The 71210-nt window shown below is 43.9% G+C and overlaps 2 protein-coding genes, 1 long non-coding RNA gene and 1 other non-coding gene across 9 annotated transcripts; 3 read left to right on the top strand and 1 right to left on the bottom strand.

The window, feature by feature from the left end:
- The first annotated feature begins 40112 nt into the window (after positions 1 to 40112).
- Positions 40113 to 47496, top strand: LOC102139876 (melanoma-associated antigen D4). Of its 6 annotated transcripts, none has more exons than XR_012429874.1 (14): positions 40113 to 40208; positions 41129 to 41369; positions 41624 to 42457; positions 42869 to 43072; positions 43176 to 43239; positions 43434 to 43513; positions 43901 to 43992; positions 44617 to 44696; positions 44782 to 44824; positions 45216 to 45278; positions 45656 to 45801; positions 46223 to 46337; positions 46659 to 47089; positions 47285 to 47496. XR_012429874.1 is itself a non-coding variant. In XM_045383202.1 (14 exons), exons 2-14 carry the CDS (start codon positions 41160 to 41162, stop codon positions 47292 to 47294), a joined length of 2274 nt encoding a protein of 757 aa, XP_045239137.1. In that variant the 5' UTR covers positions 40113 to 40208; positions 41129 to 41159; the 3' UTR covers positions 47295 to 47496. The 6 variants fall into 6 exon arrangements, 5 of the variants coding, with proteins under 5 accessions (XP_045239137.1, XP_045239134.1, XP_005593666.1 ...); XM_045383202.1 differs by lacking the exon at positions 45656 to 45801 and adding an exon at positions 45574 to 45621; XM_045383199.1 differs by lacking the exon at positions 45656 to 45801 and adding an exon at positions 40831 to 40902.
- LOC123571505 (small nucleolar RNA SNORA11) lies at positions 45850 to 45977 on the top strand. Its single transcript, XR_006695659.1, has one exon. It is a non-coding gene; the product is annotated as a small nucleolar RNA SNORA11 (small nucleolar RNA).
- A 3398-nt stretch (positions 47497 to 50894) lies between the features above and the next one.
- LOC135969068 (uncharacterized) lies at positions 50895 to 54838 on the bottom strand. The gene is made up of 3 exons (XR_010584140.2): positions 54740 to 54838; positions 54382 to 54525; positions 50895 to 53849 (listed from the first exon to the last, which is right to left on the bottom strand). It is a non-coding gene; the product is annotated as an uncharacterized lncRNA (long non-coding RNA).
- A 205-nt stretch (positions 54839 to 55043) lies between these two features.
- On the top strand, positions 55044 to 56638 carry LOC102141035 (putative uncharacterized protein FLJ39060). Its single transcript, XM_005593611.5, has 2 exons — positions 55044 to 55415; positions 56395 to 56638. The coding sequence occupies exons 1-2, from the start codon at positions 55164 to 55166 to the stop codon at positions 56512 to 56514; spliced, it is 372 nt and encodes a 123-aa protein (XP_005593668.3). The 5' UTR covers positions 55044 to 55163; the 3' UTR covers positions 56515 to 56638.
- The last annotated feature ends 14572 nt before the right edge of the window (positions 56639 to 71210 follow it).

Raw genomic sequence — 71210 nt, 5'->3', positions numbered from 1 at the left:
AGGCAAGATAGCCCTGTTCTGTCCATACTTGACAGTCAACAAAGGCCAAAGCCACCCAGAGGAGCATGGTAAGCCTTGGAAAATGGACATCACTGGCTGTGCTCCACTGCAGCCATTCCTATGCCAAACCCTCTGGGCTCCATGCAGGCTGGAGTCCCATCCTGACTAGGTTTCCAAGCAGCTCTCCCTGACAGCTCAAATGTCCATGGAGGTCAAGAGAACTCCTGCAGCTAGTATTCATAAAGTTTATGGTGAAAGTAGGCCACCCCATGCCTACTCACCTCTTCCCCAGGAGCCACTTGAGGCCAGGAATTAGTCCTAGTGTTTGGCAACCTCATGCAGAGTTCCTTGCTTCCTCTCCCTTTACCCCAGGGTCTGCATCCTCCCTCTATCCACACTCAGTGCCTTACTTCAGAAGATCTGCTTGGAGTGTGGTGGTCTTTTTGATGGTCTAATCTCTCAGTGGGGGAAGCTCTTCCCGACTGTGTGTAGTCAACCATCTTGGCTCTACCACCCAGCCTTCATTTCTGAAGCATAGTTGTGCTGGGTAAAGCATACTTGATTGGTATTTTTTTTTCCAACTCGTGGAAGATGTCACTCAATTGTCTTATTGTTTGCATTTTTCCAATGATAATTCTGCTGTAAATCTTATCATTTCTCCTCTGTGTGTAATATGTCTTTTTTTTCCTATGACTGCCTTCAGGATTTTCTCTTTTCCTTTGGTTTTCAGAATTTTGAATAGTATATGCCTAGTTTTCTGCGTGTGTGTGTGTATGTGTGTGTGTGTGTGTGTTGGTGTTTATCCTGCTTGATGCTCTCTGACTTCTTGGATCTGTGGCTTGGTGACTGTTACTAATTTCAGGTAACTCTTGGCCATTATTTCTTCAAAATGTATTCTGATCCACTCTCTATTTCTTCTATTTATGGAATTACACATATATTAAATTGTTTGATATTGTCCTATAGCTGTTGGATGCCCTATCCTGTTTTCTTCACTATTTGTTTTTGGTATTTGAAAGTAGATAATTTTATTGACCTATGTTGAAGTTCACTGGTTCTTTCATAGCTGTTTTGAGTTTACTGATGATCCTGTTGAAGGCATTCTTCATTTTTGTTACTGTATGTTTTATTTGTAATGTTTCTTTTTTATTTTTTATAATTTGCCTCTGTATGCTTGAATTGCCTATCTGATCTTTCATGTTTCCTACCTTTTCCAATAGGAACTTTAGCACACTAATTAAAGTTGTTTTGAATTCCCTGCCTGATATTTCCAATGTCTACATCACATCTGAGCTTGCTTTTGTGATTGCTTTGTCTCTCTTCAGGCTTAATTTTTGTTGCCTCACTTTATGCCTTGTCATATCTGTTGCAATCTGCACATGTTGTATGGGTTAGTAGATACTGAAATAAATATATTTTATAATCTATTTTTTATTTTATTTGTTTTAAGAGACAGCCTTATTTTAATTAATTTTTTATTATTGCACTTTAAGTTCTAGGGTACAGATGCACAACGTGCAGGTTTGTTACGTATGTATACATGTGTCATGTTGGTGTGCTGCACTCATTAACTCGTTATCTATGTTATGTATATCTCCAAATGCTATCTCTCCTCCCTCCCCCCACTCCACAACAGGCCCTGGTGTGTGATGTTCCCCTTCCTGTGTCCAAGTGTTCTCATTGCTCAATTCCCATCTATGAGTGAGAATATGCGGTGTTTAGTTTTCTGCCCTTGAGATACTTTGCCGAGAACGCTGGTTTCCAGCTGCATCCATGTCTCTACAAAGGACATGAACTCATCCTTTTTTATGGCCGCATAGTATTCCACGGTGTATATGTGCAACATTTTCTTAATCCAGTCTGTCACTGATGAACATTTGGGTTGATTCCAAGTCTTTGCTATTGTGAATAGTGCTGCAATAAACATACGTGTACATGTGTCTTTATAGCAACATGATTTATAATCCTTTGGGTATATACCCAGTAATGGGATGGCTGGGTCAAATGGTATTTCTAGTTCTAGATCCTTGAGGAATGGCCACACTGTCTTCCACAATGGTTGAACTAGTTTACAGTCCCACCATCAGTGAAAAAGTGTTCCTATTTCTCCACATCCTCTCCAGCACCTGTTGTTTCCTGACATTTTAATGATTACCATTCTAACTGGTGTGAGATGGTATCTCAATGTGGTTTTGATTTGCATTTCTCTGATGGCCAGTGATGATGAGCATTTTTTCATGTGTCTATTGGCCGTATGAATGTCTTCTTTTGAGAAATGTCTGTTCAGATACTTCGACCACTTTTTGATGGGTTTGTTTGTTTTTTTTTCTTGTAAATTTGTTTGAGTTCTTTGTAGGTTCTGGATATTAGCCCTTTGTCAGATGAGTAGATTGCAAAAATTTTCTCCCATTCTGTAGGTTGCCTGTTCACTCTGATGGTAGTTTCTTTTGCTGTGCAGAAGCTCTTTAATTAGATCCCATTTGTCAATTTTGGCTTTGTTGCCATTGCTTTTGGTGTTTCAGACATGAAGTCCTTGCCCATGCCTATGTCCTGAATGGTATTGCCTAGGTTTTCTTCTAGGGATTTTATCGCTTTAGGTCTAACATTTAAGTCTCTAATCCATCTTGAATTAATTTTCATTTAAGGTGTAAGGAAGGGATCCAGTTTCAGCTTTCTACTTATGGCTAGTCAGTTTTCCCAGCACCATTTATTCAATAGGAAATCCTTTCCCCATTGCTTGTTTTCGTCAGGTTTGTCAAAGATCAGATGGTTGTAGATGTGTGGTATTATTTCTGAGGGCTCTATTCTGTTCCATTGGTCTGAATCTCTGTTTTGGTACCAGTACCATGCTGTTTTGGTTACTGTAGCCTTGTAGTATAGTTTGAAGTCAGGTAGCGTGATGCCTCCAGCTTTGTTCTTTTGGCTTAGGATTGTCTTGTCAATACAGGCTCTTTTTTGGTTCCATATGAACTTTAAAGTAGTTTTTTCCAATTCTGTGAAGAAAGTCACTGGTAGCTTAATGGGGATGGCATTGAATCTATAAATTACCTTGGGCAGTATGGCCATTTTCATGATATTGATTCTTCCTATCCATGAGCATGGAATGTTCTTCCATTTGTTTGTGTCCTCTTTTATTTCACTGAGCAGTGGTTTGTAGCTCTCCTTGATGAGGTGCTTCACATCCCTTGTAAGTTGGATTCCCAGGTATTTTATTCTCTTTGAAGCAATTGTGAATGGGAGTTCACTCATGATTCGGCTCTCTGTTTGTCTGTTATTGGTGTATAAGAATGTTTGTGATTTTTGCACATTGATTTTGTATCCTGAGATTTTGCTGAAGTTTGTCAGCTTAAGGAAATTTTGGGCTGAGATGATGGGGTTTTCTAAATGTCAATCATGTCATCTGCAAACAGGGCAATTTGACTTCCTCTTTTCCTAATTGAATACCCTTTATTTCTTTCTCTTGCCTGACTGCCCTGGCCAGAACTTCCAACACTATGTTTAATAGGAGTGGTGAGAGAGGGCATCCCTGTCTTGTGCCAGTTTTCAAAGGGAATGCTTCCAGTTTTTGCCCATTCAGTATGATATTGGCTATGGGTTTGTCATAAATAGCTCTTATTATTTTGAGATACGTTCCATCAATACTGAATTTATTGAGAGTTTTAGCATGAAGGGCTGTTGAATTTTGTCAAAGGCCTTTTCTGCATGTATTGAGATAATCATGTGGTTTTTGTCTTTGGTTCTATTTATATGAGGGTTTACATTTATTGATTCGCATATGTTGAACCAGCCTTGCATCCCAAGGATGAAGCCCACTTGATCATGGTGAATAAGCTTTTTGATGTGCTGCTGGATTCGCTTTGCCAGTATTTTATTGAGGATTTTTGCATCGATGTTCATCAGGGATATTGGTCTAAAATTCTCTTTTTTTGTTGTGTCTCTGCCAGGCTTTGTTATCAGGATGATGTTGGCCTCATAAAATGAGTTAGGGAGGATTCCCTCTTTTTCTATTGATTGGAATAGTTTCAGAAGGAATGGTACCAGCTCCTCCTTGTACCTCTGGTAGAAGTTGGCTGTGAATCCATCTGGTCCTGGACTTTTCTTGGTTGGTAGGCTATTAATTATTGCCTCAATTTCAGAGCCTGTTATTGGTCTCTTCAGGCATTCAACTTCTTGCTTGCTTTTATCTGTCTCCAAATTTTGACTTAGCTTTTTGCTCTGTTTTCTAATGAGTTCAAGATTGGTTAACTTGCAGTCTGTGTGGTTTTTTCTTGCTGAAATTATGACAACAATGCTCTTTGCAGCCTGCTACATCTCTGAGCTAAAAGTAGAAATGAATGAGTAAGCCAGTCTATGTATGAATTTGGGTGTAACAGACTATGTGTTATTTTGACATCTGAATGAATATGAGACAACTGTGTTTATGTAATGCCTAAATGAGATTTTGAGACAACTGAATGAGAAAATATGAGCATCTGATAATGGGCATTTGTTATAGATTCTTTTAGATGATGCAAACACCCATTCTGATGTCACCATTGCCCATCTACTGTCACAAATTCATTCAGACATCACTAGTGACTTCAATTATTTTTATGATCCACACATATTCGTTTGGATATTTCCTCACTTTTCACATACACTCCCTCTCTTAAAGCTGCTGCTTTCCTGTTTGCTAATTTAGTAATGGCATCAGCACCACCCACTCAAACCATGAACCAATATGGGAATCATCGGATTTTCCACACACTTTCTCATCAAGACCGTTTCAGCCAACCTTCACTGTGTGTCTGCAGTCCATTCTTTTGTTAGAAACCCTATTGCTACAGCCTTATTTCAGTCTCCTCTGGACCACTATACCGGCATTCTCATTGACATCCTTCCAGTTGATCATTCACCCTGTAATCAAAATGGTCTTTATGAAGCACAGATATGATAATATCACTTGCTTGACTAAATACTATTTAATAATGACTTCCCATTGTTCCATAGAATAAAATCCACTTCTTTTTTATTATACTTTAAGTTCTGGGCTACATGTGCAGAAAGTGCAACTAGGTATGCACGTGCTGTGGTGCTTTGCTGCACCCATCAACCCGTCATCTACATTAGGTATTTCTCCTAATGCTATCCTTCTCCTAGCCCTCCACTCCCTGATAGGCCCCGGTGTGTGATGTTCCCCTCTCTGCATCCATGTGTTCTCATTGTTCACGTCCCACTTATGAATGAGGACATGTGGTGTTTGGATTTCTGTTCTTGTGTTAGTTTGCTGAGAATGATGGTTTCCAGCTTCATCCATACCCCTAACAAGGACATGAACTCCATTCTTTTTTTATGGCTGCATAGTATTCCATGGTATACACATGCCACGTTTTCTTTATCTAGTCTATCATTGATAGGCATTTGGGTTGTTTCCAAGTCTTTGCTATTGTGAACAGTGCCACAATAAACATACATGTGCATTTGTCTTTATAGTAGAATGATTTACAGTCCTTTAGGTATATACCTAGTAGTGAGATTACTGAATCAAATAGTATTTCTAGTTCTAGATCCTTGAGGAATTGCCACACTGTCTTCCACAATTGTTGAACTAATTTACACACTCACCAACAGTTTAAAAGCATTCCTATTCGTCCACATCCTCTCCAGCATCTCTTGTTTCCTGACTTTTTAATGATCAGCATTCTAACTGGCATGAGATGGTATCTCATTGTGGTTTTGATTTGCATTTCTCTAATGACCAGTGATGATGAGCATTTTTTCATATGTCTGTTGGCTGCATAAATGTCTCCTTTTGCGAAGTGTCTGTTCACATAGTTTGCCCACTTTTTGTTGGGGTTGCTTTTTTCTTGTAAATTTGTTTAAGTTCTTTGTAGATTCTGGATATTAGCCCTTCATCAGATAGATAGATTGCAAAAATGTTCTCCCATTCTTTAGTTTGTCTGTTCACTCTGATGATAGTTTCTTTTGCTGTGCAGAAGCTCTTTAGTTTAATTAGATGCTATTTGTCAATTTTGGCTTTTGTTGCCCTTGCTTTTCGTGTTTTAGTAATGAAGTCTTTGCCCATGCCTATGTCCTGAATGATATTGCCTAGGTTTTCCTCCAGGGTTTTTATGGTTTTTGGTTTTATGTTTAAGTCTTTAATCCATCTTGAGTTAATTTTTGTATAAGGTGTAAGGAAGGGATCCAGTTTCAGTTTTCTCCATATGGCTAGCCAGTTTGTCCAACACTATTTATTAAATAGCGAATTCATTCACCATTGCTTGTTTTTGTCAGGTTTGTCAACGATCAGATGGTTGTAGATGTGTGGCATTATTTCTGAGGGCTCTTTTCTGTTTCATTGTTCTATATCTCTGTTTTGGCACCAGTACCATGCTGCTTTTGTTACTGTAGCCTTGTAGTATTGCTTGAAGTCAGGTAGTGTGATGCCTCCAGCTTTGTTCTTTTGGCTTAGGATTGTCTTGGCAATGCGGGCTCTTTTTTGGTTCCATATGAAATTTAAAGTAGTTTTTTTCAATTCTGTGAAGGAAGTCAGTGGTAGCTTGATGAGCATAGCATTGAATCTATAAACTACTTTGGGCAGTGTGGCCATTTTTCAGATATTGATTCTTCCTATCCATGAGCATAGAGTGTTCTTCCATTTGTTTGTGTCCTCTCTTATTTCCTTGAGTGGTGGTTTGTAGTTCTCCTTGAAGAGGTCCGTCACATCCCTTGTGAGTTGTATTTTATTCTCTTTGTAGCAATTGTGAATGGAATTTCACTCATGATTTCACTCTATGTTTGTCTATTATTGGTGTATAGGAATGCTTGTGATTTTTGCATATTGATTTTGTATCCTGAGACTTTGCTGAAGTTGCTTATCAGCTTAAGGAGATTTTGGGCTGAGATGATGGGGTTTTCTGAATATACAATCATGTCATCTACAAACAGAGACAATTTGACTTCCTCTTTTCCTAATTGAATACCCTTTATTTCTTTCTTTTGCCTGATTGCCCTGGCCAGAACTTCCAATACTATGTTGAATAGGGGTGGTGAGAGAGGGCATCCTCGTCTTGTGCCAGTTTTCAAATGGAATGCGTCCAGTTTTTGCCCATTCAATAAGATATTGGCTGTGGATTTGTCATAAATAGCTCTTATTACTTTGAGATACATTCCATCAATACCCAGTTTATTGAGAGTTTTTACATGAAGAGCTGTTGAATTTTGTCAAAGGCCTTTTCTGCATCTATTCAGATAATCATGTCGTTTTTGTCATTGTTTCTGTTTATGTGGTGGATTACGTTTATTGATTTGTGTATGTTGAACCAGTCTTGCATCCCCGGGATGAAGTCTACTAGATTGTCGTGGATAAGCTTTTGGTTGTGCTGCTGGATTCGATTTGCCAGTGTTTTATTGAGGAATTTCACATCAATATTCATCAGGGATATTGGCCTGAAATTGTCTTTTTTTGTTGTGTCTCTGCCGGGTTTTGGTATTAGGAAGATGCTGGCCTCATAAAATGAGTTAGGGAGGATTCCCTCTTTTTCTATTGTTTGGAATAGTTTCAGAAGGAATGGTACCAGCTCCTCTTTGTAACTCTGGCAGAATTCGGCTGCGAATCCGTCTGGTCCTGCACTTTTTTTGGTTGGTAGGCTATTAATTGCTGTCTCAATTTCAGAACTTGTTATTGGTCTATTCAGGGATTCGACATCTTCCTGGTTTAGTCTTGGGAGGGTGTATGTGTCCAGGAACTTATCCATTTCTTCTAGATTTTCTAGTTTATTTGCATAGAGGTGTTTATAGTATTCTCTGATGGTAGTTTGTATTTCTGTGGGATCGGTGGTGATATCCCCTTGATCATTTTTTTTTTTTAATTGCATCTGTATTGTTCTCCTCTCTTTTCTTCTTTATTAGCCTGGCTAGCGGTCTATCTATCTTGTTGATCTTTTCACACAATCAGCTCCTAGATTCATTGATTTTTTGGTAGGGTTTTTCACATCTCTATCACCTTCAGTTCTGCTCTGATCTTAGTTATTTCTAGCTTTCTGCTAGCTTTTGAATTTGTTTATTCCTACTTCTCTAGTTCTTATAAATGTGATGTTAGGGTGTCGATTTTAGATCTTTCCTGCTTTCCCTTGTGGCTTTTAGTGCTATAAATTCCCCTCTACACACTGCTTTAAAGGTATCCCAGAGATTCTTGTACTTCATGTCTTTGTTCTCATTGGTTTCAAAGAACATTTTCATTGCTGCCTTCACTTCTTTATTAACCCAGTAGTCGTTCAGGAGCAGGTTGTTCAGTGTCCATGTAGTTGAGTGATTTTGAGTGAGTTTCTTAACCCTGAGTTCTGATTTGATTTCGCTGTGGTCTGAGAGACTTATGATTTCCGTTCTTTTGCATTTGCTGAGGAGTGTTTTACTTCCAATTATGTGGCCAGTTTTAGAATAAATGTGATGTGGTGCTGAGAAGAATGTATATTCTGTTGGTTTGGGGTGGAGAGTTCTGTAGATGTCTATTAAGTCTGCTTGGTCTGGAGCTGAGTTCAGGTCCTGGATATCCTTGTTAATTTTCTATCTCGTTGATCTGTCTAATATTGACAGTGGGGTGTTAAAGTCTCCCGTTATTATTGTGTGGGAGTCTAAGTCTCTTTGTAAGTCTCTAAGGAACTTGCTTTATGAATCTGGGTGATCCTGTATTGGGTACATATATATTTAGGATAGTTAGCTCTTCTTGTTGCATTGATCCCTTTACCATTATGTAATGGCCTTCTTTGTCTCTTTTTTTTTATAATTTATTTATTATTATTACACTTTAAGTTGTAGGGTACATGTGCATAACGTGCAGGTTTGTTACATATGTATACTTGTGCCATGTTGGTGTGCTGCACCCATCAACTCGTCATTTACATCAGGTATAACTCCCAATGCAATACCTCCCCCCTCACCCCTCCCCATGATAGGCCCCGGTGTGCGATGTTCCCCTTCCTGAGTCCAAGTGATCTCATTGTTCAGTTCCCACCTATGAGTGAGAACATGCGGTGTTTGGTTTTCTGTTCTTGTGATAGATTGCTAAGAATGATGGTTTCCAGCTGCATCCATGTCCCTACAAAGGACACAAACTCATCCTTTTTGATGGCTGCATAGTATTCCATGGTGTATATGTGCCACATTTTCTTAATCCAATCTGTCACTGATGGACATTTGGGTTGATTCCAAGTCTTTGCTATTGTGAATAGTGCTGCAGTAAACATACGAGTGCATGTGTCTTTATAGCAGCATAATTTATAATCCTTTGGGTATATACCCAGTAATGGGATGGCTGGGTCATATGGTACATCTAGTTCTAGATCCTTGAGGAATCGCCATACTGTTTTCCATAATGGTTAAACTAGTTTACAATCCGACCAACAGTGTAATAGTGTTCCTATTTCTCCACATCCTCTCCAGCACCTGTTGTTTCCTGACTTTTTAATGATCGCCATTCTATCTGGTGTGAGATGGTATCTCATTTGGTTTTGATTTGCATTTCTCTGATGGCCAGTGATGATGAGCATTTTTTCATGTGTCTGTTGGCTGTATGAATGTCTTCTTTTGAGAAATGTCTGTTCATATCCTTTGCCCACTTTTTGATGGGGTTGTTTGTTTTTTTCTTGTAAATTTGTTTGAGTTCTTTGTAGGTTCTGGATATTAGCCCTTTGTCAGATGAGTAGATTGCAAAAATTTTCTCCCATTCTGTAGGTTGCCTGTTCACTCTGATGGTAGTTTCTTTTGCTGTGCAGAAGCTCTTTAGTTTAATGAGATCCCATTTGTCAATTTTGGCTTTGCTGCTGTTGCTTTTGGTGTTATAGACATGAAGTCTTTGCCCATGCCTATGTCCTGAATGGTACTACCTAGGTTTTCCTCTAGGGTTTTTATGGTATTAGGTCTAACATTTAAGTCTCTAATCCATCTTGAATTAATTTTCGTATAAGGAGTAAGGAAAGGATCCAGTTTCAGCTTTCTACTTATGGCTAGCCAATTTTCCCAGCACCATTTATTCAATAGGGAATCCTTTCCCCATTTCTTGTTTCTCTCAGGTTTGTCAAAGATCAGATGGCTGTAGATGTGTGGTATTATTTCTGAGGACTCTGTTCTGTTCCATTGGTCTATATCTCTGTTTTGGTACCAGTACCATGCTGTTTTGGTTACTGTAGCCTTGTAGTATAGTTTGAAGTCAGGTAGCATAATGCCTCCAGCTTTGTTCTTTTGACTTAGGATTGTCTTGGAGATGCGGGCTGTTTTTTGGCTCCATATGAACTTTAAAGCAGTTTTTTCCAATTCTGTGAAGAAACTCATTGATAGCTTGATGTGGATGGCATTGAATCTATAAATTACCTTGGGCAGTATGGCCATTTTCACGATATTGATTCTTCCTATCCATGAGCATGGTATGTTCTTCCATTTGTTTGTGTCCTCTTTTATTTCACTGAGCAGTGGTTTGTAGTTCTCCTTGAAGAGGTCCTTTACATCCCTTGTAAGTTGGATTCCTAGGTATTTTATTCTCTTTGAAGCGATTGTGAATGGAAGTTCATTCCTGATTTGGCTCTCTGTTTGTCTGTTACTGGTGTATAAGAATGCTTGTGATTTTTGCACATTAATTTTGTATCCTGAGACTTTGCTGAAGTTGCTTATCAGCTTAAGGAGATTTTGGGCTGAGACAATGGGGTTTTCTAAATATGCAATCATGTCATCTGCAAACAGGGACAATTTGACTTCTTCTTTTCCTAACTGAATACCCTTGATTTCTTTCTCTTGTCTAGTTGCCCTAGCGAGAACTTCCAACACTATGTTGAATAGGAGTGGTGAGAGAGGGCATCCCTGTCTTGTGCCAGTTTTCAAAGGGAATTTTTCCAGTTTTTGCCCATTCAGTATGATATTGGCTGTGGGTTTGTCATAAATAGCTCTTATTATTTTGAGGTACGTTCCATCAATACCGAATTTATTGAGCGTTTTTAGCATGAAGCGCTGTTGAATTTTGTCAAAAGCCTTTTCTGCATCTATTGAGATAATCATGTGGTTCTTGTCTTTGGTTCTGTTTATATGCTGGATTATGTTTATTGATTTGCGAATGTTGAACCAGCCTTGCATCCCAGGGATGAAGCCCACTTGATCATGGTGGATAAGCTTTTTGATGTGTTGCTGAATCCGGTTTGCCAGTATTTTATTGAGAATTTTTGCATCGATGTTCATCAGGGATAATGGTCTAAAATTCTCTTTTCTTGTTGTGTCTCTGCCAGGCTTTGGTATCAGGATGATGTTGGCCTCATAAAATGAGTTAGGGAGGATTCCCTCTTTTTCTGTTGATTGGAATAGTTTCAGAAGGAATGGTACCAACTCCTCCTTGTACCTCTGGTAGAATTCAGCTGTGAATCCATCTGGTCCTGGACTTTTTTTCGTTGGTAGGCTATTAATTATTGCCTCAATTTCAGAGCCTACTATTGGTCTATTCAGGGATTCAACTTCTTCCTGGTTTAGTCTTGGAAGAGTGTAAGTGTCCAGAAAATTATCCATTTCTTCTAGATTTTCTAGTTTATTTGCGTAGAGGTGTTTATAGTATTCTCTGATGGTAGTTTGTATTTCTGTGGGGTCGGTGGTGATATCCCCTTTATCATTTTTAATTGCGTCGATTTGATTCTTCTCTCTTTTCTTCTTTATTAGTCTTGCTAGTGGTCTGTCAATTTTGTTGATCTTTTCAAAACACCAACTCCTGGATTCATTGATTTTTTGGAGAGTTTTTTGTGTCTCTATCTCCTTCAGTTCTGCTCTGATCTTAGTTATTTCTAGACTTCTGCTAGCTTTCGAATGTGTTTGCTCTTGCTTCTCTAGTTCTTTTAATTGTGATGTTAGAGTGTCAATTTTAGATCTTTCCAGCTTTCTCTTGTGGTCATTTAGTGCTATAAATTTCCCTCTACACACTGCTTTAAATGTATCCCAGAGATTCTGGTATGTTGTATCTTTGTTCTCATTGGTTTCAAAGAACATCTTTATTTCTGCCTTCATTTCGTTATGTACCCAGTAGTCATTCAGGAGCAGGTTGTTCACTTTCCATGTAGTTGAGCGGTTTTGATTGAGTTTCTTAGTCCTGAGATCTAGTTTGATTGCACTGTGGTCTGAGAGACAGTTTGTTATAATTTCTGTTCTTGTACATTTCCTGAGCAGTGCTTTACTTCCAATTACGTGGTCGATTTTGGAGTAAGTACGATGTGGTGCTGAGAAGAATGTATATTCTGTTGATTTGGGGTGGAGAGTTCTATAGATGTCTATTAGGTCTGCTTGCTGCAGAGATGAGTTCAATTCCTGGATATCCTTGTTAACTTTCTGTCTCGTTGATCTGTCTAACGTTGACAGTGGAGTGTTGAAGTCTCCCGTTATTATTGTATGGGAGTCTAAGTCTCTTTGTAAGTCTCTAAGGACTTGCTTTATGAATCTGGGTGCTCCTGTATTGGGTGCTTATATATTTAGGATAGTTAGCTCTTCCTGTTGAATTGATCCCTTTACCATTATGTAATGGCCTTCTTTGTCTCTTTTGATCTTTGATGGTTTAAAGTCTGTTTTATCAGAGACTAGTATTGCAACCCCCGCTTTTTTTTGTTCTCCATTTGCTTGGTAAATCTTCCTCCATCCCTTTATTTTGAGCCTATGTATGTCTCTGCGTGTGAGATGGGTCTCCTGAATACAGCAGACTGATGGGTCTTGACTCTTTATCCAGTTTGCCAGTCTGTGTCTTTTAATTGGAGCATTTAGTCCATTTACATTTAAGGTTAAGATTGTTATGTGTGAACTTGATCCTGCCATTATGATATTAACTGGTTATTTTGCTCGTTAGTTGATGCAGTTTCTTCCTAGCCTCGATGGTCTTTACATTTTGGCATTTTTTGCAATGGCTGGTACCGGTTGTTCCTTTCCATGTTTAGTGCTTCCTTCAGGGTCTCTTGTAAGGCAGGTCTAGTGGTGACAAAATCTCTAAGCATTTGCTTATCTGTAAAGGATTTTATTTCTCCTTCACTGATGAAACTTAGTTTGGCTGGATATGAAATTCTGGGTTGAAAATTCTTTTCTTTAAGAATGTTGAATATTGGCCCCCACTCTCTTCTGGCTTGTAGAGTTTCTGCCGAGAGATCTGCTGTTAGTCTGATGGGCTTCCCTTTGTGGGTAACCTGACCTTTCTCTCTGGCTGCCCTTAAGATTTTTGCCTTCATTTCAACTTTGGTGAATCTGGCAATTATGTGTCTTGGAGTTGCTCTTCTCGAGGAGTATCTTTGTGGCATTCTCTGTATTTCCTGGATTTGAATGTTGGCCTGCCCTACTAGGTTGGGGAAGTTCTCCTGGATGATATCCTGAAGAGTATTTTCCAACTTGGTTCCATTTTCCCCCTCACTTTCAGGCACCCCAATCAGACGTAGATTTGGTCTTTTTACATAATCCCATACTTCTTGCAGGCTTTGTTCATTTCTTTTTCTTCTTTTTTCTTTTTGTTTCTCTTCTCGCTTCATTTCATTCATTTGATCCTCAGTCGCAGATACTCTTTCTTCCAGTTGATCCAGTCGGTTACTGAAGCTTGTGCATTTGTCACGTATTTCTCGTGTCATGGTTTTCATCTCTTTCATTTCGTTTATGACCTTCTCTGCATTAATTACTCTAGCCATCAATTCTTCCACTTTTTTTTCAAGATTTTTAGTTTCTTTGCGCTGGGTATGTAATTCCTCCTTTAGCTCTGAGAAATTTGATGGACTGAAGCCTTCTTCTCTCATCTCGTCAAAGTCATTCTCCGTCCAGCTTTGATCCGTTGCTGGCGATGAGCTGCGCTCCTTTGCCGGGGGAGATGCGCTCTTATTTTTGGAATTTCCAGCTTTTCTGCCCTGCTTTTTCCCCATCTTTGTGGTTTTATCTGCCTCTGGTCTTTGATGATGGTGATGTACTGATGGGGTTTTGGTGTAGGTGTCCTTCCTGTTTGATAGTTTTCCTTCTAACAGTCAGGACTCTCAGCTGTAGGTCTGTTGGAGATTGCTTGAGGTCCACTCCAGATCCTGTTTGCCTGGGTATCAGCAGCAGAGGTTGCAGAAGATAGAATATTTCTGAACAGCGAGTGTACCTGTCTGATTCTTGCTTTGGAAGCTTCCTCTCAGGGGTGTACTCCACCCTGTGAGGTGTGGGGTGTCAGACTGCCCCTAGTGGGGGATGTCTCCCAGTTAGGCTACTCAGGGGTCAGGGACCCAGTTGAACAGGCAGTCTGTCCCTTCTCAGATCTCAACCTCCGTGTTGGGAGATCCACTGCTCTCTTCAAAGCTGTCAGACAGAGTCGTTTGGGTCTGCAGAGGTTTCTGCTGCTTTGTTGTTGTTTAGTTGTGCCCTGTCCCCAGAGGTGGAGTCTACAGAGACAGTCAGGTTTCCTTGAGCTGCTGTGAGCTCTACCCAGTTCGAGCTTCCCAGTGGCTTTGTTTACCTACTTAAGCCTCAGCAATAGCGGGCTCCCCTTCCCCAGCCTCGCTCCTGCCTTGTGCTTAGATCGCAGACTGCTGTGCTAGCAATGAGGGAGGCTCCGTGGGCATGGGACCCTCCCAGCCAGGTGTGGGATACAATCTCCTGGTGTGCCCGTTTGCTTAAAGCGCAGTATTGGGGTGGGAGTTACCCGATTTTCCAGGTGTTGTGTGTCCTGTTCCCCTGGCTAGGAAAAGGGATTCCCTTCCCCCTTGCGCTTCCCAGGTGAGGCGATGCCTCGCCGTGCTTCAGCTCTCGCTGGTCGGGCTGCAGCAGCTGACCAGCACCGATCATCTGGCACTCCCCAGTGAGATGAACCCAGTACCTCAGTTGAAAATGCAGAAATCACCGGTCTTCTGTGTCGCTCACGTTGGGAGTTGGAGACTGGAGCTGTTCCTATTGGGCCATCTTGCTCCGCCCCCCCCCCTTTGTCTCTTTTGATCTTTGTTGGTTTAAAGTCTGTTTTATCAGAGACTAGGATTGCAGCCCCGGTTTTTTTTGTTTTGTTTTGTTTGCTTTCCATTTCCTTAGTAAATATTCCTCCATCCCTTTATTTTCAGCCTATGTGTGTCTTTTAATTGGGGCATTTAGCCTGTTTACATTTAAGGTTAATATTTTTATGTGTGAATTTGGTCCTGTCATTATGATGCTAGCTGGTTATTTTGCCTGTTTGTTGATGCAGTTTCTTCATAGCGTTGATGATCTTTACAATTTGGTATGTTTTCACAGTGGCTGGTACTAGTTGATCCTTTCCACGTTTAGTGCTTCCTTCAGGAGCTCTTGTAAGGCAGGCCTGGTGGTGACAGAAATCTCTCATCATTTGCTTGTCTGTAAAGGATTTTATTTTTCCTTCACTTATGAAGATTGGCTTCACTGAATATGAAATTCTGGGTTGAAAATTCTTTTCTTTAAGAATGTTGAATATTGGCCCCCATTCTCTTCTGCCTTGTAAGGTTTCTGCTGAGAGATCCACTGTTAGTCTGATGGGCTTCCCTTTGTGGGTAACCCAACCTTTCTTTCTGGCTCCCCTTAACCTTTTTTCCTTCGTTTCAACCTTGGCGAATCTGATGATTATGTGTCTTGGGGTTGCTCGTCTTGAGGAGTATCTTTGTGTTATTCTCTGTATTTCCTGAATCTGAATGTTGCCCTGCCTTGCTAGGTTTGAGACGTTCTCCTGTATAATATCCTGAAGAGTGTTTTCCAACTTGGTTCCATTCTCCCTGTCGCTTTCAGGTACCGCAGTCAAATGTAGTTTTGGTCTTTTCACACAGTCCGATATATCTTAGAGGATTTGTTCATTTATTTTCACTCTTTTTTCTCTAATCTTGTCGTCTCGCTTTATTTCATTGAGTTGATTTTCAATCTCTGATATCCTTTCTTCTGCTTGGTCAATTAGGCTATTGATACTTGTGTATGCTTCATGAAGTTCTCGTGCTGTGAATTTCAGCTCCATCAGAACATTTATGTTCTTCTCTAAACTGGTTATTCTAGTTAGCAATTCTTCTAACCTTTTATTAAGTTTCTTAGCTTCCTTGCATTGGGTTAGAACATGCTCCTTTAGCTCAGAGGAGTTTGATATTACCCACCTTCTGAAGCCTACTTCTGTCAGTTTGTCTAACTCATTCTCCATCCAGTTTTGTTCCCTTGCTGCGGAAGAGTTGTGATCCTTTGGAGGAGGAGAGGCATTCTGGTTTTTGGAATTTTCAGCCTTTTTCACTGGTTTCTCCCCATCTTCGTGGATTTATCTACCTTTGGTCTTTGAAGTCGGTGACCTTCAACTGGGGTCTCTGAGTGGATGTCCTTTTTGTTGATGTTGATACTATTCCTTTCCGTTTGTTAGTTTTCCTTCTAACAGTCAGCTCCCTCTGCTGCAGGTCTGCTGGAGTTTGCTGGAGGTCCACTCCAGACCCTTTTGGCCTGGGTATCACCAGCGAACAGCAAAGATTGCTGCCTGTTCCTTCCTCTGAAAGTTTCATCCCAAAGGGGCACCTGCCAGATGCCAACCAGAGCTCTCCTGTATGAAGCATCTGTCAGCCCCTACTGGGAGGTGTCTCCCAGTCAGGATACACAGGGGTCAGGGACCCACTTGAGGAGGCAGTCTGTCCTTTATCAGGGCTTGAACGCTGTGCTGGGACATCCACTGCTCTCTTCAGAGCTGCCAGTCAGGGACTTTTAAGTCTGCTGAAGCTGCGCCCCCAACCACCTCTTCCCTCAGGTGCTCTGTCCTGGGGGGTGGGGATTTTATCTATAAGTCACTGACTGGGGCTGCTGCCATTTTTTCAGAGTTCCCCTGCCCAAAGAGGAGGTAATCTTGAGAGGCAGTCTGGCCACAGTGGCCTTGCTGAGCTGCAGTGGGCTCTGCCTAGTTCAAACTTCAGAGCGGCTTTGTTACACTGTGAGGGTAAAACCACCTACTCAACCCTCAGCATTGGAGGACGCCCCTCCCCACCACCAAGCTCAGGTGTCCAAGGTTGAGCTCAGACTGCTGTGCTAGCAGTAAGAATTTCAAGCCAGTGGTTCTTAGCTTGCTGTGGGGGTGGGACCCACTGAGCCAGATCACTTGTCTCCCTGGCTTCAGCCCCCTTTCCAGGTTAGTGAACAGTTCTGTCTTGCTGTCATCCTGGACGCCAGTGGGATAAAAAAACAAAAAAACAAAAAAAAAAAAAAAAAAAAAACAAAAAAACTCCTGCAGCTAGCTTGGTGTCTGCCCAGATGGAATCCCAGTTTTGTGCTGGAAACCCAGGGCCCTGGTTGCATGGGCACCGGAGGGAATCTCCTGGTCCGCGGGTTGTGAAGACCGTGGGAAAAGCACAGTGTCTAGGCCAGAGTGCATGATACAGTCCCTAATGGCTTTCCTTGGTTAGGAGAGGGAGTCCCCCAATTCCTTGCGCTTACCAGGTGATGTGACGCCCCACCCTGCTTCGGCTCCCCCTCCTTGGGCTGCACCCACTGTCCAACCAGTCCCAATGAGATGAACTGGGTACCTCACTTGGAAATGCAGAAATTACCCGCCTTCTGTGTCAATTTCGCTGGGAGCTGCAGACCAGAGCTGTTCCCATTCGGCCATCTTTCCAGCAGTTCCTCATATCTAAAGTCCACTTTTTTTTTTTTCTTATTTTCTTTGTGAATTTATTATTTCAACTGTTCATGCTGGACGCCTGGCAGTTTGATTTAACTTCCCTTAATGTTTTGGGACATCATTAGGAGAGGGAAATGAGGACCTGTAATTGTGTGTGCACACCCTGCAGGGGCTCCGGGTGGGCTGGAGTCTCCTTCCTGCTCCCCTTGCTCACATTCAAGGTCCCCAGGGCTGTCTGGGGTTGTCTTGGAGACTCAGGGAGCCAGTTCCTCCCCAGGGAGAAGAGGGCTCTGGTGGGCTTCCCTCTGCAAAGACAGAACGTGGGCATCAGTCTCTGGATCTCCCCTTCTCCTAAGTGATGGGCAAAGCTTCCACAGAGGTGTTGAGCTGGGTCGCAGCTGAGTGGATCCAGCACTTCAGGCTTGAGAACAAGAGGACTGAAGGTAGGGAGCCGTGGGACCACTGAGAAGGACAGAGGCGGAGGTGGGAGGGGAGCAGAAACTGACATTACCACCTTCTCTGTCCTCTACAAACTGTCCAAGGACTTTCAGAGCCATATCCCTTCAACTTATCCCCCACCCCCCGAAATCTTCCTTCCCTCCAAAAAATGTTCAATTCTCCATCAAAACAATTCATCCTAGACCTGTCTCTCTCAGAGTACTCCTCACTCTGCAGGGAGAGCCGGGGGAAGTCCCTAACAGCATGCAGAAAGGATGGCAATTTGGAACACGGAGTGGATTACATGCCAAGGGCTTCCATGCAGTCACTCGCTTATACGCCTTCTACCCGTATCCTCACAGTGTCCTCCGGGAGTTCCAGCTAGCAGGTGAGCAGCCGGACGGCATCATCTTTGCTCTACTTCCCTGCTTGCTGGCTCTCGTTGTCCTTATTCTTGGAGAAAGAAAGTCCAAATTCTTAGCACAGTGTGCAAAGCATGAGCCCTCCAGGTCAGGGCCTGAATTAGGTTCTCTCTGAGTTCCCTCTAAGCCATAGCACTCTGTCCCACCAGCCCAGGACTCCCTGCTCCTCGTCCTTTCTTTCCTCCATAGAACGTACCACCATCTTGTATATTATACGTTTGGTGGTTGTCTAGCTTCCGCAAGTAAAATATAAGGTCCTGGGGGCCACACACATTTGACTGCTGTGTTCGTGGCTGTCTCTCTCATCAGTAGTGGACACACAGCGTTGCATAGAGATGGGGTTTTGCCATGTTGGCCAGGCTGGTCTCAAACTCTTGACCTCACATGATCTGCCCGCCACAGCTGCCCAAAGTGCTGGGATTACAGGTGTGAACCACCGCGCCCAGCCCTCTTCCCTAGTCTTGATGTGTTCATCTGGGCAATGTGTGTAGGGGGTGAGGATAGGGAGGGGAGCTCTAAGGCGAATGTGCTAGGATTCTGCATTTGTCATCCTCAAAACAAATTTGTCACTGGGTAATTCTGCCTGTGATCCTGCATAATGTGCAAAGCCAGTAAGATGCCTTTACCTCGTCCCCAGGGAACATGCCTCCCAGCCACTTGCCCATACAGAAAGGCAGCCACCTCCCTGCTAAAGGGATCCCACGTCTGTCTCCTGTTTCCACACAATTACCTCGGGAAATGCCTGGCTTCCCATTTCCATTTGCAGCCACCATGACAGTTTCAGCCTCTCCCCTCAGCCCACGTCCCTTGCTTGAGCAGCGAGATGTGAAGATGGACAGCCGCTTCAGAACTGCACAGACTGTCCTTAATCTAAGCCATTTAAAAAGCATTTGTGTTACATAAAACCCATTTCCGTAATTCTGTGCCCCTACTTCTTCGAAAGATGGTAACCCTAGGGAGGAGAAGAAATTAGCCAAGGAGAAGTTCAGATGTGCTAATATTTTAATCGCTCATTCTTTCATCACATTAGTCACATTCATTAAGTATGATTAATTTCAGGCTTTGTTGAAAACCCTATCAGTTTCCCTATCAGCCACACATCCATCTCTTGCCAAGCAGGCTGCTGCAGTAGCACCAAAAGTCTCCCAATGTTTTTTACACCTGGATTGTATTATGTGCCCCCTGAAAATTTGCAGAATTAATTGAACTCATTTGTTTCAAATACTTTGCAAAAGCCTGGGCTCTTGAGTCAGGTGACCTAAGTGTGATCCCAAGTCCTCCAATTGCTGGAGTCACTTGGGCAAGTGACTGATGCCCTCTGAGCCCTGGTGTCCTCATCTGAGGATGGAGATAAGAATACCTATCTCAAAGGTTGGTTGTGAAGATGAAAGAAGGCTTTCAAATTGCTAAGTTAGTTGGTTGTGATTGTAATTAAGGGCCCTTGGAGATGGATCATTCATCCATTCAGAAGATTTGTGTAAAGTCCACTTCTTTATTAGCATTGCCTATAAGGCCCTTCTTGACCTGGCCTCGGCAAATCTATTCTGTGCTTTCAAGTAAATCTCTTATTGTTTGGAGAGGCCTACTAGCCAGTAACTCTGATGTAGTTGCCTTGGTTCCCTGATGTCTAGCAACAAGTTTGAGATAGAGAAGTCCCTCAATAAACACAACTTGATATCATACACACACTAACACATCATGGGCATTATATTTCAGATATTACTATAGTCATTTAATCATAATACATACATTAGGGCGTTCCAAAATATATCCTCAAATGTGACAGAAACATGATCAGATGTTACAATTTTGATGTCATACACACACATTCTCAATCAGAAATTTGTGTTCCTCAGATGTCATAAACACGGACTATACATCTTACACATTCATCCAGATGTTACACATGTCACATACATCCTTTTAGATCATATGCACTTAGTGGAATGTCTCACTTGAAAGCCACATGCAGAGTCATTGTCATACTACACACTCAGATGATACAAATACTCATAGAGAAGTCACAACCACTCAGAAATCACACACACACTCTCAGAGGTAGTATGTTCACTCAGAGGTAACTAAACACTTATGCAGATGCTGCACTCACGCACTCATACTGATGTTATTTAGGTATTGTAGTATTATACACATTTTCACACTGATGTTTTCCACATTCCTTCATATGCTTATTTTATGTACACTTATTTAGAAGATGGTGAATTTTTAGATGGTTAATTTTAGGTGTCAATTTGACTGCATTCAGGGATGTCTAAATGTCTGGTGAAACATTGCTTCTGAGTGTGTCTATGAGGGTGTTTCCAGAGGAGACTGATATGTGAGTCAGTGGGCTACGAGAAGAAGTTTCACCATCAATGTGAGCAGGCATCATACAATTGGTTGGGGGCCTGCCTGGAACAAAACAGGTAGGACAAAACTCTCTCTTTCTCTCTCCCTCTCTCTCCCATTTTTGGAGTGGGATGCCTTTTCTTCTCCTGCCTGCGAACATAAGACCCTAGGTTCTTTGTCTTTTGGACTGTGGGACTTATACCAGTGGCCTCCTGAGGGCTCTTGGTCTTTTGGTCTCAGACTGGGGGCTGCACTGTAGGCTTCTCTGTTTCTGAAGCTTCCAGATTTGTATTGAGACTTGCTACTGGTTTTGAGGAACAGTACTCACTTCTCTGGTTCTCCAGCTTTCGGATAGCCTATCATGGGACTTCTCCATTGCTATGATAATGTGAACCAATTCCCCCTAATAAATTCCCTTTCATGTATTCTAACCTTGGCTAAAACAACATATATTCACTGATGGTTCACTAAAACTCCAGTATCAATCTTATTAAGTACTGTAATTAACATATTTTCAAAAATCCACTTCCTTGAAAACCACGCACCAAAAAAAAAAAAAAAAAAAAAAAAAAAATTAAGAAGTTCCATCAGAGAATTCAATCATTTCATCAGTTGTGAAGTGTGTGGAGCTGGGATCTCTATGTACCTTTAGATCCAGATAAAATTATGTGTAACTGCATTCTGAAGGCCCCATGAGAATCACCCATCCTTCCTAAGGTTGTGTGAATTCTGGAGTAGCTTACTTTCTCATGATCATATCAGACTTTGAGTGTCTGCTTTCTTTATGCCCTAAAATATCAATCCAGACTTTGAACTCAGTTCTTTCTACAATTCCCACTGCTATTGTTTAGATGTTTGTCTCCTCAAAATCTTGTTTTGAAATTTGAAGTGGGGCCTAATGGGAGGTGTTTGAGTTGTGGGGGCAGATCCTTCATGAGTAGATTAATGCTCTTCCTAGGGGTGAAGAGTGGGAAAATTCCTGCTCTGTTAGTTCCTGAAAGAGCCCTTCCCCTATAAGTGGATGCAGCCTCAGGTCCTCGCCAGATGCAGACGCTGGTGCCATCGTTTTTGTACAGCCATGAGAACAAATGTATAGCCATGAGAACCATGAGCCAAATAAACCTCTTTTACTTATGAATTACCAAGCCTCAGGTATTCTTTTATAACAACACAAATGGACTAAGACACCCACAAATAAATTTAAAAGAAATGTAATTTAGTCATAATTTGGAGAGCAGCAAACAACTTCAGCAATACAATGTGAGAAGTAGCAACTATATTCAGGAAAATTCTCCAAATTATCAATTCTGAGGATTTTTCTCTCCCCATGTTACTCGGTTCATCATTTTAGCCACAGTTTAATACCATGTTAATCATCACTCTCCTCTTACTCTTCCTTTTTCCTCCATACCTTATCCTTCATAGCTTGTCCCTTAGTATTACAATTTTTTCTCATACTGCTTTGTGGACTAGTTCATCTTTCTAACCTTCTCTCCCACATTTATCACCATATTCTGTCACAAAGTTTAAATAGTGCAAAGAGGTCCTTTTATAACCAGAGCTAGAACTGCCATGAAGAAAGAATGAAGGAAGGTCAACAGAGTCTGGTGGACTTATGGGGCATCACTGAGCAAACAAATATATGCATATGGAAGTTCTGGAAAGAGAAAAGAGAGAGAATGAGGTAGAGAGATTATTTGAATAAATAATGGCTTAAAGAAATCAAAAATTTGAGGAAATACATTCATGTACAAATCCACAAATCTCAACAAACTCCAAGAAAGATAAACCCAAAGAGATATACAACAAGACACAGTATAATCAAACTGCCAAAAGTCAAAGATAGAATCTTGAAAGCAGCAAGAGAAAAATGACCTATCATGTACAAGGAATCCTCAATAATATTATCATTGGACTTCTCAGAAGAAACTTTGCAGACCAGAAGACAGAGTGATAATAAGTTTGAAGTGATGGAAAAAAACTTTCAAACAAGAGTTCTATATCTGGCAAAATTGTCCTTCAGAAATTAGGGATAAATTAAAACAATCTCAGATACACAAAAACTGAGGGAATTTATTACCACTAGACATGCTGTATAAGAAATGCTAAAGGGAGCTGGCCATGGTGGCTCATGCCTATAATTCCAGCAATTTGGAAGGTCAAAGTGGGAAGACTGCTTGAGGATTGTTGATCAGCTTGGTCAATATAGTGAAACCCAATCTCTACAAAAAACAATAAAAAGTTAGCCAGGCATAGTGGCGCACACCTGTAGTCCTAGCTACTTGCGGGGGCTGAAGCAGGAGAATCACTTGAGGCCAGGAATTTGAGATTAGAGTGAGCTATAATCACACCATGGCACTGCAACTTGGGCAACAAAATAAGACCCTGTCTCTAAAAACAAACTAAAAGACTTTGGGAGGCTGAGACGGGCAGATCACCTGACATCAGGAGTTCAAGACCAGCCTGAACAACATGGCAAAACCCCGTCTCTACTAAACATACAAAAATTAGCCAGGCGTGGTGGCAGGCACCAGTAGTCCCAGCTACTCAGGAGGCTGAGGCAGGAGAATCAATTGAACCCGGAAGACAGAGGTTGCAGTGAGCCGAGATTGCACCACTGCACTCCAGCCTGGTGACAGAGTGAGACTCCGTCTCAAAAAACAAAGCAAAACAAAACAAAAATTATCCAGGAGTGGTGGCACATGCCTGTAGTGCCAGCTACTTGGGAGGCTGAGGCTGGAGAATCGCTTGAACCCAGGAGGTGGAGGTCGAAGTGAGCCAAGATCACACCACTGCACTCCAGCCTGGGTGAGAATCCATCTCAAAAACAAAACAAAACAAATGAACAAACAAAAAGAAATGCTAAAGGGAGTCCTTCAAGTTGAAATAAAAGGAAACTAGATAGTAAATTGAAGCTATATGAAAATATAAAGTTATCAGATAAAGGTAAATACATGGACAAAAAGTTTTTATGCAATTTTGGTGTGTAACTCAACTACTTATGTTCTATAGGATTTAACAGACAAATGTATAAAAACAATTATAAATCTATGTTAATGGGTACACAATATAAAAAGATATAATTTTTGACATCAATAACATAATGGGGGGGTGGAGCTGTAAGGAAGTGGAGTTTTGTATATGACTGAAGGTAAATTGGTATAAATTTAAAATAGACTGTTACAACTTTAGGATATTATATGTTACCCCCATGGTAACAAAAAGGAAGACAGCTATAGAATGTGCACAGAAGGAAATAAGAAGGGAATCAAAGCATATCATTACACAAAAAATCAACTAACCACAAATGAAAGAAGTAATGGAGTAAATTACGGGGAAAAAAAGCTATAAGACTTGCAAAAAACACAACAAAATGGCAAAAGTAAGTCCTGTCTTATCACTAAGTATTATAAATGTAAGTGGATTAAACTTTCTCATCAAAACATGTAGATTAATAGATCAGATAGAAACAACAAGATACAAGCCTATGCTGTCCAAAAAAGTCTCATGTTAGATTTAAAGACATGCATAGATTGAAAGTGAAAGGTCGTGGGGGCGGAGCAAGATGGCCAAATAGGAACAGCTCCAGTCTCCAACTCCCAGAGCGAGCGACACAGAAGACCGGTGATTTCTGCATTTTCAACTGAAGTACTGGGTTCATCTCACTAGGGAGTGCCAGACAATCAGTGCTGGTCAGCTGCTGCAGCCCGAGCAGAGAGAGCTGAAGCAGGGCGAGGCATCGCCTCACCTGGGAAGCACAAGGGGGAAGGGAATCCCTTTTCCTAGCCAGGGGAACAGAGACACACAACACCTGGAAAATCGGGTAACTCCCACCCAAATACTGCGATTTAAGCAAACAGGCACACCAGGAGATTATATCCCACACCTGGCCGGGAAGGTTCCACACCCACGGAGCCTCCCTCATTGCTAGCACAGCAGTCTGCGACGGCGAATGACTTTGACGAGATGAGAGAAGAAGGCTTCAGTCCATCAAATTTCTCAGAGTTAAGGAGGAATTATGTACCCAGCGCAAAGAAACTAAAAATCTTGAAAAAAAAATGGAAGAATTGATAGCTAGAGTAATTAACGCAGAGAAGGTCATAAACGAAATGAAAGAGATGAAAACCATGACACGAGAAATACGAGACAAAGGCACAAGCTTCAGTAACCGACTCGATCAACTGGAACAAAGAGTATCAACGATTGAGGATCAAATGTATGAAATGAAGCGAGAAGAGAAACCAAAAGAAAAAAGAAGAAGAAGAAATGAACAAAGCCTGCAAGAAGTATGGGATTATGTAAAAAGACCAAATCAACGTCTGATTGGGGTGCCTGAAAGTGAGGGGGAAAATGGAACCAAGTTGGAAAATACTCTGCAGGATATCATCCAGGAGAACTTCCCCAACCTAGTAGGGCAGGCCAACATTCAAATACAGGAAATACAGAGAACGCCACAAAGATACTCCTCAAGAAGAGCAACTCCAAGATGCATAATTGCCAGATTCACCAAAGTTGAAATGAAGGAAAAAATCTTAAGGGCAGCCAGAGAGAAAGGTCGGGTTACCCACAAAGGGAAGCCCATCAGACTAACAGCAGATCTCTCGGCAGAAACTCTACAGCCAGAAGAGAATGGGGGCCAATATTCAACATTCTTAAAGAAAAGAATTTTCAACCCAGAATTTCATATCCAGCCAAACTAAGTTTCATAAGTGAAGGAGAAATAAAATCCTTTACAGATAAGCAAATGCTTAGAGATTTTGTCAACACCAGGCCTGCCTTACAAGAGACCCTGAAGGAAGCACTAAACATGGAAAGGAACAACCGGTACCAGCCATTGCAAAAACAGGCCAAAATGTAAAGACCATCGAGGCTAGGAAGAAACTGCATCAACTAACGAGCAAAATAACCAGTTAATATCATAATGGCAGGCTCAAGTTCACACATAACAATCTTAACCTTAAATGTAAATGGACTAAATGCTCCAATTAAAAGACACAGACTGGCAAACTGGATAAAGAGTCAAAACCCATCAGTCTGCTGTATTCAGGAGACCCATCTCACACGCAGAGACATACATAGGCTCAAAATAAAGGGATGGAGGAAGATTTACCAAGCAAATGGAGAACAAAAAAAAGCAGGGGTTGCAATACTAGTCTCTGATAAAACAGACTTTAAACCGTCAAAGATCAAAAGAGACAAAGAAGGCCATTACATAATTGCAAAGGATTCAATTCAACAGGAAGAGCTAACTATCCTAAATATATATGCAATACAGGAGCACCCAGATTCATAAAGCAAGTCCTTAGAGACGTATAAAGAGACTTAGACTCCCATACAATAATAATGGGAGACTTCAACACTCCACTGTCAACATTAGACAGATCAACGAGACAGAAAGTTAACAAGGATATCCAGGAATTGAACTCATCTCTGCAGCAAGCAGACCTAATAGACATCTATAGAACTCTCCACTCCAAATCAACAGAATATACATTCTTCTCAGCACCACATCGCACATATTCCAAAATTGACCACATAATTGGAAGTAAAGCACTCCTCAGCAAATGTACAAGAAAAGAAATTATAACAAACTGTCTCTCAGACCACAGTGCAATCAAACTAGGACTCAGGACTAAGAAACTCAAAACCACTCAACTACATGGAAACTGAACAACCTGCTCCTAAATGACTACTGGGTACATAACGAAATGAAGGCAGAAATAAAGATGTTCTTTGAAACCAATGAGAACAAAGATACAACATACCAGAATCTCTGGGACACATTTAAAGCAGTGTGTAGAGGGAAATTTATAGCACTAAATGCCCACAAGAGAAAACAGGAAAGATCTAAAATTGACACTCTAACACCACAATTAAAAGAACCAGAGAAGATAGAGCAAACACATTCAAAAGCTAGCAGAAGGCAAGAAATAACTAAGATCAGAGCAGAACTGAAGGAGATAGAGACACAAAAAACCCTCCAAAAAATCAATGAATCCAGGAGCTGGGTTTTTGAAAAGATCAACAAAATTGACAGACCGCTAGCAAGACTAATAAAGAAGAAAAGAGAGAAGAATCAAATAGACATAATAAAAAAATGATAAAGGGGATATCACCACCGACCCCACAGAAATACAAACTACCATCAGAGAATACTATAAACACCTCTACGCAAATAAACTGGAAAATCTAGAAGAAATGGATAATTTCCTGGACACTTACACTCTTCCAAGACTAAACCAGGAAGAAGTTGAATCCCTGAATAGACCAATAGCAGGCTCTGAAATTGAGGCAATAATTAATAGCCTACCAATGAAAAAAAGTCCAGGACCAGATGGATTCACAGCTGAATTCTACCAGAGGTAGAAGGAGGAGTTGGTACCATTCCTTCTGAAACTATTCCAATCAATAGAAAAAGAGGGAATCCTCCCTAACTCATTTTATGAGGCCAACATCATCCTGATACCAAAGCCTGGCAGAGACACAACAAAAAAAGAGAATTTTAGACCAATATCCCTGATGAACATCGATGCAAAAATCCTCAATAAAATACTGGCACATCGGATTCAGCAACACATCAAAGAGCTTATCCACCATAATCAAGTGGGCTTCATCCCTGTGATGCAAGGCTGGTTCAACATTCGCAAATCAATAAACATAATCCAGCATATAAACAGAACCAAAGACAAGAACCACATGATTATCTCAATACATGCAGAAAAGGCTTTTGACAAAATTCAACAGCCCTTCATGCTAAACACTCTCAATAAATTCGGTATTGATGGAACGTACCTCAAAATAATAAGAGCTATTTATGACAAACCCACAGCCAATATCATACTGAATGGGCAAAAACTGGAAAAATTCCCTTTGAAAACTGGCACAAGACAGGGATGCCCTCTCTCACCACTCCTTTTCAACATAGTGTTGGAAGTTCTGGCTAGGGCAATTAGGCAAGAGAAAGAAATCAAGGGTATTCAGTTAGGAAAAGAAGAAGTCAAAGTGTCCCTGTTTGCAGATGACATGATTGTATATTTAGAAAACCCCATTGTCTCAGCCCAAAATCTCCTTAAGCTGATAAGCAACTTCAGCAAAGTCTCAGGATACAAAATTAATGTGCAAAAATCACAAGCATTCTTATACACCAGTAACAGACAAACAGAGAGCCAAATCAGGAATGAACTTCCATTCACAACTGCTTCAAAGAGAATAAAATACCTAGGAATCCAACTTACAAGGGATGTAAAGGACCTCTTCAAGGAGAACTACAAACCACTGCTCAGTGAAATAAAAGAGGACACAAACAAATGGAAGAACATACCATGCTCATGGATAGGAAGAATCAATATCATGAAAATGGCCATACTGCCCAAGGTAATTTATAGATTCAATGGCATCCCCATCAAGCTACCAAAGAGTTTCTTCACAGAATTGGAAAAAACCTGCTTTAAAGTTCATATGGAACCAAAAAAGAGCCCGCATCTCCAAGACAATCCTAAGTCAAAAGAACAAAGCTGGAGGCATCACGCTACCTGACTTCAAACTATACTCCCAGGCTACAGTAACCAAAACAGCATGGTACTGGTACCAAAACAGAGATATAGACCAATGGAACAGAACAGAGTCCTCAGAAATAATACCACACATCTACAGCCATCTGATCTTTGACAAACCTCAGAGAAACAAGAAATGGGGAAAGGATTCCCTATTAATAAATGGTGCTGGGAAAATTGGCTAGCCATAAGTAGAAAGCTGAAACTGGATCCTTTCCTTACTCCTTATACGAAAATTAATTCAAGATGGATTAGAGACTTAAATGTTAGACCTAATACCATAAAAATCCTAGAGGAAAACCTAGGTAGTACCATTCAGGACATAGGCATGGGCAAAGACTTCATGTCTAAAACACCAAAAGCAACGGCAGCAAAAGCCAAAATTGACAAATGGGATCTCATTAAACTAAAGAGCTTCTGCACAGCAAAAGAAACTACCATCAGAGTGAACAGGCAACCTACAGAATGGGAGAAAATTTTTGCAATCTACTCATCTGACAAAGGGCTAATATCCAGAACCTACAAAGAACTCAAACAAATTTACAAGAAAAAAACAAACAACCCCATCAAAAAGTGGGCAAAGGATATGAACAGACAGTTCTCAAAAGAAGACATTCATACAGCCAACAGACACATGAAAAAATGCTCATCATCACTGGCCATCAGAGAAATGCAAATCAAAACCACAATGAGATACCATCTCACACCAGTTAGAATGGCGATCATTAAAAAGTCAGGAAACCACAGGTGCTGGAGAGGATGTGGAGAAATAGGAACACTTTTACACTGTTGGTGGGATTGTAAACTAGTTCAACCATTATGGAAAACAGTATGGTGATTCCTCAAAGATCTAGAACTAGATGTACCATATGACCCAGCCATCCCATTACTGGGTATATACCCAAAGGATTATAAATTATGCTGGTATAAAGACACATGCACACGTATGTTTATTGCAGCACTATTCACAATAGCAAAGACTTGGAATCAACCCAAATGTCCATCAGTGACAGATTGGATTAAGAAAATGTGGCACATATACACCATGGAATACTATGCAGCCATCAAAAAGGATGAGTTTGCGTCCTTTGTAGGGACATGGATGCAGCTGGAAACCATCATTCTTAGCAAACTATCACAAGAACAGAAAACCAAACACCGCATGTTCTCACTCATAGGTGGGAACTGAACAATGAGATCACTTGGACTCAGGAAGGGGAACATCAGACACCGGGGCCTATCATGGGGAGGGGGGAGGGGGGAGGGATTGCATTGGGAGTTATACCTGATGTAAATGACGAGTTGATGGGTGCAGCACACCAACATGGCACAAGTATACATATGTAACAAACCTGCACGTTATGCACATGTACCCTACAACTTAAAGTATAATAATAATAAATAAATTTAAAAAAAAAAAAAGGCAAGGGAAAAAAAGACCTACCAAAATATTTAACATACTAGCTATGGCAAAGTAAATAAAATAAAATAACAAAAATTAAAAAAAAAAAAAAAAGAACTGACCACTTAAGTCCTCTTCAGTAATTACTCCCCTATATCTAAATAATCATCTTTCCTTGCATGCAATTTTAAAAGCGTATCTCACATTTTACAATTTCCTTGAAATAGACAATATACATCACTACTGCTTTTTTGAGAAATCTATTATAACTATTACTAAGTAATATTTTGAAAATATTTTGCACAATACTTTTTGGCTTCTTACCAGTCACCACCCACACTCCCCACAAAAAGATCTTAACATAAAAAGGGATTATTTGAGTATAATTTTTTTTCTTAATAACCACTCCGAATCAGCCTTACAAGTGTTATGGTTGATCAGGCACTTGGTTAAGTCTGTGTTAACTGTTCTAAGGCTGCTAGTTACCAATGGACAACCAATGCTGACTCCTACAAGTTGTCGTGATGGTTTTTTCCTCTGTCCTTCCCAAATAAATACCATTGTAAAGCCATACCCATGCCACATGCACCATTAAAAGGTAGCCAGACATGAATCATTGTAAAATTTAAACTACCCCATGTTTCAGGAGAGAGGAAAGGAAGAGCTTATGCGAAAGCTAAAATCACAGAATTACAGAGGCTTCAGTATGGGAAGCATTTCTCTATTAGAGCTCATTCAACTATGCAAAATATTGCCCATAATACTCTTTCAAGGTCGAGTAACAATTCAGGCCTATGGTGAATTAAAACACTGTGGAGCTTTGTAAAAATCAACATTTAAAGAAAACAACTGTTTTCTCTGAGTCTCCTTATTCTCACAATACCTGCAAGAACGTTCTTGGTATCTAATGATCATGGTTCCAACATTTTCATGGCTTGTGAAATTAAATTCTCTATTTCATTTTATAAGTCTGATATAATGAATTTCCAATGCTAGCAGCAGGGCACATTCCATTTGGAATTCCTTGTTTTATCACTGAGAAAACGATTCAGTTTCACCCCCTGTGCCCCATAGTGGGGAATTCTCCATGGCATATTGTACAAAAGGCTCAATATTTTGTTCCTTTTTTCCTTTAACATCAATGCATACATCAGTCTACTACCTTTGCAATATGTGTTTCCCACACAGACATATGAATGCAGCTTGCTTCTGAAAGTGGAGTGTCTTCTTGTCCTTGTCCCTTTCCCTGCAGCTTTATTACTGATGAGATGTCAGCAACTAGCTTTTCACCAAAAGCAGTGCCTAAAGTGGGACCTTTCTTATGTTAAGTTTTACAAACAGCTTTAATTTCTCATAGCTAATGTTAAAAGCTTGTGGTAAGGAAAAGAAAAGGGGAACTTGTGGAATTTCATATTTTGATCACTGCACAGCCATCAGGAAGGCATGTTCCTGTGCTTTCTTCCTGCTCCTGGCTTTCTGCTTGTCACCTTGTGGTACAACCTAATGTCTCTCTCCTCCATCGCTCCCTCATCTCCCCTGCCTCTGCTCTCTCTGTTTGTTGCTATCTATTATCTATCAATTATCTACCTGTCTATCTGTCTAGCTAGCTAGCTAGCTATGTATCATCTATCTATCTAGCTCCCTTTCTTTCTCTCTCTCTTCCCCTCCTTCCTGCATCGTTTCAGTCCTCCAACTGACTTTTCATTCCATCCTTTTCCCATCCATGTTTTCTCCTTCTATATTCCAGGTTTGGGACTCTTTCATCACTTTGCTCTCCCACACACATCCCTGTCTGTTTCCCCACTACCAGGGAAGCCAACATGTGGGAAGACCATCAGTACATACATATGTCCACCAGTCTCTCTGTCAAACCATGCATCTTTTCCATTTGGTTTTTCAACTCATTCATTCATTCATTCATTCATTCATGTCTCCAACAAACATATTTGAGATTCTAATATATAACAAGCACTGGACTAGGCAGGCTCTTAGGATATACAGTGGAGAAGAAAACAGACAATGATAACTTTCACCTTGGGCTTTCACTGCAGTGGGGAGAGAGATGTTTCAAAACGAATCCCTCTAAAAATATATATCATTATGACATATATTGGGATAAATGGTATAGAGGAAGTTTCCAGAGCACTAAGAGAAAGTAAAAGAGCAAAAATAATTTAAATTGAGGGTGAAGTGGTTTGTGGCCAGAACATGCTATCATGAAGTAGTGACATTTAGACTGAGGTCTTGGAAATAAGCATGAGGTAGACAGGTGAACAGCAAAGAGGGTGATCAGTTCAGGGGTATTGGGAGCAAAACTATAAAGTCAGTCACTAAGACCAAAAAGCATGGCTTCAACAGGGGCCTAAGAGAAGGTCAGAATAGTTCAAGCAAGGGGAGGGCGGGGATACGGTAGGGTCAGAGGGTTGAGAAAACCATTTCCAGCTCATATCACTGTTCTTGCCATTCTTTTAGGCAAGGCCCCCTTCTTGTTGCCATTCATTTATATGATCCTTTTGTTTGCATTCTCTACTCCCACTCTGCACTGCTCATCTAAATGTACCATTCTAATATGTTAATCATTTATCATTTTTCTTATGTGATGAACAACATGAAATGTGTGACATGTTCTTACTTTATGTAAGATTATCTTTAGCTATATCATTATGCATGTTATATAATATGATATATAGATAGATATGGATATCTCATACTGTGTCTATTTTTTTTTTTTTTTGAGACAAGGTCTCACTCTGCCACCCAAGTTGCAGTACAGTGGCATCCTCTTAACGTACTGCAGCCTGGAACTCCTGGGCTCAAGTGATACTCCTGCCTCAGTCTCCCAAGGACTACAGGCATGTCCCACCACACCTGGCTAATTTTTAAATTTTTCGTAGTGACTGGGTCTTACTATGTTGGTCAGGTTGATCTTCAACTCCTGGCCTCAAGTGATCTTCCTGCCTCACCCCTACAAAGTGCTGGGATAACAGGTGTGAGCCACCATGCCTGGCTTCTTTACAGCTTTATTAATTATAATCGACTTATGTTAGACTGAGCATATTTCGCATATACGATCTAATAAGTTTTGGTATCACACCTGTGAAACAATCATTATAGTAAAGATAATGAACATCTGTATTACAAGCAAAAATATCCTCGGGCTCCTTTGAAATTCCAGAATTTTAATAAACGTAATCTTATTCCTGCACCCTTTTTTTGGTTAACTTCTTTCAGACAGCATATTTTCAGATGCATTTATGTTGTCGTAAGTGTCAACAATTCATTTCTTTTTAATGCGCTGTAATATTCCATTCTATGGACATAGCACAATTTCATAATTCATCTCCCTGTTGATGGACACTTGGGTTGTCTTCAGGATTCGGCTCTTACAAATAACCTTGCTATGAATATTCACAAACAAGTAATCATATGAAAATATATTTTCTTTTCTCCTGTGTATGTCTTGGAATGGAATGGCTGGTTTATGGGAGGTGAATATTTAACTGGGTAAGCGACTACCAAACCATTTTCCGAGGTGTTTTCATGACTCAGAAGCTCCACATCATTGCTAGCACTGGGTACAATCAGTTATTTTAATTTCAATCATGCTCGTGTATCTACAACGGTATTTACATTTGATTTTAATCTGCATTTCCTGAATGATAAATGATGGTATCTTTTTGTGTGGTTATTAGCCATCTGTATCTTCTTTGGTGAGGTAGTCTGTTGGAGTCTTTTGTCCGTATTTATGGTTGAGTATTTGCTTTCTTATAATTGAGTTATAAGACTTCTTTAGAGTCTAGAAGTGTCCTGTGTTGGATATAGATATATGAATTCTAAATATTTTATCACAGACTGTGGATTTCTCTTTTATGGTGGAATCAAATGTATTAATATTTTTTCCTTTATAGTTTGTGTTTTGGGTGTCTCATTTTGAAAATCTTTGCCTAAACCAAAAAGATGAAGAAAGTTGTAATTTCCCCAAGGAGGGCATTACATAAGGGTAAAGGATTCAATTCAACAAGAAGACTTAGCTACCCTAAATATATACACACCCAACAATAGGAGCACTGACACCCAACAACAGGATCACTCAGATTCAAAAAACAAGTTCTTAGAGACTGACAGAGGGATTTAGGCAACCACAAAATAATAGTGGGAAACTTCAACACCCCACTGACAGACAGTATTCGACAGATCATCAGGTAGAAAACTAACAAAGTTATCCGGGATCTGAACTCGATACTTGACCAAATAGACTGAACAGACTATTCTACAGGACTCCACGCCCCAAAACAACAGTATGTACATTCTTCTCATCTGCACATGAAACATACTGTAAAACTGACCACACAATTGTCCATAAATCAATTTTCAGCAAAATAGAAAAAAAAAAACCAAAAAATTACCAACCACCCTCTCAGACCACAATACAATAAAAACAGAAATCAATACTAAGAAGATCATTGAAAACCACACAATAACAAGGATATTAAACAACCTGCTCCTGAGTGACTTTGGGGTAAACAATGAAATCAAGGCAGAACTCAATAAATTCTTTGAAATTAATGAAAACAAAGCTACCACATACCAGAATCTCTGGGACACAGCTAAAGCAGTGTTAAGAGGAAAGTTTTTAGTGCAAAATGCCCACGTCAAAAAGTTAGAAAGATCTCAAATTAATCATCTAACATCATACCTAGAGGAACTAGAAAAACAAGAGCAAGTCAACCACCAAGCTAGCAGAAAACAAGAAATAACCAAAATCGGAACTTAACTGAATGAAATTAAGTTGCAAAAAAGCACACAAAAGATCAATGAAACCAGGTGTTGGTTATTTGAAGGAAAAAATAAGACTGATAGACCACTAGCTAGATCAATTAAAAAAAAAAAAAAAAGAGGGAAGATCCTAATAAACACACTCAGAAATGACAGAGTGGGCATTATCACTAACCCCAGAGAAATATCAAAAAACCCCAGAGACTATTATGGACACATCTATATATGAACACGAACTAGAAAACCTATAAGGAATCAATAAATTCCAGGATACATACACACGCCCAAGACGGAGCCAGGAAGAAATTGGTTCCCTGAGCACACCAATAATGAGCTCTAAAATTGATTCAGTAATAAATAGCCTACCAACAACAACAACAACAACAGGACCTGAGGAATTCACAGCTAATTCTACCAGATGTACAAAGAAGAGGTGGTGCCAGAAACTATTCCAAAAAAACTGTGGAGGAGGGACTTCTCCCCAGCTCATTCTATAAGGCCAGCATCGTTTTGATACCAAAATCTGGCGGACATACACACACACACACACACACACACACACACACACACACACACACACACACACAAAGAAAACTTCAGGCCAATATCCTTGATGAACATCGATGCGAAAATCCTCAACAAAACACTGGCAATCCGAACCTAGCAGCACATCAAAAAGCTAATCCACCCACCACGATCAAGTAGGCTCCATCCCCGGGATGCAAGTTTGGTTCAACATATGAAAATCAATAAATGTGATTCATCATATAAACAGATCTAAAGATGAAAAACCTATGATGATCTCAATAGATGCAGAAAAGGCTTTTGATAAAAGTTAACATCTCTTCATGGTAAAAACTCTCAATAAACCAGATATTGAAGGAACATACGTCAAAATAATAAAAATCCATCTGTGACAATCCCACGGCCAGTGTCATACTGAATGGGCAAAACCTGGACGCATTCTCCTTGTAAACCGGCACAAGACAAGGTTGCCCTGTCTCATCACTCTTACTCAACATAGTATTGGAACACCTGGTCAGGGCGACCAGGCAAGAGAAATAAATAAAGTGCATCCAAATAGGAAGAAAGGAAGTCAAACCACCTCTGTTTGCAGATGACATGATTCTATATCTAGAAAACCCCATAGTCTCAGCCCAAAAGCTCCTTCAGCTGATAAACAATTCGAGTGAAGTTGTAGGATACAAAGTCAATGTACAAAGATCACTAGCATTCCTATACACCACCAACAACCAAACTGAGAGCCAAATCAGAAAGGCAATTCCATCCCCAATTGCCACACACACAAAAATAAAACACCTAGGAATACAGCTAACCAGGGAGGTGAAAGATCTCCACAATGAAAATTACAAAACACTGCTCAAAGAAATCAGAGCAGGCAAGAACATATGGAAAAACATCCCATGCTCATGGAAAGGCAGAACAAATGTCATTAAAGTGGCTACACTGCCTAAAGCAATTTATAGATTCAATGCTATTCCCATCAAACTACCAAGGACATTCTTCACAGAGCTAGAAACAATTATTTTAAAATGTATATGGAACCAGAAAAGGAGCCCGGATAGCCAAGGTAATCGTAAGCAAAAGGAACTGTACTGCAAAGCTACAGTCATCAGAACAGCATGGTACTGGTACTGGTACAAAAACAGGCACATAGACCAATGGAACAGAATAGAGAGGCCATAAATAATGTCGCACATCTACAACAAGCTTTTCTGTTTTTCTGACAAAGCTGACAAAAACAAGAGGTGGGAAAAGGACTCCATATTCCATCAATGGTGCTGGCTAGCCATACGCAGAGGATTGAAGCTGGACCCCTCCCTTACACTATATACAAAAATCCACATGAGGTGGATTAAAGGCTTTAGTGTAGAACCCAAAACCATAAAAACCCTGGGAGACAACCTAGGCAATACCACCCTGGACACAGGAGCGGGCAAAGATCTCACGACAAAGGCACCAAAAGCAATCACAACAAAAGTAAAAACTGACAAATGGGATCTAATTAAACTTAGAGCTTCTGCACGGCAAAAGAAACTATCAACAGAGCAAACAGACAACCTCCAAAGTGGGAGAAAATTTTTGCAGCACTATTCATCTGACAGAGGTCTAATATCCAGCATCTATAAAAAGCCTAAACAAATGTACAAGAGAAAAACAAACAACCCCGTTAATAAGGGGGCAAATGACATGAACAGACCCTTCTCAAAAGAAGACATACATGTAGCCAAGAAGTATATGAAAAACAGCTCAATATCGCTGATCACTAGAGAAATGCAAATCAAAACCACAACGAGATACCATCTCACAACAGTCAGAATGGCTATTACTAAAAACAGAAAAGAGCAGATGCTGGCGAGATTGCCGAGAAAAAGAAACCCACACACACTGTTGGCGGGAGCGTACATTAGTCCAACCATTGTGGAAAGCAGTATCGCAATTCCTCAAAGAGCTAAAAGCAGAACTACCATTTGACCCAGCAATCCTATTACTGGGTATATAGCCAGAGGAATATAAAGCATTCTACCATAAAGACACATGCACCCGGACTATTCACTGCAGCACTGTTCACAATAGCAAAAACATGGAATCAACCCGAATGCCTATCAATGACAGACTGGATAAGGAAAATGTGGTGCATATACACCATGGAATATTATGCAGCCATAAAAAAGAACAAGGCCATGTCTTTCGTGGGAACATGCATGGAGTTAGAGGCTATAAGCTCAGCAAAGTAACGCAGGAACAGAAAAGCAAATCTCACATGTTCTCACTTATAATTGGGAGCTAAATGATAAGAACTTATGAACACAAAGAAGGAAACAACAGACACTGGGGTCTACTTAAGGGGGAGGGTGGGATGACGCAGAGGAGCAGAAAAGAGATAACTATTGGATACTGAGTTCAATACCCAAGGTGATGTAGTCATGTGTGCAACAAACCCCCGTGACACATGTTTATCTATGTAACAAGCCTTCACATGTACCCCCAAACATAAAAGTTTTTAAAAATGTTACAGTGCAAGTCTATTGATGATCAATTCTTTCAACTTCTGTATGTCTAAACACCTATTTTAACTTCATTTAAAAAGGTATTCACTGAGTACAGACTTAAGAGTTGACATTTATTTCTATTTCACGATTTTAAAGATGGTGTGCCACATGACTTCTGACTTGCACATTGCTAATGAGAAGTGTGCTGTCATTCATTTCTTTGGACATCTAAATGTTTCTTATGTTTTTATCGGATTTTCTAGTTACTTAGGAGAAAGGATATATCTCTGGGAGAGCAGATAGGTAAAATGTCAGGAATGCGTCCCATGGATTCTCTGTGCATAGCCCCTTGGATATACTTTAGATTATGCGTGGCAACATGGATGCATCTTGAAAGCACAGGGCTCAGTGAAATACTTGTATTTCCAGCCATGATGGATTAACAGGAACCGGATTTACCGTCTCGCCTAAATACGTACAAATCAAAAAAATTATAAGGCTTGACGTTATGGCACCACCTGCATATGGGACAGTGATCGCGGAGAGAAAGGGAACCTGACCAGGTGAGCACTCTGATCACCCAATTCCACCAACTTGTTGCCCAGATAGAGTTTGCAGGCTGCAGCACAGGGGAGCTGAACAGGACAGAGCCTGGCGGACAGTCTGAGTGAAGGAGACAGAGTTGAGAGCTCAAGAGGTCCATAGGACCAGAATTTGCCGGGAGTAATGGAGAGGAGACAGCTGCACAGAGAGGCAGCTCTGGAGACCCTTCAGAGCTAGCCTGTCTGGATGCAGTGTATGAGAAAGGGGGGAGTGGTGATCGATGACTCCCAGTTTCTGGAGTGAGTGGTTGTGTGGATAATGGTGCCATTTACTGAGATTGTGAAGATGGGTGGGGCGGGGGGATGTGTGAGCGTATGGGAGGAGTGAGTATACCAAGTGACCAGTTTTGGACAGGTGAACCATGAAGAGCCCTTGAGACATCCAAGTGGAGATGCCACGTGGGTGGGTGAATGTATGTACTTGGACCTCAAAAGTGAAGTTCAGACTGGGGTTGTAGATTTTTGGAGTGATTAGCACGTAGCACTTTCTGAAGGCTTTTGTTTGTAGGGTGTGTTTCTCTCCCGCAGAGGACATGTTACAGGGGAAGGGCTAAAGAGACACAGGCAGATGACAGGAGAGATTGATATACAACAGCTGGAGAAAGCCACAGAGACAGGCAGAATGGATACCAGTCAGCGGAGAGTAAAAGCTGCGGTCCTAGCAATACCTTCCATTCATACACAGGGGTTCTGGTGAGGCTGACATAAAAACAAATATAAAAATCTACTACAAATTTTACAAACAGTCCAGGTTCGACTGCAGATGAGACCACAGCATTTTCTGCCTCAAAAGACATCCGAGCGGAGATGTCACATAGGAGGGCGAATGTACTATGCACTTGGACCTCAAAAGTGAAGTTTGAACTGGGCTTGTAGATTGTGGAGTAATTAGTCAGACACACAGGTGTCCGATTGTCCTGACGGATACCAGGAGGGTCTCAGCGGCAGCGTGATTGTATCACTGATAAGGAAGAGGCCTGACAATCTAAGCAGAGAGTGGACCCGGTGGAGCAATTCTCATACCTGGATGGACCCACGTAGAGCCGCAGAGGCGGGGGGCGGGGAGGGGAGGAGGTGGGGCTCTGTCTCCCTGTGTCCTGAATGCAGAGCATGAGCTTAGGCCTTCTACAGCACAAACCTTGCTTCTTTGGGACAGATGTTGGGGTGGGAGAGGTCTGTCACTCAAACGGAGGTGCCTCAGTCCCCAGGCCAGCAGGAGCAGGAGGTGGGCTTTGGAGTCCGGAAGATCCAGGCCCAAATTTTGCATTTTCTGTTTCCTGGGTCTGTGGTCTAGTTCATGCAATGTGTCTGTGCCTCAGCTTCCTGATCTGTCAAATGGGGGTGCTGACATCCACCTCCCAGCACTGTGGTGAGAGGAAGAAAAGCCCCAGCACAGATCCCTCTGTGACATACAAGCTGCATAAAGGGTAGCTGAGGAAGCAGATGTTCCCAGGACGTCTGGGGGCCAGAGAGTTGGCTAGTGGAGAAGCACACAAAGCGAAGTGCCATCCTCTGGCCATGTCCGTTTCGTAGCCCCGCAGGTTGAGGATTTCCACTTGTTGCAGTTTAGAGACCCAGCTTATTAATTGTGAGACCTCGCTAATTGTGACCTAAGGCGTCGTGCCGGGGAAACGGGGCATAGTGTATCCCAGACCAGGCTGGAGGAGTTTGGGTGAAAGGGCAGGGCAGGACAGAGAAGCGTTGTGCAAAAGTGGGGGGATTGAGAAGAGATGATTGGGTGGGTCGAGCTGCACTGCAGGGTATGAGTGTGCGCGCCCGCAGTAGGAGGAGGAGGAGGAGAGGTGAAGCGGGTCTGGCGGGAAGAGCGCCCCCACCCTACCTTCGACCCCACCGCCCACCCACCCGCGGAATCGCATGCGCACTGGAGACCTGGAGGAAAGGGCTTTTGTTGGGAAAGCGGGCGGGCTGGAGGGGTCCGCGCATGCGCAGGCTACCCAGCCGCGGGGGGTGCACGGAGAAAAGGGGCGGGGTGGTCCGGGCTGCTGTGCTGGCAGCAGTAGGCGAGGGCGCGGCTGCGGGGTTCCTGGTGCTGAGGACGGACGCCATTGGAGCCCCAGAGAAGGTAAGGATCCAGCCCCAGACAGGACCCGGAGAGGGCGAGTGGAACCCGACACGCTGCGCCCTCCCTCCGCCTCCGGATCTGAACAAAGCCCAAGCACTCAGAACCGGAACCCCATTAGACCCAAGGTCTAGATAGGAGCCCCCATCACCGTCAGACCCAGGCGCCCCGATCTGAGCCCTACTGAAACCGGAGCCCAGGATCCTCACCCCTTTAGCGGACCCCTGTGCTGCGAGCTGAGCTCCCTTGGAGCGGAGGCCCCACCCCCACCCCAATCACTCCTAGATTACTCGAACCGAGCTGACCGCTTGCCCCCTTCCTGGAGTGCCCAGTCCTCGCGTTTGAGATCTCCAGCGCTCCGATTGGAGCCTCACCTAGGTCTGAGGCCCCCACTCCATCCGCCTCTAGTGCTCTAGTCTGAGCCCCACCTAGGCCCCCCGCCCGGACCTAGCCAAAAGGTCCCTGGGATTCTGTTTGGCAGAGCTTGCCGCTTGCCGCTGTCCCCGTTGTCTGAGCTCTCCCATCTGCTCCCCCGTCATCCCGGTCCCCTTCTCTGGCCCTTAAATCCAAACCCTTTGTTTCTCTCTTCCCCAATGCATCCCCTTCGGGACTCTTCGGACCCCAGCCCTCCAGAACAGCCCCTCTTCAAATCTAGCCGCTGGGATGGCGAGTCTGCCCATCCTAAACTCCGCTTTCGGTGCGGCGCCTCCTGCGACCTCCTCTGTCCCTTTCCTTGGGCTCTGTCCCTGACCAGGTCTACCCCATCAGAAAGCCAAACCGTCTTCCCCCCACCTCCCCCCCTGCCCCCTACTGCCTAATATTGCCTAGTAACCTGATGATTGTCGCCCCTCACCTCCCGGGAGATCCCGCCTCCCATTGGATCCCGCCCCCTCCCCCTGCAGCTGCTTCACTCTCCCTCTCAGGCTGAGCTCTCATCTCCCTGGGACCCGCAGCATGGCTGAGGGAAGCTTCAGCGTGCAATCGGAAAGCTACAGTGTTGAAGACATGGATGAGGGTAGCGACGAAGTCCGGGAGGAAGAGATGGTTGAAGGCAACGACTATGAAGAATTCGGTGCGTTTGGTGGCTACGGCACCCTCACCAGCTTTGACATCCATATCCTCAGAGCCTTCGGAAGCTTGGGTCCCGGCCTTCGCATCTTATCGGTGAGGCCACCTGCTGGCCTGGGCCTTTCCCTTGTGAATGGGGGAGGGAGGAGGGGGGAGCAAGGAGGGTTGTGTGGGAAAGGACTGCCCAGCTTCCCCAAATCTTTCCTCCCCTGCTCGGAAGAAGAGGATTTGGGAAGGTCTTGGGATGTTCAGGGCTGACTGCTGGGAAGAGGCTGGCCAGCACAGGCAAGCTAACACAAGTGTGTCGTCGAGTGACCTGCCTTCCCCAACCCCTCTCTCTGGCCTTGCAGAATGAGCCCTGGGAACTGGAAAACCCTGTGCTGGCCCAGACCCTGGTGGAGGCATTGCAACTGGATCCGGACACACTTGCCAATGAGACCGCCGCCCGTGCTGCCAATGTAGCCCGCGCCGCCGCCTCCAACCGTGCGGCTCGGGCCGCTGCCGCCGCTGCCCGTACCGCCTTCACTCAGGTGGTCGCTAGCCACCGGGTGGCCACGCCGCAGGTCTCAGGAGAGGATACCCAGCCCACGACCTACGCCGCCGAGGCTCAGGGACCCACCCCTGAGCCACCCCTTGCTTCTCCGCAGACCTCCCAGATGTTAGTCACCAGTGAGATGGCTGCCCCCGGGGCCCCAGTAACCTCCACAAAGTCCCAGACAGGCTCCCCGGCCCAGGAGGCTGCTACCGAGGGCCCTAGTAGCGCCTGTGCTTTCTCTCAGGCTCCGTGTGCCAGGGAGGTGGACACCACCCGGCCCAGCACAGCCTTCCTGGGTCAGAATGATGTCTTTGATTTCACTCAGCCGGCGGGGGTCAGTGGCATGGCCTTCCCACGCCCCAAGAGACCTGCCCCAGCCCAAGAGGCTGCCACGGAGGGCTCCAGTGCTGCCTCCGGTGTGCCCCAGACTGGACCTGGCAGAGAGGTGGCAGCCACCCGGCCCAAGACCACCAAGTCAGGGAAGGCGCTGGCCAAGACTCGGTGGGTGGAGCCTCAGAACGTTGTGGCAGCAGCTGCTGCCAAGGCCAAGATGGCCACGAGCATCCCTGAGCCGGAGGGCGCAGCTGCTGCCACTGCTCAGCACAGTGCTGAGCCCTGGGCCAGGATGGGAGGCAAGAGGACCAAGAAGGTGAGATCCCCCTGCCCCCTGCCACCTCCACACCCCCTTGCTCCTGTCCTTTCCTTCTCCTCCCTTTCCTGCTCCTCTCCTCCCTCTCCTCTCCCCCTTCTTCCTCTCCTCTCCTCTTTCCTCTCCTTCTCTCCTCACCTCCCCTCTCCTCCCCTCCTCTCCTCTCAGCTAGTCCATGTTTCTCCAACACAAGTTTGCTGAGCATGTTTTCACTCCACGTAGTCCCTACCCTCAGGACTGGTGGGAGAAGAGGCTGGCTCAGTGCCTGGCACTTAGTAAGCATGCAGCACATGCCAGCCGCTGCTGGTACTGCTCTCATTTCCAAGAGCCTGCTACGGGTGAGGTGCGTGCGGGGCGCTTTGGCACGGGGAGCCTGGTAGCCCTGGGTCTCTCCTCTCTCCAATGATACAGTCCAAGCACCTGGATGATGAGTATGAGAGCAGCGAGGAGGAGAGAGAGCCTCCTGCGGTCCCACCCACCTGGAGAGCATCACAGCCCTCATTGACGGTGCGGGCTCAGTTGGCCCCTCGGCGCCCGGTGGCCCCGAGGTCCCAGATACCCTCAAGGCACGTACTGTGCCTGCCGCCCCGCAACGTGACGCTTCTGCAAGAGAGGGTAAGAAGCCCACCCTCCCCCATCTCCCTCCTCTCCTCCCTTGTGGGCCATGTCTCTGCCCTCACCCATGCCTTGACCTCCCCGCGTGTTCCTCCTTCTCCAGGCAAATAAGTTGGTAAAATACCTGATGATTAAGGACTACAAGAAGATCCCCATCAAGCGTGCAGGTAGGCAGCCTGTGCCCCCTTCGCCATCCCCTAGTCTGTGGGCATCCCTTTGCTTGGGTGCTGCGGCTGGTCCCCTCCGTCGCCACAGGACGGGCTCCTGGCTGCACCACCCTCGGCAGGGTTGACCAAGGGGCTACAGCTCTATGACCCCTGCTCAGCCCAGGTGCTTTCTCCAACTCTTCCCCCTCCTGCAGACATGCTGAAGGATGTCATCAGAGAATATGATGAACATTTCCCTGAGATCATTGAACGAGCAACGTACACCCTGGAAAAGGTGGGTGCGGGATGGGAGTAGCTCTGTGGAGGAAGAGCGGGCATAGGGTGGGGCGACCCTGCAGCCCCTCAAGGCCCAGTCTCTGGAGCCATCTCTAACCTCTCCGACTCTGAGCTTCCACTGCACTGGCGGTTTGACTCGTGCTTCCTGCCCTTGGCTTCTCTCTCTCATGCTCTCTGAGTGTCTCGCCATCTTGCGAGGTGGGTCTCATGGCCTCTGCCAGCGTCAGCTCCCACAGCGAAGGTCCTCCGTGTGCTGTCTTCTTCCGCCCTCGCTCACGAGTTTGGATTCCTTGCTGAGGAGCAGTTCTAACAGGGAATCACTATCTGCCGGCAGGTTGCCCAGCATGGGGTTTGGATCTCACACTCTGTTTTCTCCCCCATGTAGAAGTTTGGGATCCACCTGAAGGAGATCGACAAGGAAGAACACCTGTATATTCTTGTCTGCACACGGGACTCCTCAGCTCGCCTCCTTGGAAAGTAAGAAAGGGAAAGCGGGTTGTGGCCTTCCTCGGTGGTGTCCCTTCCCTGCCCACACCCCTTCAGTGAAGCAGGAAGACGGGGCTTGAGTGCGGTGCACGGCTCCCACACACGGTGAGGGCTGCCTGGTGACTGCTGGATGAAAGGAATGATAGCCTGGGGTGAGGCCTTGCTGCCGTCAGGTCTCCCCAAGCTGCTGCCGGGCTTTACCCCCAAAGCTTCGGAGGAAAGTGGCTTGCCTCTTCCTCCTGCCTGCCTGGCCTGGACCCGGCAGAGCTGGCCTACGGGAGAGCTTCCTCTTCAGTGTAGGTCCCGATGTGGAAGGAGCAGGAAAGGTCTGGAGCCATCTCTGGACACACGTTTGCCATTTGCAGAGCTTCGGCTCCCTGCCTCGCCCTGTCCTCTGCGGAACCCTGTCAGGGAAGTGTTAGTACCCATGTTATAGAGGAGGTGATTAAGTCTCAGGCGGAGGTGCGAATGGTCTGCCAGCAGCTAGTGAACTGTGCCTGTCCTGGGAAGAGTTCCCCTCAAGCTGGGAAACCTGAGAGAGGCTAGTTGGGAGAGCCTGGTGGTGTCTCTCAGGCAAATAGCTGCTACACAGGATTTCTCTTTCTACACCTTTAGAACCAAGGACACTCCCAGGCTGAGTCTCCTCTTGGTGATTCTGGGCGTCATCTTCATGAATGGCAACCGTGCCAGCGAGGGTGAGTGGCTGGACCTGCAACTGGGGGGCTGCCCATAGTCTCATCTTCTGGGTGCCAAACTCTCGTACCTCCTCTCCCCTCGCAGCTGTCCTCTGGGAGGCACTACGCAAGATGGGACTGCGCCCTGGGTATGATTGGCCTCTCCAGCTCCTCCCCTCGGTGCTATCCTCTGGCCAAAGAGGTCCCGGGATTGCAATAGCCTGGTGGTCTGGCGCAAGGGTGTGGGGCGCCCTGGGCTCGGTAGAGAGCAAAGGGTCTCACCGGGGCGGACGGGGAAGCAGTGCCGGACGCTGCTCGGTCCCCTCTCTGCTCTGTGGCCCCAGATGACATCTAAGAGAGACAGTCAGAGTCAGGAGCTCCATCAAATCCCTACCCGGGGCATCCCTGACCAACAGTCCTCTGGCCTCTGCTCCATGCCCAGGCCTCCACGGCGACTCCCCGTGGGCTGGGAAGTCATAGTCATGCTAGGGAGGGCCCTTGCCACCGCCTCTGCTCATGGATTCCTTTCCTTGCCCTCAGGGTGAGGCACCCATTCCTCGGCGATCTGAGGAAGCTCATCACAGATGACTTTGTGAAGCAGAAGTAAGTATCACCTGAGCTAACTGCGACTCTCACTCGAGCATCCCTTGTGTGCTGGTCTGGCTGAGAAAGCAGTTCCCTATCCCACATCTTCAACTGGAGGGATGGGTGCCTCTGGCCTGGGAGTGAGTGGCAGTGGGGGTATGCGAGCGTGTGGGGAGCCGAAGGTCAGGGGGGTCTTGGGAAAAGGGAGCGCACGTCACCTGAGAACACGGTGTGGGGTGTGATAACGGCCACCGTCTCCTTGAGCACCTGCCCTGTAGACTGACACGAGAGTTCCCCCTGGTTTACACCTAAGGAACCTGGAGCTCAGAGAGGGGACGCCTCTGAGCGTGGCTCCCAGCTGGTAAGGGCCTCAGCCCGACTCTCCTGATTTTCAGGCCAGGGCCCACCCTCTCCCCGTCCCTGGAGGACTTGCCAACGCACAGGCGCGCATGCACACCAACAAAGGGTCAGGACTTGAGGAGGATGCCTGGAGCACGCTTCTCCTGGCTGACTGTTTCTTCCTTTCCAGTCGTTTCCTCTGGTGGGCCTCTCCAGGGCTCCGCCGGGGTGTGGCCAAGACCCTCAAGGTGGGGTGTGCTCAGAGCAGGCGGCCTGAAGAATGGCTCCTCTGTTTACAACACACCCAACAGGAAGCTGGGGCCATGGTGATGAGGGGCACAAACTTGTGGCCTCCCTACAGACAAATGCCCTACATGTGGCCCCCCTGCACCTCCGCATGGCTTCCGGGGAGGACCAATGGCAAAAGGCTTTGAAGGCCTCACTTTTGCAGGCAGAAGTCCTGGGAGTGGGTTTGGGAATGAGTGAAGGGCTGGAGGGGCAGGGCAGTCCTCTTCCAGGAGCTGAGCTGCAGCATCGGGTTGAGGAGGGGCCCCCTGGAACCCATCCGTTCAGCAACAGGTCTGCTTGGCTAGAAGCAAAGTTCACTTTCCTCTCATGCCAAGGTACCTGGAATACAAGAAGATCCCTAACAGCAACCCACCTGAGTATGAATTCCTCTGGGGCCTGCGAGCCCGCCATGAGACCAGCAAGATGAGGGTCCTGAGATTCATCGCCCAGGTAAGGGAGAGCCTCTGTCGGGTGCCCGGCACCGGGGGTGGTGCTCTCCATACCTTGCTTGTTTCTTGGTCGAGGCCTCCTTCCCATTACCCCATATTCCAGTGAGGGTACCGAACACTCACAGAGGCACCTGAACACCCTACGCAAGGTCACAGATGGGGTAAAATCCCAGGTCTGGCACAGGATAGTAGGAGCCCCTGATCCCTGTGGTCCTGATTTTGCCGTCATTGCGCAAAGCACACGGGATGGGGTGAGGCGGGCCGTGGGTGCTCAGCCACTGTGGGGTAGCTCTGTGTCTATGCTTGCCCTTTTCCTCCACAGAATCAGAACCGAGACCCCCGGGAATGGAAGGCTCATTTCTTGGAGGCTGTGGATGATGCTTTCAAGACAATGGATGTGGATATGGCCGAGGAACATGCCAGGGCCCAGATGAGGGCCCAGATGAATATCGGGGACGAAGCTCTGATTGGACGGTGGAGCTGGGATGACATACAAGTCGAGCTCCTGACCTGGGATGAGGACGGAGATTTTGGCGACGCCTGGGCCAGGATCCCCTTTGCTTTCTGGGCCAGATACCATCAGTACATTCTGAATAGCAACCGTGCCAACAGGAGGGCCACGTGGAGAGCTGGTGTCAGCAGTGGCACCAATGGAGGGGCCAGCACCAGCGTCCTAGATGGCCCTAGCACCAGCTCCACCATCCGGACCAGAAATGCCGCCAGAGCTGGCGCCAGCTTCTTCTCCTGGATCCAGTAAGAGTTTCAGCAGAGAAATGAGACTCTGCAGGAGGGCTGCGGAGGGGGGTGAGATGTCAGAGGGAGGGCCGGGATGGGGGCGTTGCGGGCAACGGCAACAGCATGGACGGACACTTATTTTGTTACGTATATCCCTCCCTGGTTCGCATGTGTCCATGGATGTTGTCACTTTGGTTTCTTGTGCTTTTACAGGCACCGTTGACGAACTGCAGCGATCTTACTGGCCAAGCCAGAGTGCCTCCTCTCAGATTCCTTCTCGACACAGCACCCTAGGCAGCTTCTTCCTGTCAGTCAGAGGTGGCATGCAAGATGAAGCTCTCTTTGCTCTTCCTGCTTTCATTTTGTGCTTTTCCTTGCGCTTTCATGTTTTGGGTATCAGTGTTACATTAAAGTTGCAAAATTAATTTGGACGTTTCTTCCTTTACCTGCACACCCGGTGCTATACCTGGCCGTGCTTGGGCTTGTAGCAAGGAAACTTCTTCAGGCTCTCTGGGATAGGTGGGCCCCACCTCTGCCAAAAAGACCCACAGGGACAGGTGGGATGCTGGGAGGTGCAGAGGTTGGTTACACTTGAGTGTGCGACCAGGAGTTTGGAGAGGCCCCAGTGCTCACGGTTATGTGATTTTCTAGAAGCCTTCCTTGCTCAGCAGCCCCAGGGACATGGCAAGGGGGGCGGCCAGAGCAGGGGTTGGGTGGAAGACTGCAGCTTGGTGCCACTGCCCCTCCCGCCGAGGGACAGGGTCCAAGGCTCTCACCAGGATCCACCTCCCACACCCCCTCCTTGGAGACGATGTTCTGGAACCCTTGGCTCATCATCCACACAGTTCAGGACCCCGTCCTCGGTACCGAGTCTGACAGACAATGAGGTGGGCCCCGCAGTGATGTTCGCAGCCCTCCAGTGGGTAGAAGGAGGGGCCGTGATTGCTGAGGGAGCAGGATGTAATAAAAACAACGCACGGTGCACACGTACACAGCCCCTTGCCGGTGATGGAACGCCGGCCTGTTTGGGGCTTCACAGCCCTTCTCCCCCAGCAGCAGGGCTCTCCCAGTGAGGACACCACCAGGCCTACCTAGATCCTGGTGTGTTCAAGGGCTGGGTGACGTCTGGAGGGGTCTGAGGTAGGGCTGCACATGCTTCAGGTACAAGACAGTGAGGGCAGAGACAGTTTGGTCTCCTGGGAAGGGCTCAGTGGCAGGCAGGGACAGTGTCCAGGGCTTTCTGGAGTTCCCCGGTAGTGTCCAGGGCTTGGGAGGACAGAGCCCTAGATAAGGAGGGAAAACATAGCAGTGGAAGGCTCCCTGCCTCCCACTCCCCACCCAGCCCCAGCTTCTGTTTCCCCAGGAGGGGCTGCCATCTCCACCATGGCCAGATCCTGACCCAGACCGGGCTGCCTAATTTGGGAGGCCCAGTGGAAAATGAAAACATGAGTCTCCTTGTCAAAAACTATGAAGGATTTCAAAACAGCAACAGCAGAGCATGGAGCCACATAGGGAGCCCTGGTGAGCGTTGGACTGCATTGGTTGCACACCCCAGAAGCTGTCCGTCAGAAAGGCTTTGGGTGGGTCTCCATATTGGCTGTCGCTGTGATTTCTGCTTCTCTGGTGCTTGGGTCCATGCTTGGCAACACTGACATTCTGGGACTCTGACAGAAATCCAGTCCCAAAGCTTTACTGGAACACACACACACACACACACACACACACACACACACACACACACACACACACACACACACACACACACACAATGGAGTCCCCTTCCCTTTATGTCTCCTGGTCTGTGGTCTGGGCTGTGGAAGAGATTAGGGATGCCTGGGACACCACCCCTGGCATCATAAATTTAATGCTATTTGTCCAGGACCTCCCCAGACACCCTTGTGCACATAGCGGGCACATGCCTGTCCTTGGATCAGGGTGGGGGTCGTCACCATAAGCCACAGGAGTGAGTTTGAGCACTGTGTGTGGAAGGCACTTGAGATACGAAAGCTCCACCGGAAAGGAACAAGAAGCAGCCCTCAGAGGCAGGGTGCTGGCCAGGTCACGGCCTCCTCAGGCCTCCAGGCTTGCTGGACACTCCCCCTTTCACGTCACCTTGCAGCGGTGGGGCCTCACCAGGGACCCACTCCCCCTACCCTGTAGGGGCAGCGCTGAGGGCACCTGGGAAGAGAGGAGGAGAGCAGGGAGGCAGGAGCACCTTGGTGGGAAATGGGGGTGGACTGGACTGCGCGTCCTGCAGGAGGGTCAGACCGGCCACCCTGGAGATGGCCACCACCTCACTCACATGGCAAACAGGAGACCCAGGCAGGCTTCCCTCCTGCCCCCAGCCTGGGACCTTCTGTAGACCCCACACCGCAAAGGCCCACAGTCCATGTCAGCAAGTGTTTTCTGAGGCCCTGCTGTGGCAGTGGACAGCACTCACAACCTTCTCCCAGCCAGGCCTGCTTCTTCTGATCGCTCCTGTCCCACGCCTGGCGATAGACGAGCATTGGTGCATTCGCTCATTTCCAGTTATTGATATCATGCATAAAGTTGTTCTGAATATTCATGTACAATTTCTTGTCTGGACCTATGTTTCCATTTCTCGGGCAAGCCCAAGAGGTGGGGGCAGTAAGGCCATTTCATGGTCTCAGCCAACTGAGGCTCCGAGAGGGAAGACGCTCTCCCCAAGTCACACAGCCAGGAAGTGGCAGAGCACAGACTTGAACCTGGGACCCTCTGAGGTCGGGGTGCGTGCACTGGGCCCTGCTGTGGGCCGCTCCTGCCATCCAGAGGCTCGCAGTGTCCTGGGGGTGATAAACCCACCTGCTGGGCACTCTCTCCTGACACCCACCCTCCCGCCCATGTGCACATACCGCTCCCCATCTCCCTTCATTGCGCATGATCGCCACCCCTCACGGCTTCCCTGAACGACAGGTTCCACCCTAGGTTTCTGAGGCCTGCCACTGCCCTCCCAGCCTCCTGAGACATCAGGTTGGGTGTTTTCCTTCCTGGGCATCCACCCTGCTGCTCCTCTTTGTTTTCGTCGTCATCAGGCCCTGGGCCAAGGGCGTTTTGCCCACTACCTCATGACACCCTCAAAGATCGTCTGAGCTACTACTGTGCATTTGAGGAAACAGACTCAGAGAAGGGAGGTGACTTGCCTGAGATCTCTGACCCAGCTTTGCCGCTGCCTCCACTAGTGACCTTGGCCCAGCCTCTTCTCTTGACCAGTTGCATATCGTTTGGTGTGGCATGTGAAGAACCATTCACATGGTTGGCACATTGATTATGATTTGTCATCTTAATACTGAATTATAAGAGTGCTTTTTTGCGTGCAAACTTTTCCATTGTCGGGTAGTATATATTGCAAACATTGCCACAATGAATGGTTTGCTTTTTCATTTCTCTAATGATGAAAAGCCAGATTTCTAAATTTGATGAAATTCACTTAACGTGTTTTTGCGTGGCTATTGCTTTCTGTGTCATAGCTAGAAGAGTCCTTCGCCTACAGCAAGTTTTTCAAGGCTTTATCCTGAATTCTCTTCCAGAGGTCTTATGCTTTAGCTTTTGTGTTGACATTTAGGATCTTCACAAACTTCAGAGGTTCGAAATCATACCGATTATCTTTTCTGACCACAATGGAATGAAACTAGAAAGCAATACCAGAAGGAGAATTGAAAATGTCACAAATAGGTGGAAATTACAACACTCTCTTCAATAACCAATGGGTCAAAGAACAGACCACAAGGAAATTAGAAAGCATCTTGAGACACATGAAAATGAAAACACCACATACCACAACTAAGGAGATGCAGGGAAAGCATAGTGTTAAGAGGGAAGTTTATTGTGGTAAATGCTTACAGTGAAAAAGAAGACAGACCTCAAATCAACAGCCTGTCTTTATGTTTCGAGAACTAGAAAAGGAAGAACAACGTAAACCCAAAGTTAGCAGAAGGAAGGAAGTAATAAAGATTAGAGCACAAATAAAGGAAATGGAGAATAGACAAATAATAGGGAAAAAAAAAAACAGTGAAACTAAGAGCTGGTGTCTCTGAAAAGGTCAACATAGGTTAAGCAGATTAAGAGGAAAACAGAAGGGTCAAATAACTAAACTCAGAACGACGGAGGGGCATTACAATTGATACTACAGAAACAAAAAAGATTATAAAGAGAAGACCAGGAACAACTCTACCCCAACAAATTTGATACTCTAGAAGAAATAGATAAATTCTGAGAAACATACACGCTGCCAAGACTGACTCCTGAAGAAGTAAAAAATCTCAGCAGATCTCGACAACTCGTAAGGAGACTTAACCAGTATTCATCAACCTCCCAACATAGAAAACCCCAGGACTAGATGGCTTCAGTGGAGAATTCTACTAAACATTTAAAGAAGAATTAGGACCAGAAACATACGGACACACACACACACACACACACCCACACACACTTCCCAAAAGAATGTTTATGCATACATATTCAACAAAAGCCTAGCACACCGAGTTCGACAGCACATGAAAGGCCCATGACCACGTGGGATTTATTCGTGGAATGCAAGGAAGTTTCGATCAATGAAAATCAACTAATTTAGCGTACGGTATCAACAAAATGAAGGACAAAACCACATGATCGGCTCAATTGATGCACTAAAAGCATCTGACAAAAGTCAGCTCCCTTCGTGACAAAAACACTCAAACTCCTTGGAACAGAAGGAAACAACCTCAGCGTTACAAAAGTCCTATATAAAATACTCACTGTGAACACTGTACTAGATGCCGAAAGAGTGAAAGCTTTTCCTCCAAGATCAGGAGCAAAGCAGAGATGCCCGCTTTTGCTACTTCTTCTCAACATAGTCCCGGAAGTTCGGAGGGCAATTAGGCAAGAAAATGAAATAAAAAAGGCATCCTTTTTATTTCACTTCATTTTATCTTTAGAAAAGGCATCCTTTTAATTTCCTGTTTTCTAAATAACCCGTAGCTCAAGGAAAACATCACCAATGAAATCACAAAGTATTTTGAACCTGATGAAAACTTATGGGATATATTTTAATTGTCTAGATTGCATGAGAAAGAAAGACACAACATTTGCATCTTTCCCAACCATGCTGAGCAACAGATTAAACCTGAAGAAAGCAGAAGAAATGAAATAACAATAAAAGTACAAATCAGTTAAAGATAAAACAACACAGCCAGAGGTGGTTTTTTGTAAAGATGATGTGATTAAGACATGCCTTGTGTGGGCCTGAACAAAAAGGAGAGAAATAATGAAGCAACCAGTGTCTGGAGTGGCTAAGAAAACATCACTATGGGCAACGAAGATATTAAAGAGATCATTATTCAAAATCATGAACAGCTTTATGCCCACAAATGTGATACTTTGGATAACAAAATGACAGAAAACAGACTAAACATCTGAATTGTCCTACAAATTCTAAACGGGCGGAATCTGAAGGAAACAACAGCAGCAGCCACAAGAACCTACAGACTCTGATGCCGCCACCGATTAATTCTACAAAACATTTGTGAAGGAAAGAATGTCAATCTTACCTTCTTGCCAGGTAACATAAAAAAGGGGAAATGCTTCCCATCCCATTTTATGAGGCAAAAACCTTAAAGGGCATGGTAAGAAATGAAATGCACAGGCCTATCTTTCACATAAGCACAGAAGAAGAAATCTTGGATAAAGCATTAGCAAAACAAATCAGTTAAATCTCCAAAAATGAAAACGTATCACAAACAAGTCGAGTATTCTAGAAATGAAGCGGTTCAGCGCTTGAAAAATCTATCTCTCAGAAGTAATGTGTGAAAGAGAAAAAATAGGATATTCCCTACAGATGCAGGAAGGGTATTTCATGGGTTTGATTTTTTAAAATGACCACGCACTTATGATAAAACCTCTTAGCCAACTGCAAATAAAAGGAAACGCTCTTGATTCAGTTGGAATATTTTTTAAAAGCCTCCGAAAACAACGATACTTACTGGTGACATGTTGACAGCTTTCCCTCTGAGATCAGGGAAAAATAAATAAATAAATAAATAAATAAATAAATAAATAAATAAATACAAACCGCTACATCCACTGTCACCACTTACAGTGCCATGAAGGAAGAAAAAGTAATCAAAGCAGTCCTGCAAGCACAGCCTTAAATGCATAAGCATGTCAACCAAAGGACATCCTTGTGAACGTGCACCACAATAATAACACTAACACTCCAGCGCTGGAAACTACTGAAGAGTCCATTAGAAATAAAAGGCACGAATAAATTGTGGCATTGTCATACAATTCAAAATACTGCGCAGGAAGGCAAAGAAACGAAATTCAGCTACACAGCACGACAGAAGTCAATAGTAAGGAGAAAAACCTTACTGAAAAACCAAGAGAAACCCAGATTATAAAATATGTACTGTAAAATATGTACTGTACCGATTCTACGTACGTGTAATGCGTTCACAAACAGGCGGGATTATCTTCAAGTGTTAAAAGTCACAAGAGTGGTTAGATTGGCCGAGGTGGAAGACAAGAGTGACTGGCATGAGAGTGCTTTTGAGCTGCCAGCAATACAGTACACCATTTCTTAACCCAGATCGTAGGGGATCAGATGTCCCTGTGGAACCATTTACTGAGCGGTACCTTCATTTTTCATGCAACTCCATTTTTGTATTATATTCCACTACAATGTACATAAAGATATTTAAATGAATACAATCCCAGGAATGTCCATAAACAATGGATTCTTCAGCGAGTTGTATATTCTCTGACCACAATGCCACAATGGGATCTAGAAATCAATAACAAAAGATCATTACAAACCCCCATATGTGTTTGTAAATTAAGAAACATCCTCCTTAGTAACCCATGGCTCTAAGAAAAACTAACGTTGAAATGAGAAAATGTTTTGAGCTTACTAACGAAGCAAACTCCAGAGGTCTTTGCCTGCCAATATTACTAAGTCTCCTCTCTAGGGAAGTTTAGATTACACAGGAAGACTCTCCTGCGTCTCTGAGAAGGGGCAAGATGCCAGCAATCTGGACGCCAAACTCCAGCGGAGGTGAGGGACTGCAGATTGCTGTAGACAGCAACTGAAATCCCTACGCTGGGTTGGGATGTATGCCTTCAAGTGAGTCTGAAGTTCCAAAGCCCATAAATCTGCTGGTTCATGCTGTGCAGACAGTACATTTGTCCTCCAACTCCCAGAGTTGGGGGAGAGTGATTTGTCATGCTACGAGGAGCTGAGAGGGGATCTGGGTGTCTAAGTGATTTTTAACTACACTTTCTAGAGCAATCATGCAATTTACAGCCCCCACCATTACCAACAAGATGCAGGGATACACGGCAATGCCAGTGTGGCAGACAGTTGGAAGGTCTGGTGAGAGGGGTAAGTCGGTTGCTTTCCGGCTGTCCTCACTGCCAGTTGATGCTCAAGCTCTCTTGGCAACACAAGTGAGACCCTGTCTCTAAAAAAGCAAAACATTAAAAAAAAAAAAAATTAACATGTAGTCCCAGCTACTCTGGAGGCTGAGGCTGGAGGATCCCTTGAGCTCAGCAGCTCGAGGATACAGGGAGCTATGATCGTACCACTGCACTCCAGCCTGGGCGACAGAGCAAGCACCCGCCACGCCCTCCAAAAGGATCAAGCTCTCTTAATCAGCTAAGTCAGATGTCACTCACCTGTTTCCTTACCAGCTTCTGCTACTTTCTTTCTTTTGTCTCCTCAGCCAGTTTCTTTGTCTTTATGGGGTAAAGCCTTAAGAAAGAAGGATGCAGCCAGGAAAGAGGGAGGGGGAAGAGAAGGGAGAAGTGAAGGTGAAAAAGAGAAGAGGTGAGTGAAGTACATGACCAAAGGTGCCCTGGGGAACCTGGGAGCAAGAACAAGGGTCCCCGGGCGAGTTGAAACTACCCCTCGTGCTCTTTGGTCTGTTGGGTGCTCCGGTTGCAGGGAATGGGCATCCGGTTGGACCTCATGAGAACTCACACTTTGGGGTGTGGAGGGCAGGACACCATGAGAGGAGTCCCACCCTGCTGCAAAAGATAGAAGAGGAGAGTTGTCCCCAACATAAAAGGGAAGGCAGTGACAGAAAGAGGCAAGCAGAGGATGGTGGATGGCAGAACAGAGACTATCATCAATGACATTTTCTTCACTGAGCCCACCCCAGAAATGAGCTCCCTTCCTGTGCACTCTCACAGCTCCTTGTCGTTGAATCTCATATCACTGATGATAATTTGCAGAGGAATAATTAAGTTGGTGATTCACTTTAGGATGTACTGCCCTCCGAGGCTGAAAGCTAAACACATAGGGCCCACGTTACGCCCAGTGCCACTTAAGGAACTAAGGATTAGTCACTGGGTAAGTATCAGGGGAAGGGAGGGTGGGGAGGGTGAGGGGAAGGAACGGCGTAGAGAGAAGGAAAAAGCAAAAGGAGGGGAAAACCAGGGAGGACAACATGCGAAAGGAAAGAGGGAGAGAAAGGGCAGTGAGGGATATGGGAACTCGGAGGGAGGACAAAGGGAAAGACAAGGCATGGAGGCGAGAGAGCAGAGAGGGGAGATGAGGGGTGATGACGGAGGCTGAAGTGAGGTAGGAAGAGAGAGGAAAGAGGAAAGGAGTGTAGAGGAATGGATGAGGGAGTAAAGAGAGAGGAACAAGGGGAGAGGTCCTTTACCAAAGGGTGATTGATGAGCGGGGGGGCAAGATGAAGGGGCAGTGAGGGAGAAAGGGTAAGGAGGAGAAAACTGCCAGCGTTGAGAACTCTACTGTGCCTCTGGAAAGAGGGGATCCCCATCCCAGGTCAATCTGGGGCTCCCTGTGGGACTATCTCAGAGGGAGGAGCTGGATAAGCCAAGAGCAAAGGGTGCACGGGACCGCTCTTGCCTGGCTGCATGTGTCATTCGGGGCCTTCCCACCCAAACAGGGCGACCGGTCACATCAATCGCCACCTCTGATGAATCCAAGCTCTGCACCGGATCCTCCTTTACCCTGCCTGTTTCAACAAGCAAATTTAAGGGAATCACTCCCCTTCCTGGGATCCCTCCCTGACTGTATCAGTTGCAACCCCTTTCACGGTGGCAGAGACCTGGCCTCTCCCACAAGAGCCCTACGGGCCAGCCAGTGTGATGCACCGTACATCATCTCTGTTCAGGATGAAGCCTGTGTGTGTGTGTATGGGGTGGGAGTGTGTGTGTGTGGGGTGTGTGTGTGTGTACTAATAATCGCAGGGATCAATACCTCCGTGGGAATTGTGAATTCTTTCGATGTGACTGCCTTGCTAGAATCCCCTCTCCCAGGGGCCTTTATTTCAAGGACCAACTCTGCTTTTCTCCCACAGCCCAATGAATGCATCAGACACTCAGCTTCAGTTCCCATGGCAACAGGGGCTAATGGTCTAGAGACTAAGGATGAGACAAAGACAAACGCAGAGAAATGTGCGTGTTCTGTCTTCCTCTGAGGTACGCAAGCCCCTATTCAGGGATTGAAAAGAACATTTGCTTTAGTTCTACCCTGCCCTCCCCTCAATGCTGGGTGGAGGAGGGCAGAAATGCAGACGGGCCCGATATGAATCCAGAATTTCTACATCCTCTCAATGCACCTGCACGGCTTGGAGACAGGCTTGTTTGTCCCCGAGCCATCATGTTACCAACAATGTATTGTACCTGTAAACCATGCCTGTGGAACCTAGGATTCCCGCTACCCCAACTCACTTTCCTCTTTCCCACCCTCTGGCCTCTATCATAGTAGCGGAGTTTTTTCAGTCATTCCGATTTTCTGACAGAAAGTTCCAGCCAGCCCGATTTCAGAAGCGCTGTCTCAGAAGGGCTCCCTGATCCTTCCTGCCAGAGTCACATAGGACACACCTCCTCCCTCTTCTCCTCTGTGGCCTGGGAGACCTCCGCCCATACCATGGGACCAGTTCCTAGGACTCCCCCTTCCTGCCACACTCCTGTTCCGCCGAGCCTTGGGGAGACTCCAAGGAGGGAGGTTTCTGGTAGTCTCCCACTTCTGGAAGCAGCCCAACTAATGAGAGGCCTCTTCCCTGCCCCTCTTCCTGAGAAGCCCACCACCTCCTGTGTATTGGCTCCCCTTACCAGAGGCTGGACAAACAGGGTGCCAGGCAAGACATGAGACGTCCCACACTATAAATTTGTGATAAACAACAACTCAAAAGCTGGGCAAATGCCCCCAACTTCCCCTCTCTTCTTTCCGTCTATTCCAGCAAGTCTCAGAAGTCCCTTTGTCCAGCTGTACTCTCCTCTCCTGGGACCCAGCCGCCCTCCATTTCCCATGTCCTGGAACCCCTCAGTCCAAAATATCTAAAAAAAACTCCACTTCACTGCAATGGTGCAACCCACACCCATAGCCATGCCCTACGCCAGAAGGAACCACATGAAGTCCTGCCCATCTTCCCGACCTCCACGGATGTTGCGCGACATCCAGTCTCCTCTGGGTCAGGGGGTTTGTCTCATATGCACTCCTGAGTGCTCACCTGCCAGTGACTCCCCTGTGTTTCACACCCCTCTCAGGGGATCTCAGATCCACTCGGCTGCTGGTCTCTGTCTGGATGACCACGACCAGTTTCCCTTGGAGAAGGACCAATGCGGAATGGCAATGCCAGGAAGGCAACGCTTCGCTTGTCTGCTCTGCTCCTTAAATCCCCAAAAACACCACTCACAGGACTGTAGACGCTATGCCAGTTACAGACTTCAGTGAAGGATCAATAGTGACTACATGAAATGACAGTGGAACAAACCACTGGCGAGCGATGGCTAAGTATCCATGCTGCTAGAATCCAAAAAGAATCACCCACCCCCTGCCTCCCACGGAAAAGATAAGATCTTCTGAGGACATTCCATTTCCGGTGAATTCCTGTTCATGGCTTTTCTTCCGGTTTTGAGCACTGCCCTTTTCTCTCCCTGGAAAGGAGGAAGTCCCCTCCATTAATCTGCTTCATTGTAGGGATTTCTTTATTTCTCAGTAATGGGATCTGTCTATCTCTCCACCTCACTGTGAACACATGAACAGCCAGAGACAATCCCCAAACACTAAGGAGCTATGAGTGTCACATAATCCCTCACCTAGCTCTGTGCAGTGGCTCACACCTATAACCCCAGCTATGCAAGACACTGAGGCAGGAGGATTGTTTGAGGCCAGGAGTTGGACACGAGCCTGGTCTATGTAGCGAGACCTCATCTCTAAAATTACAAAAATCGAAAAAATTAGCCTTATATGGTGGCACGCATCTGTGGTCCCAGCTACTCGGGAGACTCACGCGGGAGGATCACTTGAGCCCAGGAGTTTGAGGCTGCAGTGAGTTATGACAGCACCACTGCATAGAGCTTTGGGAGGCTACACTTTGAAGCCATGAGTTCAAGACCAGCTTGGGCATCACAGCAAGACCCCATCTGCAGAAAAAAAAATAAAATTAAATTTAAAAAATTAAAAATATCTCTGACCGATACATTTCTCAAAATTTGAATTTGTCAGTTTACATTAACCTTCGTTACTCAGCCTGGATCCTGTGGACTTCAAACTTCATTTTCTCATCCTCTGGACATGTCTGCCCTGCCAATCCCTCATTCTCAGTTTGGCCATCCCCAGGGATGGAGGTTATCAGTATGGCTTTAACTGAGAGCATGACGCATGGGGCTGGTGGCTCATATTTTCAACAAAGTCAGCCTCTCTGGTTGATCCTATCTTTACCCCTCAGTGTTTCACAGTTTGTATTCCTGCAGATGTCCACTGTTTCTCTGCATCTTCACATTCTCCTGCTCCAGCGGTTATTCCCATCAGCATATAATTATGCTCCACTGTCCTCCATTTTAAACAAATACCTTCCCTTGGCAACACTTCCCTACCAGCTGTTCTCCTACATACCTGCTGCCTTTCACAGCAAAACTTTTCTGGTAAGTTGTCTGAACAGGTTGTCACCACTTCCTCATCTCCACCTCCGATGTCTTGCATGGCCTTCTGTCCTCCAATATGCTTTTTTTGTTTTTCATGCTCTTTAGTAACTTACACGATGTCAAATCCAATGATCATCCCTCTGATTTGGCTTGCCCTCTTAGTAGCATTGAACGTGCTGGCCACTATCGATCTCCTGAAATCTTGTGGATTCCATGAAACCATCCTCTTCTGGTGATCTTCCTTCCAGGATAGATCCTATTCTTTGAGTTATTTCCTGTCTCCTCTTCTTCTAAACTCCTCTACTTGTTGATACGCTCCAGATTGTGGCCTTGTTTCCTCCTTTTCTACATTTTTTCTCTAAGAAATTTCCTTTCACTTTATAGACGTAAATAACACCTACATCTGCCACCTCCTGTATCCATCAGTATGTTTGGTTAGAAACAACAGAAAAACACTCACGATTGCTCAACCAAAAGAAAAAACCGGCTGCAAGAATACCAGGTTGCACATGGAATCAGTAAGAGGGCTGCATAACCAGGATTGGAAAGCAGGTAGGATTCATGGGAGTCTGAGACATAAAAACAATCACGAAGGTCATGCCTGAGAAATAGCTTTGTCTTGACATGGTTCTTGGAACCTTGCTACTCTGCCAGAGAGGCCGCTTTGGAAGCCTCCTACCACATTTAATTTTTCAGCCTTCTGGAAGTCTTCGTATAGGTTTCATTTTGTAATAATTCAAAAATATCCCTCCAACTTGTATCCTAATATATTAGCACGTATGTTAACTTAGGAATAAGTTATGAACATTTTGAATTCCTTCAGCGATTCTTTCCTCCTTCGTTAAAAGAAACAGCTTTACTGAGATATAATTCAGATACCACAAAGCTCACCCTTTAAAAGAGTACAGTGCAGTGTTTGTTAGTATATTCAAAAAGTTGAGCAACTCCCATTCTGTAGGTGGCCTTTTCACCATGTTGATTGTTTCATTTGGTTCGCCATAGGTTTTTGGTTCGGCATAGTCTCACCTATCTAATGTGGCTTTTTGCTGCTTGTGCTTTTTGTCATATTCGAGAAGTCATTTCCAAGTCAAATGCCATGGAACTTTTCACCTATGTTCTCTTCTAGGAGATTTATTGGAAAAGATATTTGAAAAGGATATATATGATAAAGGATTAACATCCAAGCTATACAAGGAACTCCTACAACTCAATACCAAAAAAGAAGACAACAAACTGACTAAAGAATGGGCAAAAGACTTGAATAGACGTTTCTCCAGAGAGGACATGCACATGCCCAACAGTGTATGAAAAAGTGCTCAACATCACTACTCATCAGAGAAATGCAAATACAGACCACAATGAGCTACCACCTCACACTTTGAAAGATAGCTATTATCAAAACAAGAAAGAAAAAGAAAAAAAGAGAGAAAGAAAGAAGAAAGGAAGGAAGGAAGGAAGAAAGAAAGAGAAAGAAAGAACAAACGAACGAAAGACAGACAGAAAGAAAGAAAGAAAGAGAAAGAAAGAAAGAAAGAAAGAAAGAAAGAAAGAAAGAAAGAAAGAAAGAAAGAAAGAAAGAAAGAAAGAAAGAACAACAAGTGTTGTTTTGGAGAAGATGTGTAAAAATTCCAACACGGGCACACTGGGGTAGGCATGTAAAATGGTGCAGCCACTATGGAATACACCATAGTGGTTCCTCAGAAAATTAAAAATAGAATGACCATATGATCTGGCAATCCCACTTTTGGGTATATAACCAAAAGAATTGAAATCAGGACCTTGAAGGGAATATATGCACTCCCACCTTTATTGAAGCATTACATCTAACAGTCAAAATTTTAAAACAATATGGAAACAACCTAAATGTTCATTGACAGATGAATGCATATTAAAAATGTGGTATATATATAAAATGGCACATTACTCAGCCTCCATGAAGAAGGAATTCCTGCCATCACACACAAATAATGTGGGTTCTAAATATTTCAGCTGTCTAAAATAGTCAATCTTAAAAACCAGAGTGCAATGTCGGCTGCTTGAACCTTGAGGGAGGGGGAAACAGGGAGTTGCTGTTCTATGGGTAAAAAGTTTCCATTGTGCAAGGGGAATACATTCTTGAGATCTCCTGTACAAGCCTGTGCCTATGGTTAACAATATGGCATTCTGCACTTAAAATTTTAGTGAGGGCTGATCTCATGTTACGTGTTCTTAGTACAATAAAATAAAATTTAGAAAACAGAAAGTTGTGCAACTATCACAACCATGTAATTTAAAAACTGTTTTATTTAAAAAAAACACTGTATGTATTTAAGTGACTTAATCTTCCCTCTTCTTCAAACCACTGGTACCCTCTGATCTGTCTTCTGGCTCTCTGATTTTGCATGTAGTGAATGTTTTCCATAAATCAGATCATACAATACATGACCTTTTTGACAGGCTTTTTTCAGTAAGCACTATGTTTTCCAGATTAATCAATGTTGTGGCTCGTACATTTGATTAACTACCATATAATGGTTACTCATTCAACTGTTGATGGACATTTAGATTCTTTCACTTTTTGGCTTTTATGGATGAGGCTGGTATGGACACTCTTGTACAGGATTTTACCTGAGTTACTTTTTCAAATCTCCTGGGTGAATACCTAGAGTGGACTTGCTGGGTCCTAAAGGAACTCTAACTTTTGGAGGAACTGCTGCACCCTCTCCCAAAGTGATTGAACCATCTTACAATCCCATGAGAAATGTCTTAAGATTCCAGTTCCTCCACAACCTTGCCAACATTTGTCATTGTCTGTTTGATTTCAGCCATCTTAGTGAGTGGGAAGCGGTATCACAACGTGGATTTGACTTGCACTTCCCTAATGACTAATGACACTGAGCATCTTTTCTTGAGCTTATTAGCCGTTTGTATATGTTCTTTAGAGAAACATCTATCACAATCCTTTGCCCACTTTTATTTGGGCTGTGTCTTTTTTATTAGGCAGTCGTAAGTGTTTATTAGATATTGCGAATAGAGTCAAATATGAGATATATGATTTTCCAGTCTTTTCAATCATCTCATCTCATAAGTTGTCTTCCTTGTCCTTGATGGTGGGCTTTGAAGCACAAAAGTATTTAATTTTAATGAAGTACAGTTCCTCTGTGTTTCATGTTCTTCACCCGTGATATGGGTACCATATCTACAAAGCCAATTCCAATTTCAAGGTCATGAAGATTACCCCCAAAGTTTTTTTCCAAAAGTTACATAGTTTTTTCCCCTTAGGTTTATGTCTGTCATTCATTTTGAATTAATTTTCAGACATGGCATGAGATGGTGGGTCCGCTTCATTCTTCCCCATGGGCATAACCATTTGTCCCAGCACCCTTTGTGGAAAATGCTATTCTTTCTCACTTTGAGTTGCCTTGAGACACCTGTCGAAAATCAATTGAACTTAAAAGAAGAGGTTTATTTCTAAAATTTGCATTTTTATGACACTGATACATATGCCTAAATTTATGCCAGTACCACAACACATTGATTACTGTAGCTTTGCAGTAAGTTTTGAAATAGAGACGTGTGAGTCCTCCGTCGTTGCTCTTTTTCAAGATTGTTTTGGCTTTTCTGGGTCCCTTGCATTGCCATGAGAATGCTAGAATCGGATTGTCAATCATGGCAAGAAAATCCTGGTGGGATTTTAAACAGAGAGTACGTTGTATCTGTAGATCCACTTGTGGACTGCTGCTATTCTAATGATACACAGTCTTCCCATCCATGCATAAGGGACACCTTCACATTTCTTTAGGTCTCCTTTAATTTCTTTCAATAAGGTTTTGTAGTGTTCTCTGTACAAGTCTTACACTTCTTTTGTGAAATTTATTTCTAACTATTGTGTTTCTTTGGATGCTATGATAAATGGAATTGTTTTTAAAATGTCCTTTATTGGATTATTCATTGGTAGTATAAAGAAATAAAATTGTGTGTTTTACATTGATATAGATATTATATAGAATAAACTCAATAATTCGTCCTAATAGTATTTTATTTTCTGGCTTCTTTAGTGTTTTCTACATACATGATAATGTCATCTGTGAGCAGAGAGTTTTACTTATTCCTTTCAAGTCTGGAGGTCTTCTATCTCTTTTTCTTGCCTAAATGCATTAGCTAGAAGCTCTTGTACAATGTTAAATAGAAATGGTGAGAGCACACATTGTTGCTTGTTGAGGGTGAAAGTTTTCAGCCTTTCACCATTAATCATGATGGCAATTGCGGGTTTTTCATAGAGTCTACTGAGTTGCAGAAGTGCCTTTTTTCTCCAGTTTCTTCGTTTTTTTTTTAATTGTGAAATGGTTTTGGATTTGTCACAAGTTTTTCTGTGTCTATGGAAATGATGATATGGGATTTTTATTTGGTTAGTGTGGTATATTATATTGATTGATTTTTGTACGTTGAACCAACTTTACATTCCTGGAGCAAGTTCCACTTGGTCTTTGTGTGAAATCTTTGTGTGTGTGTGTGTGTTCGCACGCGCACGTGTGTGTGTTGCTGAATTAGGTATGTGTGTAATTTGTGGAGGAGATTTGTGTATACATAACAGATATTCATCTGTAATTATGTTGGTGATCTCCTTCTGATGCCTTGTCTAATTTTGGAGTTTGGTTAAAGCTGGGCTCAAAAAACTAGCTGGGAAGGTTACCCTTCTGTTCTTGAGCAATCTTGTGAAGCCTTGGTGTTAAGCGTTCTTTAAATATTTGGTAGAATTCCACCAGTTACCTCTGGACTTTTCTTTGGGGAAATATATCTGTTAGTAATTCAATCCCTTTACTTGTTGTAAATCAGTTCAAATCTTCTACTTCTCCTTTAGGCAGTTTCAGTAATTTGTGTGTTTCTGGACATTTGTCCTTTTCACAAGATTATCTGATTTGTTGATATGCTGTTGTTCACAGTATTTCCCATAACCTTTTTATTTCTGTAAGATTGTATTAATATTCTATATTCTAGTTTTGAGTTTTGTAATATGCATCTTTTCTATTCTTTTGTAGTCTGGCAAAAGCATGTCAATTTTATTGATCTTTGTTAATGAACCAACTGCTGGTTTTTTTAATTTTCTCTATTATTTCCTATATTCTTTTTATTTCTATCACTCTAACAGTCCTTATTTCCTTCCTTCTGCTTGTTTGGGGTTAGTTTAATTTTCTTGCTCCTGTATCTTAACATAAAAATTTAGGAGAATTGTTTGAGAGCACTACTCTTTTTTTTTAATATAGGCGTTTATAGCTATACATTTGCATCTAAGAGCTAATTTAGCCACATCCTACAAGGCTGGGATCTTGTGTGCATCTTTTTCCCTTCAGTTGTGTCCATTTTTGCTTCATGTATTGTGGGGGCACTATTGCTATGTGTCTATATATTTTTATAACAATCTTTACATCTTCTTGATGGATTGAGCACTCTACCATGTTAAAACGTCCTTCTCTGTATCTAAATCGAATTGTTGTCTCGAAGTATATTTTTGTCTCAGAGAATATGAGTAGAGCCACTCCAACTCTCTTTTCATGATTGTTTCCACACTATACTTTTTTCATGCTTTTATTTTAAGCAATTTATGTCTTTGAAAGTAAAGCACACCTCTTCTAGACAGCATGTAATTGGAGCATTTAAAAAATCTGTTCTGCCAATCTCTCCTTTTGGTTTTGTTGAGGGCATTTTCACCTACATTTATAAAAGATATTGTTCTGTGGTATGCTCTCCTTGTGATGTCCTCTTCTGCCTTTGGTTTCTGGGTAATATTGGTCTCATAGATTGACTTAAGTGAGTTTGAGCAAGTTACTTAACTTTCGTGAACCTCAAAGACTAAGAGGGATGTGAATGGGCTGAGTCTGGAAGGTTTTCTTTTCTCTAAGCGGTCTTCTCCAGGTGGTGGTGGGGCGGAGGCACCTGCTAGGAGTAGAATGCGGGGCAGATGGATAGTGGGGTCAGATATCATCTTGTGCACCCCTTATCTCCCAGGTCCTCCCTTCACCTTCTTGCCCATCCTGTCTCCCTCCCCATTTACATCTACCACAAGGAATTCGAAGGAGTTTGCGGGACTTTAGGTGAAATTTCTCTTTCTCCAAAAGTGGATTGGATAAGAGGCGCACAAAATATTTCTGAACCCAAATAGTTTTCAGAGAACGTAGGATGATGAAGAAACAATGTGCCACCATTGAACTTCTATTCTTTCTTCCACACAGTGAAAAGCTTATTTAGTCTTTATAGTGGGTAATAAAATCCCTGAGTCCAGAAAATGAAACCTGGGGCAACGAAGAGGCTTTACTGAGGCTTCAGCATTTTGGCTAAGGAAGGGCTTGCTGGGGCACTAGGAGCAAGACTGATGACTGTAGAATCACACGCCATACAGAATGGATGATCAGGCTTCCTCTTACCATGGGAACTCCCAATCTGGTTTGAAAAAGGGGACTCATACATGACATTATTCAATATAATGAAAGGTGCTACATAAGTTGAAGAGCCTTTGAAAGGATGGATGAGAATTAGTCACTGCCATTGAGAAGTTCAGAGTCTGGTGGGAGAGATAAGGCTCATAGACAATGATACTTATCATAGTCAGTATTACCTTTCTTACAGGAACAAAGAGGAGGGAAGAAACAACTTCCTGAGGGAGTCAGAAGCACTTACTCCAAGTTTAAGGGATGAGTTGCAGGTTATCAACCATCAAAGCTGTGGGAATGACATTCCGGGAAGAAGGAACAGAATTTGCAAAGAAGGAAGCTTATTGGACACACATTTTTTGAGAACTCTGTCTTCCCCAAATACTGTGCAAGGTTTGAGAGCTAGAGAGGAAATCAACAATGCCTCTGTCCAGATCACTAATGAATTCATGTACCCTGAGCTGGCAAGGGAAACTTTCACAAACCAGTTCTCATCATTTTAAAAGGTATAATGACTCCAGGGATGCCTGGGGAAGGCCATCTCGTCATTCAGTCAGGTCCCCCACCGGGGAAGTCAGTACCATGCTACCTTCACCATTATTCCCAGTTTTGTAGGTCCAGCAATTAAACATTGTCCACACATCCAGAGGGAATTGGGCTACAGAAGACTGCCTCACATTGATAAAATTTACCAAAATTATACCCATATGGTACACAAAATGAGGTCAGGTGCATCATTTGAATGAAACATTGACAATTTTAAAACACGTTAAATAATTTTTCCTAAATGATACATTTTGCCTCACTTGCGTTTGTTTTTTACAGTAACTTTCTATTTACGACAAGTGATGCTGGATTTCCACTTATGGTAGTGATATTAGGTTTCCTTTGAAAATATACTTACTGATGAAAAACTATTTTGTTCAAAGGAAAACACTATGCCTTCTAAACACGACAATGAAGATAGCATGTGATATTAATGAATTAAAATTCTAAGCAAACTATAAGAAATGCAAGTGAAGTATTAATGTAGATCGGAAGCATTTGGTATTATAATAGTTTTATCACAATTAAATATGGCAAAAACAGTGAAGGTAGTAAACGGATAATTACTGAAATCAGGGACCAACTCGAATTTTCTCCCAGAGTCCGATGAATGCGTCAGACACTCAGCTTCAGTTTCCATGGTAACTAGGACTAACGGTCTCGGGACTAAGAATGAGACAAAGAGAAACACAGAGAAATGTGCACATTCTGTCTTCCTCTGAGGTACACAAGCCCCTATTCAGAAAATGAAAAGAACATTCACTTCAGTTCTGCCCTGACCTCCCCTCACTGCTGGGTGGAGGAGAACGGAAAGGCAGAGGGATCCAATACCAATCTTAAGGGTTTACATCCAGGCTTCCTTGTCCCTTAGCCACCATCTTACCAACAATGTATTGTACCTCCAAACCATGCCCGTGGAATCTAGGATTCTTGCTATCCCAATCCACTTGCCCGGTTCCCCACCCACTAGCCTCTATCATAATATGGGAGGTTTTCAGCCATCCCCATTTTACGTCAGATAGTTCCAGCCCGATTTCAGAAATGCTGCCCCAGAAAGGTTCCCTGACCCTTCCTGCCAGATCACACAGAACAGAACAGACTCCCTCCGTTTTCTCCTCTGTGGCCTGGGAGACCTCAGCCAGATCATGGGACCAGTTCTTAGGGCTCCCCCTTCCTGCCAGACTCCCATTCCACCAGGGCCTGGGGGGAGACCCAAAGGAGGGAAGTTTCTGACAGTCTCTTGCTTTGGGAAGCAGCCAAACTAATGAGGGGCCTCTTCCCCATTCCTTTTTCCTGAGTAGCTATCTCCTTTGTATTGGCTCCCTGTATCAGAGGCTGGACAAACAGGGTTCCAGGCAGGACATGACACATTCCACACCATAAATTTGTGAAGAAAAACCACGCAAAAGCTGGGCATAGGCCCCCAACTTCCACTCCCTTCCTTCCATTTATTCCAGCGAGTCTCTGAAGTCCCTTTGTCCACCTGCACTCTCCTTTCCTGGGACCCAGCTGCCATTTCCCATGTCCTGGAAACTCTCGGCCCGAAATATCCAAGTAACTTCATTGTACTATTCCTTTCTTGCATTGCTGTAAAGAAATACCTGAGACTGGGTAATTTATAAAGAAAAAAGGTTTAATTGGCTCACAGTTCTGCAGGCTGTACAGGAAGCCTGATTTTTGGCATCCGCTCGGCTTCTGGCAAGGCCTCAGAAAACTTGCAATCCTAGTGGAAGGCAAAGGAAGAGGGAGCACTTCATAGGGGGAGGGAGCACTTCACATGGGCGGGGCGGAAGGAAGAGAGTCAGGCGGAGATGCTACACACTATTAAACAACCAGCGCTCATGAGAATTCTATCATGATAACAGCACTAGGGAAATGATGCTAAATCATTAGAAACCACCCCCATCATCCAATCACCTCCTATCAGGCCCAACCTCCAACACTGGGGATTACAACTGGACATGAGATTTTGGCAGAGACACAGGTCCAAACCATATCCCTCATCTTCACTGCAATGGAGCAACCCACACCCATAGCTGTGCCCTCCACCAGAAGGAACCACATGAAGGTCTGCCCATCTTCCTGACCTCCATGGACAGTAGGTGACGTCCAGTCTCCTTTTGATCAGGGGCTTTGTCTCATATGCACTCCTGGGTACCCACCCACCAGTGACTCCTCTGTGTTTCACACCCCTCTCAGGGAATCCCAGATCCACTTTGTGTTGGTCTCTGTCTGGATGACTAGGACCAGTCTCCCTTAGAGAAGGGCCAATGGGAAATGGTTATGTGAGGAAGGTAATGCTTCACTTGACTGCTTTGCTCTTAAGTCCCCCAAAAACACCACTTGTTTACAAGACTGTAGACTCTATGACAGTTACAGACTTCAGTGAAGGGTCAATAGTTTCTATATGAAATGATAGTGGGACAAACCACTAGTGAGCAATGGCTAAATATCAGTGCCCCGGGAGTCCACAAAGAACCACCCATCTCCTGCCTCCCTGACGCCTGCAATCCCAGCTACTTGGGAGGCTGAAGCAGGAGAATCACTTGAACCTGAGAGGCAGAGGTTGCAGTGAGTCAAGATTGCACCACTGCACTCCAACCTGGGCAACAAGAGCGAAACTTCAACTCATAAAAAAAAAGAAAAAGAAAAAGAAAAGAAAAGAAAAAGAAAATATGTCCAATGTTGAAAGTGGGGTGTCAAAGTCTCCAACTATTATTATATTGTTTCTTATCTATCTCTTTAGCTCTAATAATATTTGCTTTATATATCCGGGTGCTCCAGTGTTGGGTGCGTATATATTTAAAATTGTTATATACTCTTGCTGAATTGATCTGTTCATCATAATACAATGATTTTGTCTCTTCTGATAGTTTTCATCTTAAAATCTGTTTTATCTTATATGAGTATAGCTACTCCTGTTTCTTTTGATTTTCATTGGCATGGACTATCTTGTTCCATCATTTTATTTACAGTCTACGTGTGTTTTTACAGGTGAAGTGTGTTTCTTGTAGGCCACAGATCCTTAGATATTGTTTTTTCATCCATTCAACTACTCTGTCTTTCTTTTGGAAAGTTTGGAAAGTTTAGTCCATTTACATTCAATATTATTATTGATAGTATGAATTTATTCCTGTCATTTTATTATTTGTTTTCTGATTGTAGTCTTCTCTTCCATTTTGCTTTTCTTCCTATCTTCCTTTTAGTGAAGGTGATTTTCTCTGGTGATATGATTTAGTTTCTTGATTTTTATTTTTTGTGTATTTATTGTATTTTTTTACTTTGAGGTTAACATGTGGCTTGCAAATACTATCTCATAGTGCATTATATTAAGCTAATAACAACTCTGTTTTCTTTAACAAATAAACATACAAACAAGCAAAAAGAAATGTAATAAATTCTGTATGCCTTAACTTTGTCCCCCAGTTTTTTAATATTTTTGTTACTATTTATATCTTTTCATATTGTCTGTGTCTTGAACAGTTGTTGTAGTTATTATTTTTAATTGGTTTGCCATTTAATATTTCTTCTTAAAATAAGAGTACTTTACACACTACAGTTACAGTGTTATACTATTCTGTGTTTTTCTGTGTACTTACTACTACCAGTGAGTTTTGTACCTTCAGATGATTTCTGACTGCTCATTAATGTCCTTTTCTATCTGATTGGAGTACTTCCTTTAGCATTTCTTGTAAGACAGGTGTAGTATTGATGAAATCCCTCAGCTTTTGTTTGTCTGAGAAAGTATTTCTCCCTATGTTTCAAGGATATTTTCACCAGAAATGCTATTCTGGGGTAAAAGGTTTTTTCCTTCAGCACTTTATTTTTTTTTTAATTTTACTTTCAGTTCTGGGATACATGTGCAGAATGTGCATGTTTTTTACATAGGCATATATGTGCCACGGTGGTTTGCTGCACCCATCAACCTGCCATCTAGGTCAGCACTTTAAATATGTAATGCTACTCTCTCCTGATCAGTAAGGTTTCCACTTAAATGTCTGCTGCCAGGCATATTGGAGACCCATTTTACGTTATTTGTTACTTTTCCCTCCGCTTTTTCTCAAGCAGTGGTCTTGCCCTGCAGCCACCACAGCTGAGAATGTTCTGAGTCTAACCTGAATCCAGCAAGTCTTAGAGTATTGTCCAAGGTCCTTGATGTAGTACCTGGATATCATTGCTGGTTATTCAGGACCTAAGGGCTCTTCAGTTAGCAGGTGATGAATCCTGACAAGACTGAGTGCTTCCCTTCAAGGTATTACGTTCCCTCCTTGTCCAGGGTGTGTTTAGAAATTTTGTCCATGAGCTAGGTCCTAGAAAGGGGGATTCATGACTCTACCTGTTGCCTTATCCTGCTGTGGCTAAGCTGGTATCCAAGATGCAAGAGAAACTCCTCCTCACTCTGCCCTCTTCTCCCCTCAATTATTAGGAAGAGACCTTTTTTGGAGCTACACACTGTGCAGCCTGGGGTGAGGGAAGGGGTGATGCCAGAACTCCCTTAGAATCCTGGCTGGTGTCTCAGTAGGTTGTGTGTCCCCCTAGTCCTCTGGCTCTGGGCCCTGTTCAGCAGTAGAACTTGCCTAGAAGCTGAAGTCCTTGTGGCTTAGACTGCGTTTCATGTTATTTAGTATCCTAGACAACTTTAGCCCACGGGGGCGAGATTTGCTGGAATTCAAGTTCTGACTGCTGGGATTGGTGATTCCTATCTGATTAGGGCTGGTTTAAATGCTCTTTCCATGGGTGGACATCTGCTAAGTTTGATCCCATTTTGCTTTCTGCTATATAAAGGGCAGCATTGAGTCCAGTGCCTCACAATTGCTGGCTCTCCCTCTCCACAGAGCACAGAAATGCTCTTCACACAATGCTGCTGCTGCTGGGGTGTGAAAGAGAGGTGGTGTCGGTGATTCACAACTGTTTTTACTACCTCTTCCATGCCTCTTTCAGCAATATAAATTTAAAACCAGGTACTGTGAGTGTTCAGCTGATTTTTGTTCCTATAAAAATGCTTTTGTGTGTGTAGATAGTCGTTAAATTGGTGTTCTTGTTGCAAGGACAATTGGTGCATCCTTCTATTCTGCCAACTTGCTCTCCCTCCACCCTCACACCATAAATTTGTGGAAAAAGGACAACAAAAAAACGAGTCATAGGCCCCCACCTTCCCCTCCCTTCTTTCTCCTTATTCCAGTGAGTCTTGGGAAGTCTGTCCAGCTGCACTTTTCTCTCCTGGGACCCAGCTGCCTACCATTTCTTATGTCCTTGAACTCCTCTGTTTGAAATACCCATGTAACCTTGTC

Source organism: Macaca fascicularis, chromosome X (genome assembly GCF_037993035.2).
Source record: "Macaca fascicularis isolate 582-1 chromosome X, T2T-MFA8v1.1".
Taxonomy (NCBI): Eukaryota; Metazoa; Chordata; class Mammalia; order Primates; family Cercopithecidae; genus Macaca; species Macaca fascicularis.
Note: the sequence above shows the minus strand (reverse complement) of the source record. Positions and strands in the feature narration are given on the sequence as shown.

Bases quoted from the DNA above. Each gene is read 5' to 3' on its own strand.
- LOC102139876 (XM_045383202.1), top strand. From the start codon at position 41,160: ATGGCTGAGGGAAGCTTCAGCGTGCAATCGGAAAGCTACAGTGTTGAA. The intron at 42,458-42,868 runs GTGAGATCCCCC...CCAATGATACAG, and splicing joins GAGGCAAGAGGACCAAGAAG to TCCAAGCACCTGGATGATGA. The intron at 43,993-44,616 runs GTAAGAAAGGGA...CTACACCTTTAG, and splicing joins TCAGCTCGCCTCCTTGGAAA to AACCAAGGACACTCCCAGGC.
- LOC102141035 (XM_005593611.5), top strand. From the start codon at position 55,164: ATGGTGGATGGCAGAACAGAGACTATCATCAATGACATTTTCTTCACT. The intron at 55,416-56,394 runs GTAAGTATCAGG...TTTCTCCCACAG, and splicing joins AACTAAGGATTAGTCACTGG to CCCAATGAATGCATCAGACA.